This window comes from Nerophis ophidion, linkage group LG06 (genome assembly GCF_033978795.1).
Source record: "Nerophis ophidion isolate RoL-2023_Sa linkage group LG06, RoL_Noph_v1.0, whole genome shotgun sequence".
NCBI lineage: Eukaryota > Metazoa > Chordata > Actinopteri > Syngnathiformes > Syngnathidae > Nerophis > Nerophis ophidion.
In genome coordinates this window covers 45,780,976-45,853,064 of record NC_084616.1, presented here as the reverse complement: position 1 = coordinate 45,853,064, position 72,089 = coordinate 45,780,976, and the positions used below count along the sequence as shown (strand labels likewise).

The following is a 72,089-nucleotide window of genomic DNA, read 5'->3' as shown; positions in this document are numbered from 1 at the left end:
AAAGCTAAACAAAAGCTGTCGTTAACAACTTTTTTTATTCCCGTAACCGAAACAACGTTTGGGGATGCTGGCATAATTTTTCAAGATTATAATGCATCTTGGTTTGGAGCAAAAACTGTAAAAACTTTCTTTAGATAAAGATACATAACATCAGGTGGCGACTTGTCCAGGGTGTACGCCGCCTTCCGCCCGATTGTAGCTGAAATAGGTTCCAGCGCCCCCCGCAGCCTCGAAGGGAATAAGCGGTAGAAAATGAATGGATGGAAGATCAATGTCATGGCCTGCAAATAATCTGGATTTCAAGCCTATCTCAGCTGCACTCATCGCAGGGCCAACACAGATAGACAGACAACATTCACACTCACATTCACACACTAGGGCCAATTTAGTGTTGCCAATCAACCTATCCCCAGGTCCACATCTTTGGAGCTAGGAGGAAGCCGGAGGACCCGGAGAAAACCCAGGCAGTCACAGGGAGAACAAGCAAATTCCACACCGAACGCAGGAATCGAACCCAGGACCTTCTCGCTGTGAGGCACGAGCGCTAACCTCCAATACATGTATAACAGTTAAATGAATTAATAATAATTACTAATAATTATTATAGCATTGTTACTTTAATATTTATTAAAGTATTGTTCAATTTTTTTTTAAATTGAAACAATGCCCTGACCGCACGTACCTACTGCAAACTGTAAAAATAATCAAACATATGCATTCTGCAGTAAGGCGTATGGCGACGAGAGTGTCCGTACTCAGATCGGTAGGTCGTGAGTTCAAAAGGTCATTGATTGATTAATTTGATTGATACTTTTATTAGTAGATTGCACAGTACAGTACATATTCCGTACAATTGACCAGTAAATGGTAACACCCCAATAAATAATTCAACTTGTTTAAGTCAGGGTCCACGTTAATCAATTCATGGCAAAAGACTATAAAATTGGAACCCATTACCTCCCTGCTTGGCAATCAACGTCTAAGGATGGAATTAGGCGTTAAATCACCAAAATGATTCCCGGCCGCGGCCACCGCTGCTGCTCACTGCTCCCCTCACCTCCCAGGGGGTGAACAAGGAAATGGGTCAAATGCAGAGGTTAATTTCACCACACCTAGTGTGTGTGTGACTATCATTGGTACTTGAACTTTAATTTTGAATGTGAATCCTCTTAACATGCGTGGATGAGAATGGTAGTGGGATAAAATGTTAGAAAAACATTTAAAAAAAAAAAGCAAAACGCACAGTTTATCCTTGAAGCATGAGGTCTGAATAAAACTCTATATTTCTTACAAATATTTTAGTTGAATTCGAAATTGTAAGACTTTCTTGGACTACAAGCTGGAAAAGTCACATGCCAAAGGTACAACTAACATCTCAGTTACAATGACAAGCCACTGTAACTGAAGGTGCAAATATTTGTCAGAGTACATCATGTTCCATACTGTAAAGGAAAACAACGTCACGCAGGCTTTCAACATGAATAATGGCAGTTTTTGCAAAAACTGGTTAACCAACATTTTCACATGCAGAAGAACATTCTGTACCTGGAGGAATTTTTGTCATGAACTTACTGTTAACGTCAAATAATTTTTTTTATATATATTTTTTTTTTGTCTTGTGCAGACGGACAAATACTGAGCGAAATGTAGTCGCATGTTTCCAAAACTGGACACGATGGGTAAAATGCATGTCACTGCATTGTCCTCAAATGTCCCTCCTCGTCTCCTGTCAGCTGAGACCGACTTGGAGTTGGCTGCAGGTAAGACAAGAATGAAAGCTGGTTGGATTACTTTACATTACTCCAATTAATTATTCAAATGTCCTTTCTGCCGTCGTGGCGTCTTGACGGGATGTGTACTGTAGCATCACACACAAGTATTTGGTTGAGGATCAACATTTTGCATGCGTGTTCGCACAATAACATTCGTTTCCTGTCACCGTATGGGTGGAACAATTTCAGTGCAGGTCGCAGCAGGGCACACATAAGAAAGAGAGGAGGGGAAAAAAAATGAGGATAAGATTTTATAGGCAGGGCCTCTGTCTCCGACTGTGACTTTTCAGTTTTGAGGGTGTGAAAAGTTAATAAATATTTAAGAATAAGGTGTGTGACAGGGGCAGGCCCACTGCATTGGGCGTCTGCTCTGCTTGCTCTCCTAGGGAAACAGGTGAAGACGCATGGAAGATAATTTCCTTTCCAAAATAGCATTTAGCGTTTTGCTGCTGCTGGGGCATTTCTCTGAGAGAAATTCTCATGTAATCATACACCATGGCTACGGAATATGTCTGAAGTTGATCCACCGAGACATATGGCGTCCTAGTGGAGGGGAGGAGCCACGGGGGCTTGAGGGTCCCAAATAGGATAGAAATGTTTGTTTAGTGATTATTTGTAAAGGGCATATTTCTGTGACAACTGTGTAAAATGGCTCGGCCCGCTGGTTATTAATCTGTCAGGATGGGGGGGGGGTCGCAGCTTGCTGCGGGGTCGTTCTCCCAGGAAGGTAGACAGACTACTCAAAACATGGCGTTCAGGTAAAAACATGATTTAATTTAACTAAAAAAAGGTACAAACAAAAAGCACTCGCTGCGGAGGCACAACTTGGGTAAACAGACAAAACTAACACTTTAACAAACTATGAACATAATGCAAATAACACTTACTATGGCTGGACAAGCGTAGCAAGGACTTTAGCATGAAAAAACTGGCGTGGACAAAGCATGAAAAGAAACACATACGACGCCAGGACGACCAACATAAAATGAGAGGCTTAAATAGAGATGTGGTGATTGAAAGCAGGTGTGAGACATGACAGGTAAACTGATTGGTCGTCATGGTGACAAAACAGGGAGTGAAAAAAAAAAAGGAACCTAAAGAGTCCAAAGGTCAAACAGCACCTGGTATTCCTAGGCAGTCTCCCATCCAAGTACTAACCAGGCCAGATACTGCTTAGTTTCGTGAACAAACAAGATTGGGGATGCTCAGGGTAGTAGGGCCGTACACCATCGTGATTAGACATGACAGAAAACAAAACATAATCTACAGGCGTGACATAATCCAAGGGAAGTTAGAAATAGAAATACCTCAATGAAAATGGAATCCTATATGTACAAAGAACTGGGCTTCAAATATTTTGAAAATATTGTTTTGTCCCTTTTTAGAGGTTGAGGAATGATATGTGATTAATTTGAAATGGACACAGATGTGATGTCCCACAGGCGATCAACTCAAAAAGTTATAGTGAAACCATTTTCTGTGGTTAAAATGTTGATTGTATTTCAAAATTAAAGCTTAGAGAGGAGCTGCACTTTTTTTTTCTTTTATAGACTTTTACCCCCATCCACATGTGAGATAAGAACACATGCATCTTTTTCTTTTCTGTACGTTCTAATTAGTAAAATCAAGGACAGTCTAGCCAAAAAGGTTGCTTGTCACACACGGCGAAATTATTCTCTGCGTTTGACCCATCACCCTTTATCACCCCCTGGGAGGTGGGGGGAGTAGTGAGCAGCAGCGGTGGCCGTGCCCGGGAATCATTTTCGGTGATTTAACCCCCAATTCTAACCCTTGATGCTGAGTGCCAAGCAGGGAGGTAATGGGTCCCATTTTTATAGTCTTTCGTATGACTCAGCCCGGGGGTGAACCCACAGGGCGGACACTCTAACCCAGGGGTGCCCATTACGTCGATCACAAGCTACCGGTCGATCGCGGAGGGTGTGTCAGTTGATCACAAGCCAGGCATTAAAAAAAATAGACATAAAAATGAGCAATCATCAATCTTCACCAAGACTTCACTTTCGTCAGTTGTTTGACATTCTCGGCACCCGAGGATCTTGTGAGATGACGCTGGCTCCTGCGAGCTCATTATTAAGAAAAAAAATCACTGCCCGGACGGACCGAAAGAAACACTTTTTATTTCAACTGACTCTTGGGCCGTACCTGCTGTCAAAACTCTAAAGACCGACTGCACAGTTCCTGTCTTCACCATAAAAGACCTGTTTCATCCTGCCTGTGCTAACAAAATAAGAGTCTCAGAAAGCTAACGTGCAAAAGCTAGCAAGCTATGGAGTTTGATGCCAATGTATTTCTCCCCCGCCCTCAGCGACCGCACCCTCTCCTCGCTCGCCCACACACTCACTGACGTCACTCACCTGCTGTAAACATACTAAGGTCCACACACACATATGCTACACTCAACAAAGTGTTTAAAAACGATTATGCAAGTTGGACAAATGACATGCCAAATCCAACCACTTTCATGTGGTATTGGACAGAAACGAGGACTTTTTTTCTCCTCCATTTGAAAATGCGGACGTAATCAGCACTACTGTCTGATTCCAAACAATGCAAGTCATCAGAATAAAATTCTTGTCTTCATGAAAGAAAGGAATCTATGTTTTAAACATGCTTGTATTATCATTAAACACCATTAACTTGTTAAAAAAAATGTCTCTTTCATAAATAAATAAATATAAATTAAAAATATGAATGAGGTAGATCTCCTCGACTTTGTCAATTGGAAAGTAGCTCGCCTGCAGAAAAAGTGTGAGCACCCCTGCTCTAACCACTAGGCCACTGAGGAGTATAAAGTAAGAAGGGAGGGCGCAAAAGAGGACCTCCCATGGTCTCCGTTTTAAGCACATTTTTATTCACAAGTTAGAATGCATTAAAATTGGGCTGCATGGCGTAGTGGGTAGAGCGGCCGTGCCAGAAACCTGAGGGTTGCAGGTTCGCTTCCCACCTATTGACATCAAAGTTGCTGCCGTTGTGTCCTTGAGCAGGACACTTCACCCTTTGCCCCCGGTGCCGCTCACACTTGTGAATAAATGATGAATGAATGATTGGTGGTGGTCGGAGGGGCCGTAGGCGCAAACTGGCAGCCACACTTCTGTCAGTCTACCCCAGGACAGCTGTGGCTACTGATGTAGCTTACCACCACCAGGTGTGAATGAATGATGGGTTCCCACTTCTCTGTGAGCGCTTTGAGTATCTAACAATAGAAAAGCGCAATATAAATCTAATCCATTATTATTATTATTATGAAAAAAAAAATTCGCCCTCATGTCTTTCATAATGATTCTAAATGATAGGTAAAAGGGCAGTTCCAATTAAATAAATCGCAATAATTTGAAGTCCCTACTTTACATTTTTATTCAAATGTATCAATGACTACCAAAAACACAACATCTTTCATTTGGAGTCAAACCAACAATAAAAATATGTGTTTTAAGTATTTTTTTTGGACAGTACTCATTACAAAAGTGGACTTCATTATTTAAGACACAACGAACCAAAAATACTCTTGATTCAAACAATTCAAAGAAGAAAAATAGCTTTGCTAATAAATGTGAATACATATCACGATTCCAAAAATAAGTGATAACCAATATTTATTGACAACAGGACAACTTCTAGCACCGCTTTAGTACTTTGCGCTTCATGCACTTTTAAAATGTAACATTATCGACTGAAATGAAGGGCAGTCTAACCAGAAAGATTACACTAGTATACTGGAGGAAGGCGATTCACATGGTCCTGTTACTCACGGTTTACCTGACACATGAAATGTGACAAATTTGGGAGGGGGGACTATCCACTTTTGACGCCAGATGCCAGTAGAGTGAATATTTGAAAAATGTGTTTTCTGACAAGTTTGACCACATTGTCAGTTGCTATATAAGGTGGCGCTTTCCATCATTTTCAGCCAACTGCAATGCAAAATGATTAACCCGCCATCTTCCTCTCATGTGAGATCCACCCTGGAATGGGGTCATATGAATCATGTCCCCTGAGATGTATACTTCAACTGCACTTACGTTTTTTAAGTGAGCTTTTAGTGCATTTTCTGTTTTTTGAGCCAGATTTACATAGATCTTGTATTCCTAACTTCCAGGTTGATCTCCCACTCCCACCTATACAGTTTTTTTTTCTTCCACACACTGTAACATAATGAGAGATGGAGCAATTAATTTTCTTTTAATCAAGGTTGAAATGAAGTAAATTGCTGCAGCTGGGCGAGTCCTCATTTTCTATTTTTGCAGTGATGCAAAACAAATACGATAAAATGATGGCCCTCCTCACCTCCTGTAATTAGAAAGCATGAATGATCAGAGGGAGATGATACGTATAGTACCTCCGACTGCGCCTCTCCCCCTCGAGATCAGATTTCAGCTCTTTTGAAACAGATGACCATGTTTTCCTCCCCACACCTCCTTTATTTGCCTCTTCTTGTTTCCCTCTGCTGCAGTTGTAGACAGGCGGAGCAGCCTGACGTGACATTGACTGCACTGTTGTTGCAATGCCTCTTGAATCTTATTAAATACCACAGCTGTGAAAGACCTTGCTGACTCTTCACATTCCCATTAACTGTGTTATTTCAGAACCCTTCCCAGCTGATTAGGAATGTATTAAAATTACCTGAGCATTGTATTGGCGACATATGGCGACCGGCGCCATTCGGAAAACAGGGATTTGTTTTTTTCATTTTGACATCTGAAGAGCACGCTCGCGTTATGGGTAGTTATCACGTCATTAGGAGTATTGAGCACAGACTTAAATGGGGTTTCAAAAAAAAAAAAGGCATTCTCGAGGAATACACCATTTTTCTTGAGAGAAAAGTTTTGATTGTGGCCATATTGCGGTCTTCTCAAAGAACCTTAATTTCCTGTTGGAGGTGATTGAGGAAGGAGTCACCTGCCTCTTATTGTCTGCTGCTTCAAATATGTAAACATGGAGGCAGAACACATATTGACCAAGGATGTAATGAACACATTTGATGAGTTTTAAACAGCAAAAATGGTCTTTTGTGTTTTCTGCTGTTTCCAGAGACACGAAATGTAATTTGTGATTGATTCCAAACTTTTTTTTTTTAACATTATTTTCAGTAAAATTAGCAAAATTTGTGCATTGACCGATGAACTACGGGGCAGAAACCCCTCACAAAAAGTGGCAGGTGGTACGTGTCTGTTGCTATTTCTCATCCAGTCCCCAATATAATGTTTGGAACCTTAATTCTAAATAGGGATGTCCAATAATGGCTTTTTTGCTGATATCCGATATTCCGATATTGTCCAACTCTTAACTACCGATACCGATATCAACCGATACCGATATATACAGTCGTGGAATTAATACATTAATATGCCTAATTTTGTTGTGATGCCCCACTGGATGCATTAATCAATGTAACAAGGTTTTCCAAAATAAATCAACTCAAGTTATCCCAACAAAAAAATGCCAACATGGCACTGCCATATTTATTATTGAAGTCACAAAGTGCATTATTTTTTTTTCATCCATCCATCCATTTCCTACCGCTTATTCCCTTTGGAGTCGCGGGGGGCGTTGGTGCCTATCTCAGCTACAATCGGGCGGAAGGCGGGGTACACCCTGGACAAGTCGCCACCTCATCGCAGGGCTTTTTTATTAACATGCCTTAAAACATCCATCCATCCATCCATTTTCTACCGCTTATTCCCTTTTGGGGTCGCGAGGGGCGCTGGTGCCTATCTCAGCTACAATCGGGTGGAAGGTGGTGTACACCCTAGACAAGTTGCCAACTCATCTCAGGGCTTTTTTTTTTTAACATGTCTTAAAACAGCAGCTTGGAATTTAGGACATGCTCTCTTTGAGAGAGCATGAGAAGGTTGAGGTGGGCGGGGTTGAGTTGGGGGGAAAGGGGCTAGCAGGTGGTGTATATTGTAGCATCCCGGAAAAGTTAGTGCTGCAAGGGGTTCTGGGTATTTGTTCTGTTGTGTTTATGTTGTGTTACGGTGCGGAATGTGTTTGTGAAATGAATTATATTTATATAGCATATTTCTCTAATGACTCAAAGCTCTTTACATAGTGAAACCCAATATTTAAGTTACATTTAAACCAGTGTGGGTGGCACTGGGAGCAGGTGGGTAAAGTGTCTTGCCCAAGGACACAACGGCAGTAACTAGGTTGGCAGAAGCGGGGATCGAACCTGGAACCCTCAAGTTGCTGGCACGGCCACTCTACCAACTGAGCTATACCGCCCCACCATTTGTCATTGTTGTTTGGTGTGGGTTAACAGTGTGGCGCATATTTGTAACAGTGTTAAAGTTGTTTATACGGCCACTCTGTGTGACCTGTATAGCTGTTGACCAAGTATGCCTTGCTTTCACTTGTATGTGTGAACAGCCGTAAATATTATGTGACTGGGCCGGCACGCAAAGGCAGTGCCTTTGAGATTTATTGGCGCTCTGTACTCCACCTTACGTCCGTGTACACAGCGGCGTTTTAAAAAGTCATAAATTTTACTTTTTGAAACCGATACCGATAATTTCCAATATTACATTTTAAAGCATTTATCGGCCGATAATATCGGCAGTCCGACATTATCGGACATCTCTAGTTATAAACCACGGCTTTCTACAGCCTGTGTAATGTCTTTAATGTAAACGTAAATATTCCTGCTGATCGGGCAATAAACTGCAAAGAAAGGTCCTGACGTCACGCAGACAATGCTCGGTCACACCTGAAGGGGACGCATGTGTAAATCCAACTCCTGAGCACTTCACAAGTCGTGAACCTCCTGCACGTCACTGCTGTTTACCACACAAAGACAGCTCACCACAGTAAACTTCCTTAAGACAACCACCTGCTAAAGGACATTTGTACATGTCAGTATTTAATCAAGGTGAATGGCACTTTGTCGGCGCCCCCTCATGCAATGTGACTAAGAGTATATTGACCTTGATCATGGAAGCATTTGGAAGCAAGGTGTCTTCTCCATTTAGCAACATGTCAGCTTTGCGAAAAGGGGCACATGCTAGTGTTGCAACACTGAGAATGTACAGTGCATCCAATAAAGCTGTTTTGCACGTTGATGGGGAACTCGCCCAAACTTGTACGCCATCAAGGATTCTGAACGTATAAAACCACCCACACAGCACTATTCCTTGAAATTGTTGTTTTAGTGTTAGTAAAATTGTATTGGCCTGTGAAAATCTCACTTATTGGGGTGAAATATGATGTTTTTGTTGGGTGAATCTAAAAACATAGGAAGCTCTGAGCCTTGGCAGATGACCTGTGTCTTTTGTGTTTTCTGCTGAAACTGAATTTTCATCAACAAAAATGTCATATTAGGGCCCATTGTGTCTACCTGGCACATGTGCGCGTGCCACACAAGCACTGAACACATAAAGAGGACATGATTGGATGTGTTTGTCACACGACAAGAGTGATAATGAGGTCAACGCCCAGTACAGTTGAGTTTATTAGTCATATGTAGGTTAACACAGGGTCAACAGTACAACGGAATGTGTTTAACTAGAAAAACAGGTCTGCTCAATAATAATAACTGTATTTATGCAACATACATATTTTATACAATTGTAGAGATCAGATGTGGATACATAATGAAGAATGAACAAAAAACAATAAGTATTGAAAGTAGAGGGTATGGGGATCAACTTTGACCGTAAGCCCTATAAGGGAATAAGGCCAATTTGGTAACACAAACGTACTGTAAGTAAAAATGTATAAACATGCCGTATAAAGGGTTAATAAAGTAATGTCACTCTGAATATCCATTATCTTATTTACGCCTGTATGAACTTGTTATCGTATGACTGGCACTCATCTTTTCCAAAGAAATGTTGACATTCTGGTAAATGTGTAATCTGCAGTCACTTGATGTAGTAGGTACTGTTTTTAGCAGCTAACCTGGCATTCACGATGTGAAGTCATTTTAAAAATTAAGCACTTTTTGATATAAAATAAGTGTATATTTCTGCAGTACTACAGCAGATTTTGTTACACTTGGTGGTTCTCTATGAGGAGTCATTGAAATTGAAGTCATCCGCTTTATGGCCAAATTGCAATGAAGACAAACCAATTGTCCATTATACCTTTTGATAACTACTAATAAACATGGAGGTAAATTATAATAGACACCTTTTAACATTCTAAAAGAGTTTCTTCGATGCTGACAACATTGGCACCAATTTCATAGTTTTGGACCTAAAATGATGTCTACAGGTAAAATTACCCTCCATTTTTTTTTTGTTCTCTCCAGCTTCTCCGGCAAATCATATAGTTGATGTAGATGCCCATATCGGCGGTACAAATTTACTTTACAAAGGAGAAGTGTGGGATACTTCTCTTGTTGCCTTATTTGTATTTGACTTTATAAAATGTATTTATATTATCATTTGGTGCAGGAGCAGGAGGGGATAGAAGGAGAAAAGAAGGAAGACAGAGGGGGAAATTGTGGGGACAAGAGGGGGATAAGACATAGAGAGAAAAACAACAACAGCAAACACAACAATAAAAAATACTACGACAATAGAACAACATCAGCAAATATGATGTAAAAGGGATTGCAAAGAAGTATTTAGTGAAATAAATAATACAGGAATGAGAATGAACATTATTACACTACAACTGGAGGAATACATTTACCAATAGGAATAGCACTATTGATCATGAATAACAACAATAATTTACCTCTATTATCAACAATACAATTGTTCAAATGCAACAATACATATATGTAATGATAATATACACAGTTGCAATTTCAGGCTCGTTTTCAAATGAGTTTTTGCACACTTAGGAACGCCCACTTTTAGCTCTAAAACGTGGGCAGGCCTGCATCAGCCTGCTGACGTCATTAACAGAAGACTGGAAGTCATTTCTTATTGTGTAGGATCCTATTTTTGGGAATAGTTTAAATATATTAGCAAAATCCCTTTTCAGTGTGGAAAGACAGTCAGAACCTGCGGGAAAATATTCTGCACATTACGTGTCGTACAAGTTTTTGCAACTTTTTGCTGGGGCGGTGCAGTTCCTTTTTGGAGCAGACACTCCAGTGGCGTGCGTAGCGGAGATTTTTCTCTTCCATGGATGCGGTGGTATCACCAAGACTTTCAGCTCCTCTTTGGCTAGGATCAGACACACAAATGGCTACATTATGGATCTTGATAATATTCATATCATAAACACAAAAGTGTCGGTCCGCTTCAGGGGACACGAGCTCCCACGCGCTCAAAAAGCAGAAGATAACCCGCTAGTATTCTATTTTGCATCCTCTTCTACTGATGTTTTATTTCTTCAATTGTACTTTGAGTTGAGTTGAATTGTGCTTGAGGAAATGCTGAGAGATTATACATATTTTATATTAGGAGAAATTCACATTCTGAGCAGTGTGGGATCACACTTGGCAGGCAAAGTCTCAAAACAAATAAGAAAAAGTACAAAACCCAAAACCGGTGAAGTAGGCACATTGTGTAATTCGTAAATAAAAACATAATACAATGATTTGCAAATCCTTTTCAGCGTATATTCAATTGATTAGACTGCAAAGACAAGATATTTAATGTTTAAACCGAGGAACTTTTTATTTTTTCAAATAATCATTAACTTGGAATTTAAGGGCAACAACACATTGCAAAAAGTTGGCACAACGTTACGTATCTCGTCTTTGCAGTCTATTCAATTGAACATAGGTTGAAAAGGATTTGCAAATAATTGTATTCTGTTTTTCTTTCCGATTTATACAACGTGCCAACTTCACTGGTTTTGGTCTTTGTATTAAAAATGTCATAATAAGCCAAAGAAATACCAATGGTTGGCACACATTGAAGCTAAAAAAAAAACATAGGCTATGGTGTTTTTATACATTATATTTATATTTAGTTATTGCTAATAATGTTATCCATATCAGTTTTGAAGTAATCATGGACAAGGGCAACAAAAACATGCAATTAAGTGTTTAAAATAACCGTGTTACAAAAAAGATCAATTAGACTGATACATAATGTTGGATACAGAGAACATACAAACCCTTTATTTATTGAGTCAGAAATGTTAAAGTTCGATGATTTGGTAAAATTGCAAACAGCTAAAATTATGTACAAAGCAAACCGTAACTTGCTACCAAAGAATGTACAACAATTCTTCTCAACTAAAGATGTGAAATATAACCTTTGAGGAAAATTTAATTTACAACATTTGTATGCACCTACAACACTTAGAAGTTTTAGCATATCAGTATGCGGAATTAAATTATGGAATGGATTAAGTAAAGAAGTTAAACATTGTACTGATACTATCCAGTTTAAGAGGTTGTTCAAATTAATTGTGGTTACAAGTAGAAGAATTATGAGAAATACTTTCAACCTTATTGAAAATAAGATAATCTTCATCTCAGTATGTTAATAATGACTGACTTGATTAATTATATATTAGAAAACTTTGTATTACTCATCCCCGGATGTCATTTTACTAAAAAAATGTCAGTTAATGAATGTATATATTTGTAAACGCTCTGAAGTGGGGAAAGGGGTAGGATTAAATAAGCTTAGCTTCTTCATACCCTTTTCGGACATTACGTAAAGAGAAATTATATGAAATTTTGTGATGTATTATGCTGTAAGTGTGTTCATATTCAAAATAAACTAAAAGAAAGAAAGAAAGAAAGAAAGAGAGAACAAAAGAAAGAAAGAAAGAAAGAAAGAAAGAAAGAAAGAAAGAAAGAAAGAAAATAATAGTTTTCATGATCTTATCCAAACTGTCTCTACATAGAAATAGGCCCGAGTTCTGTAGATGACGTCACACAAGCAGGGTACACTTAGTTATCTATCGATTACTCAAAAACTAATGAATGTTATGTAAAGTGACTGCCAGATTCCTTTTCGGGAGGGAAAAATAGATAATGAAAATATGTCGGTCATCTGGATGCTATGAGTCATTCAACCGGCATACAAGTGTAAAAATAATTTAAGCCCTATTAGTATATATACAGTACATATATATATGTTATAGCATATTCAGCTTTAAAGGTGCCATATGTAATAATTTAATGTCAAGTCATCTTTAAATGGCCCTGATATGTTAAAGGCGTTAATAAATTATGTTCTATTCGAATACATTTATAACTGATAACAGTAGTTAAGCCGGGATATGCTCATTTCAAAATTAGATTTACAGCCCCAAAAGGTAGTTATTGTTTTCCTTTTGATGGCCCGCCTTCCACTGTTTAACCAATTAAAAAGTCTGTGAGTTTGTTACATCCAGGTTGCCAGTTACGCACCCCACTCTTTGTCGACTTACTGCCACTGGTAAAGTTACTAAACATGTCAGACAATAGGCATTGTTATGATTATCAACTTATTCGTGGCAAAGCCAGGAACAAAACAAGGATTTGTATCGGGGACGCCTTTGAAAGATGGAAACGATTGAAGGCAGAGAAGATTTTTTTTTATCTGACGCCAAACTTGCAAATTTTCTCTTTGATCAGTAAGTCAGGCATTTACGTTTTCTTAGTACTTTTAATAAATGGAAATGGACATTTCGTATGTAAACTATATTGTCCAATACAGTCCATGATCTTGTCTAATAAAGTTTGTATGTTTGTGCAACAAATGCTTAGGAGCGATGCATCATCACACGAGTGTAGCTTAGCATGCTAGCCCGATCAATGACACATCGACATATATGGGAAAAAATATACTCGTTAGCCTGTATGTCGATGTGTCATCCAACTGACAGGTTAGCATACTGTATATTTTTGACAAATAAAACCTACGTGGATATGGGTAGTGTCAGTGCCTATTTTGTTCTCAATATGCTGATACACTGAGGAAATGTGTTCCAACATTAGCACGGCTAATTGCAGTTTCTGGTACTGTATGTGTATCAGGCACATATGAGGTGGTATTTGCTTGGCACAATATAATGCACTACATGTAGTGATTTTCTACTTTGTGTATTGACATGGTCGTAGGCTATATGATTTATGGGTAACGTGGTTTTTGCGTAACATGGGTTGGCTCACAGAGTTGTGCTTTGTACTGAAATATGGTGATGTGCGTACATGGAAGAGGATGTAGTGCGTCAGGTTGGTTGCAACATGGAGTTACGCTGAATGAAATGTGGCAGTAATTTGACTGTTGGCCTTGGCTTGCAATCAAAGTCGGCCTATGCGATATATAGTATATATTATTATATACAATTATTTCGATGGTGGTCCGTGCGGTCAATCTAGACATTTTAGCAAGGTAATGCCAACAATCTGTCCCGACTCGGGACGAAAATATTGCTGCGTAGCTTTACAAATATATTTGGCTAATCAACATTAGTAAAGTGTGGCATAATTACTTTGTAAACCATCTTGCAAAAAACATAAACAAGAGAAACCTACAGCGTAGGACTTGTCGATTGCCATTGTAATTCGGATTCGGCTACATATCTGGCAACCTCAGTCATGGAGATTGGGAGGGGACTACATAATTTTAACCGTGATTGCAGTACCATTTCTGGCCACATTACTACATCTGGCACCTTTAACACGTACAGCAGGGGTCCCCAACGCGGTGCCGGCGTGCACCAGGTAGCCCGTAAGGACCGGAAGAGTAGCCCGCTGGCCTGTTCTAAAAATGGCTCAAAAAGCAGCACTTGCTAGTGAGCTGCCTTTATTTTTTAAATAGTATTTATTTACTAGCAAGCTGGTTTTGCTTTGCTCGACATTTTTAATTCGAAGAGAGACAAAACTCAAATAGAATTTGAAAATCTAAGAAAATATTTTAAAGACTTGGTCTTCACTTGTTTAAATAAATTCATTTATTTTTTTACTTTGCTTCTTATAACTTTCAGAAAGACAATTTTAAAGAAAAAATACAAACTTAAAAATTATTTTAGGATTTTTAAACACATATAGCCTTTTACCTTTTAAATTCCTTCCTTTTCTTTCCTGACAATTTAAAATTTAAAGCCCACCAGGCTGCATCAAACCTTTGGTGCCTTGTTGACACAGAAAAGTACAGTGGTGTATGCGGAGCAGCTATGAATGTTGCAAACCTGTTTGGTTCAACTTATCTTTGTGAATCAGCCTTTTCTGACATGAACTTCATCAAGAACAAACACAGAACACGCCTTACTGATGCACATCTGCAAGACTCACTCAGAGTTGCAGTGTCAAGTTACACACCAGAGTACAACACACTAGTTAACAGCATGCAATGCCAGACTTCCCACTAACTGACAAAGAAACAGATAACAGATTTGGTGTCCAGTTCAAAGTGTGACATGATTTATTTCAAAATTTGAGAGTTGACTTTTGTATTTTATATGAGTTATTATTTGTACAAACATGGTGCAAAGTAATTCATGATTTGTTAAAAAATGTTAGTGGCTAGCTAGTTAAAATGGGATCTTGTGATTCCACAAGACTGTCTTGGAAGTGATCATTTGAAAATGTTCAATTTGAAAAATGTGCACTTACAGAAAATATATAAATAAAGTGTTGAGTATTGATATTTATCTGTTCTATATATATTTATTGTGAGAAATCATTAAGATGATCGGTGTTTTCACAAAGGTAAATATAATTAATTATTAATAATAAAATATAGTTAAAGGTAAATTGAGCAAATTGGCTATTTTTGGCAATTTATTAAGTGTGTATCAAACTGGTAGCCCTTCGCATTAATCAATACCCAAGAAGTAGCCCTTGGTTTCAAAAAGGTTGGTGACTCCTGACGTACAGCAAGGATTACTGCTTGTTCTTGGGATGTGAATCTCTTCACTTAAAGGTAAATGTACTTTTTTCATTTCTGTCAATTTAGGAGTTCTTGAGAAACACGCTGATGTCTTGTGTGATGGAATTACCTATAAAAAGCAGATTATTCCGGAAAATGTGGACTTTACAGTAGATCCGCCTTGTCTGTTTTACATTTAATAAACAGGATCCATTTCAGGTTGATGGCATGAAGCTAATCCAGCACATGGAGAAGATGTATGACAAAGCCATAAAAAGGTTACAACACTGTAAGCATATTACTGCGGATTATGATGGTTATTAAGTCATACTTAAACAAATGTTTCCTTATCGTATGTTAAAAACAATCAGATCTCTAAAAACAATGTGTCTTTTCTAACCTTGTATTGGCCCGTAATTAGCTTTTAATGTTTTATAATTAGTGCGACTGGTGAAGGCGTCAGCAGGGCAGAGGTGTGCTGGCTTCGCCCTTGAGAGTAGGACTTATGAATCAGCGTGCTGGCAATAAATGGAGCAGATCATTACTGAATCAAGTGATCTGCAGAATAATCTATTGATTTTCTGGTCTTTCGTACTTCTTTATTATTCTGTATAGCAGTATTGCAACATCAGGAGGAACCCACTGATGGATGGGATGTCTCTGCTGGGACCATGGGGGCGGGCTGGTGAGCGGCTCCTGTTAACACATTCAAGGGTACCGGACATGAAATAAACTATTATTAAGAGCTTTTCACCTTTAATAGTCCTAACTATATGAAGATCTATCACATTTTGATTCACTACACCATGTTGATATTTTGTTTATAGTTGGTGGTTGGCTTCAGTAAACACCGAGAAACAATTACTAGGTCAAAGTATTTTGTAAGAACTTTTTAAAAAAATATATATTCAAGTCGAACATAGAAATGTAAATTTTTCAATATCAATTCCCCTTCGAATGGCTAGATGTTTCAGAATCCTGTACTTCAGCAACCTTGAATTACCTTTTTTTGTCCATTCACCCAGTGCAAAGGTTTAAAAATAATTTGTACTACTGTTTATTGGATTTTTCTACGACAAACGCTTTAAAATGTATTTGTGCTTTCCCCAACATTAGTCATTTTGAACCCTATCACAAATGTTCAGCAGCTCCTTTGTGCTATCGATCCTTTTGATTCTTCATTATGTACAACAGGACATGTCACAAAACTGCTAATTGGCAATAATCGGTGTGTCAATAGATAGCGGGACTGCAGAATTTAGATAAGGAAAGTTTAAGATACAACAGACTTTGCTTCAAGGAGCTTCCTGCTCAGAATACGTTGCAGGCAAATTATTGACGTATAGCAGGAAAGGTGAGCGAAAACCAAAAGAGGAAGTGACATTTGTGTTTTGTAGATTGAAGGTAAACATGCTGATGGAGGCAGTGATTGAAAAGGATGTGAGACATGTGTTTGAAATAACAAAGGACGAATAAGTCATTTCCCTTTTTAATTTAAAACTTAAAGCAAAACATTTAGCTAGGACAGACCTTAGCAGTCAATCACAGGAAAGCTAAACACAAACAACCTTGTACACTCGCATTCAAACATACAGACAATCTTTAGGGTTTCAGTTGACCTTACTTACGTGTTTTGGGCTGTAGAAGAAAAGCGGAGTAAACATAAGGGCATACAAGGTTCATCATCACTTATTCAAATGTTGCCATTATGGTAAATAAATCAGTACAAACCTGTCTTGTTATGTGGTTTCTATTGGGAAGTCATTGCCATTAATCAAATTAGTAAATTATGCGGTCGGATTGCCGAAACCTAACTACTGGCAAATCTACTTTTGCATCATTGTGTTTGCTTATCTGCTCGGTCCGACAAACACTAATAACTTGTGTTACATAATTCTAGCCAATAATTGTTGCCAGAAAACTAGCCATGTGCTGTGTAAAGTATTACTGCCAGAAACCAACCATGTATTGCGTCAAGATACTCTAGTATTGTTGCCTAGAATTAACCATGTATGTCATAAAGCCACCTAAGCATGCTTGCCAAAAACTTGCCACATTGCGGTTAGTGCATCAGCCTAGACACTTAAAGGCTTGTACAAAACGGTTACTTACACCTTTCATTCAGTGACAAAATGTTTGTTGCACTTGCAAGATCCAAGATTGTAATAAGACATTTAGTCACTTTAACTTTAGGAATGGTTCTAGTTTTAATTTTAAGAACATGCATATAGTTACAAAATGGTACTGTACGTCACATATTTCTAGTTTCTCATTACAACATGTCTGAATAAGAGTAGGAAGAGGCCGATCTTATTTAATCCAACCCCATTTCCATTTCATAGCAATTTCTAACACATTTAATTTTTCACTTCCTTTGCTAAATTTGTTTCACAAAGTAGATAAATAACCAATAATGTACTCATGTATAAATAGTTGTTAATAAATTGTATTATCTAATTATCCATCCATTTACTACCGCTTATTCCCTTTCGGGGTCGCGGGGGGCGCTGGCGCCTATCTCAGCTACAATCGGGCGGAAGGCGGCGTACACCCTGGACAAGTTGCTACCTCATCGCAGGGCTTATTTCAGGTTAAAGATTCTCATTCATTGTACTTTGTAAACACTCTTGAGTTCTAACAGTTTCTTGAACTGGATCAAATTGGGACATTGTTTGAATTATTTGCTTAATCCATTCCATAATTTAATTCCACATACTGTTGTGCTAAATGTTTTAAGTGCAAACAAATGTTTTGTGTTAAATTTTCCCTAAGGCTATATTCCTGTTTTGTTGTGAAGAGTTGTTATACATTTTGGTAGCAGGTTATTGTTTGCTTTGTGCCTAATTTTAGCTGTTTGCAAATACACCAAATCCATCCATCCATCTATTTTCTACCGCTTGTACCTTACGAAGGCGCAGGGGTGCTGGAGCCAATCCCAGCTGCACACGGGCGAAAAGTGGGGTACACCCTGGACAAGTCATCACCTTATTGCAGGGCCATCACATATAGTTTACCAAATCGTTTAATTTTAATATTTTTGATTCAACAAATAAAGATTTTCAATTTTCAGATCTTTTTTGTAACATGGTTAGTGAATTAGGCGTACTTTTGTAATTATTTCCCCATATTTCTGAACAGTGAGTCAGATATTGCAACACTAGCAAGCAGTAGTGAATATGGAGTGATTTTTGGTCCAGTACATATTTGGCTTTATTCATTATTGACATAGTTCTTGCCATCTTCAATCAATCAATAAATGTTTATTTATATAGCCCTAAATCACAAGTGTCTCAAAGGGCTGCACAATCCACAATGACATCCTCGGTACAGAGCCCACATAAGGGCAATGAAAAACTCACACCCAGTGGGACGTTGGTGACAGTAACAATGATGACAAGGGTCCGGAAGCAATGGATGTTGAGCGGGTCTAACATGATATTGTGAAAGTCCAATCCATAGTGGATCCAACTTAACGATGAGAGTCCAGTCCGAGGTGGATCCAATATAGTAGTGAGAGTCCCGTCCGTAGTGGAGCCAGCAGGAAACCATCCCAAGCGGAGGCGGATCAGCAGCGCAGAGATGTCCCCAACCTGGGTCCTGACTCTGGACTGCCAGTACTTCATCCATGGCCACCGGACCTGAGTCCCCTCCGCTCCCCCTCCACAAGGGAGAGGAGGGCAGAGGAGAAAAAGAAAAAGAAAGGGCAGATCAACTGGTTTAAAAAGGGGGTCTATTTAAAGGCTAGAGTATACAAATGAGTTTTAAGATAAGACTTAAATGCTTCTACTGAGGTAGCATCTCGAACTGTTACCGGGAGGGCATTCCAGAGTACTGGAGCCCGAACGGAAAACGCTCTATAGCCCACAGACTTTTTTTGGGCTCTGGGAATCACTAATAAGCCGGAGTCCTTTGAACGCAGATTTCTTGCCGGGACATATGGTACAATACAATCGGCAAGATAGACTGGAGCTAGACCGTTTAGTATTTTATACGTAAGTAATAAAACCTTAAAGTCACATCTTAAGTGCACAGGAAGCCAGTGCAGGTGAGCCAGTATAGGCGTAATATGATCAAATTTTCTTGTTCTTGTCAAAAGTCTAGCAGCCGCATTTTGTACCAACTGTACTCTTTTAATGCTAGATATGGGGAGACCCAAAAATAATACGAGACGAAAAGTAACAAACGCATGGATAATGATCTCAGCGTCGCTAGTGGACAAAATGGAGCGAATTTTAGCGATATTACGGAGATGAAAGAAGGCCGTTTTAGTAACACTCTTAATGTCTGACTTAATCTTGTGTTATATATCTTTATATGAGATTTCCAGTTCATGTTATTACACCCCAAAATGTGATTTATTTTACCCTGTCAATGTCTACTTCCGTTTATTTATATTAGTGTTTACTGAATACCATTATTTTAGTATTAAATAAATGATAATAAATAAATGGGTTGTACTTGTATAGCGCTTTTCTACCTTCAAGGTACTCAAAGCACTTTGACACTACTTCCACATTTACCCATTCACACACACATTCACACACTGATGGAGGGAGCTGCCATGCAAGGCGCTAACCAGCACCCATCAGGAGCAAGGATGAAGTGTCTTGCTCAGGACACAACGGACGTGACGAGGTTGGTACTAGGTGGGGATTGAACCAGGGACCCTCGGGTTGCGCACGGCCACTCTCCCACTGCGCCACGCCGTCCCTAATTACTTGGATTCAAGGATAGTCTGTTTTTGTCAAACCATCTCTTTAATGTATGCATTTATTCTGTTATTTGTATAGGTTCTTGTGTGTTCTTTCCGGTACAAAATGCGGTCGTATTATCTGCAAATAGATCTAACTTTAAGTTTTTTGTAATTTTACAAATGTCGTTCATGTAAAGATTGAACCATTTTGGTCCCACAATTGATCCCTGGAGTACGCCGCAAGATATATTTAGAGTTGCAGACGTGTGTTTCATGCCTCATGTATTGCTTCCTGTTAGTTAAGTAGCTTCTTACCCAGTTCAAGACCAACCTTCTGATGTCACTACGTCATACTTGCAAACCTTGAGACCTCTGATTTCGGGAGGTGGAGGGTGGAGGGGCGTTGTTGGGGGCGGGGCGTTGTTGGGGGCATGATAAAGAGTCAAATATTTAATATATATATATGAAATATATATGTATATTATATATATATATATACATATATATATATATAATTGACTTTCAGTGAATTGTAGCTATATATATATTTATTATATATACATATATATATATATATATATATATATATATATATATTTATTTATATATATAAAAGAAATACTTGAATTTTATTGTTCATTTATTTACACATACACACACACATAACACTCATCTACTCATTGATGAGTTAAGGGTTGAAATGTCCATATTTGTCACTATTTTTCTAACCACAGCTAGACTCTCTGGCAGAGAAGAAGTCTAGCAAAACTCTTAGGCATTATGGACAATACCTCCCACCCACTACAATCGGACCTTGCGGAGAGAAGGAGCACGTTCAGTGGAAGGCTCAGACTCCCAAAATGTAACACGGAACGACACAGGAAGTCCTTCATACTGACAGTCATCAGACTATATAGTGCATATGTTCCTTGACTGCACTTAAATGTAGAATCTATGTAGAATATCTTTATATTATTCATACATTATATATTATATACATAATATATTATATATATTATATCATTTATTATTATCATTGTTTATTGTAAGCGAATTGTGGTGCTGAATTAAATTAAAGTACATTCTATTCTACAAGCTATTCTATTGTATGTGCAGTATATGGCAGCATTGTCCTGTTTAAGAGTGTCACAAGTTCACAACATTGGCGCTTACGGCAGACCAACTGCTTTACGGTAGACGAAAATGTGACTGCTGTTGTTGTGTGTTATTACCGGGCAGGGAAGACTTTAATGAAACTGCCTAACAATAAACCCCAATAAGAAACCAAGAACTCGCCCTCGATCATTCTACAGTTATAACGTCATTGAGCAAACGCGCTCTTTATACTGTGGGAAAGCGGACATGAAAACAGACTGGCGACACGTCACTCAGGTCCGCTTGGAGCTGGAGGGCGCGTGGCCTCCAGCTCCGCCTGAATTTCGGGAGATTTTCGGGAGAAGATTTGTCCCGGGAGGTTTTCGGGCGAGGGGCTGAATTTCGGGAGTCTCCTGGAAAATCCGGGAGGGTTGTCAAGTATGCACTATGTTCTAATTTCTTAAGATATGATGATTAATTGTGTCAATTGCTTTTGTTAAGTCCATAAACACTGCAGCTACACACTGTTTCCATCTATTGTATTGGTAATTTTCTTAGGAAATTAGCTGACTGTTGACTCTGGGCAAAAAGTGATGTACACTCTGCACAGGTTGCCATACAATCACAGGGTAGATTTCGACAAGCACCATTCACACTCATCAACGGAACATGTGAGTAAACCGAAGTACACTGGGAAAACTGCTAACCACTGGCCACTGTTCCGCTGCATTACATACTTATACATGTCAAATTTTATATGTATAAGGCAATGATTAGTTTTGAATTTTTTTTTTAGGTATGAACTGGTATGACCACAATTGGTGTGCATGGCCACGGCCGTTGCTAGGAACTCTGGGCCCTCTGCAAGAGTATCGTTGTGGGGTCCTCTAGCCCATTCATTGCCACCTACAAAATATATTTTTTCAGTGTTCTTGACGGTGCCTTGGGTAATACACCCATGTTGTTTCTTTTTTTTAAATAAACGGTTAAACAAGTCGGAGTATTTTAATGCAAAATGTATTTTTAGGTGTCTTCTTTTCATTTCATTGATTTAAAACATGTTAATACACCTCTGAATGCAAATACATAGGTAGTGGGTATTTATTGCATTTAAAAATCAAGCACTAATATGCAAAAAAAACAAAACAATGTCCTGGCTCAAGATACCCCACAGGTAAATATGTAGCATTTAACTTAAATGTGCAAGGAAAACAGAGAGCAGATGGAATACGTTGTTATGAAACAAATATAACAAATATTAAAAACAACAACAAGCTTTATCTAATTTCAACTAAAGTTTAAACTGGCTTGTTTGTTCACTGTAAGTTTCAGAAAGCCCAATGCCCGCCATTTTGTTAGATCATTGGCAGGCTTTGCTGACTTTCAATTTTATCCGGCATGGCTGATTAAAACATGTTTTCCTATGTGCACATAGCTACTGATTACTGCTCACTGCAAACTTCATGAGCGCCAACAAACATAATAAAACAGCTCTCACTGTACAAAGTCTGCTGATATATTCACGTTTAGATGAAGAATTACTCATAATCCTTGTGCAGTTTAAAAAAAAAGAAGGGTGGGTGCAGACCAGTGTCTTTTACTTGTCTTTCTTACCATCTTGGGGTCTAAATTAGCTGTCAAAGTGTACCGACTTCTCAGTTTATGTCGACATAATTTTACAATCAAGGTGAGAGGCATGATTTATAATCAAGAATGAACTTTCACAAGCTTCGAGGCGATAACGCAACAGTAAATTGCTTGTATTCTGTCATGTTACTTCTTCCTGAAAAGTGAAAACCAGTGGTGGTCAAACAAGCCAGGATTGCTGTTGTGCAGCCAGCAGTGTGCAAACTATCCGAGTACGCCAGGGGCCAAGAGCTTCCTGCAAAAAGCAGGTACAAGCAAAAAAAAAAATCACACTTCAATAGATTCTATCCAAGTACATTATCAAAAGAAGATTTGTCGAGTGATACCAAGGATTATCCGTCGGTCGCGTTCCCAGACATATCAAACTTTTTGTGCTGTAGACGCCATATTCTACACAACAAAACGATTGAAAACTTGGAAAAGTATGGAGCCCTACAACATCTTTGTGTGTGACTGGGTCAGGGAAATTGGTATCAAGACTCTCCTGGATTAACCATGCATGGTTTATGCTCGGGTAAGGTTCTAAATCATGATTTAACTTTGCGTCTACAGCCGTGTTTGTTGCGAGTCTGCGTGTTTTTCTTATCATAAAACAAAAACACAATCCAGGCCACTTTTTCCAAGCCACACCTGTGAAGCCACAAATTCAATTAAGAACTCCTCTTCCCGCTTGAGCAGGTCTCCAGGGCACATCTTCCGAGCGACTCTCCGTGTAAGAAATGAGAAAATGCTTCAATAAAACGTGAAAACCACCCCCCTCCCCCCAAATTAAAATCATAATAATATCAACAAGAGTAGCGCGACCCCTGTTATGACGCCACTTCACCGTCAAGGCAGGAGGTCGCGGTGTAGTTGGAAGTGGCGACAGGACGACAAAGTCCACACAGGTAAGAGTTTGGCTTTTCCTCCAACTCTGCATGTTTCACGTATCCCCCTCCCTCCGCCTGGAAGTCCTCGCTGGAGGCGACACGGGAGTGAGTCGAGCGGCAGCCACGGAGGACTCCAAGTGGGCGGACATCCAGACACATTCACCGCGGTCGCCGCTCACTCTCCGCCGGCGGGACTTCCTTCGGCGCTGGCGTCAGCGGAGATGACAGCGGCCGCATGTGCTGTCTCTCTTTTAACTGTGCAGCGACCACAAAGTACACGTTTTCATACCCATTTCATATCTGCCAAATGCGCTTAAAGCTTCAAAAGTGTAAATTGACAAAGTTCAGACGCTCATCGCAACTTTTACCACCGCGCTAAAAACACCAGAACTCGTGCTCCTGAAACTAAGCTATTATTATTGTCTTGTGTTTATTGTCTAGCATAACGCTCTTAAACGGCCATCTTTTATTGACAAGGCAGCGACATTCATGGGGAAAACTTAGTGAAACTGTCCATAAACAGGTAGTATACAGCAGTGTCATATACTGTAAACTAAGTCATATACTCTTGTTCCCAAACCTAAAATATTAGTAGTGTATTGTATTTATTATCTAGCATTAAGCTTTTAAACAGTCAGCTTCTATATGGTAGTGACATTTATGGGGAAAACTTAGTGAAACTGTCCATAAACAGGTAGTATAGACCTCATACAGTGTCATATACTGTAAATTAAGTCATATACTCGTGCTCCTAAATCTAAAATATTAGTATTGTCTTGCGTTTATTATCTAGCATAACGCTTTTAAATGGTCATGTCTTGTTGACATGGCAGCGACATTTATGGGGAAAACTTAGTGAAACTGTCCATAAACAAGTAGTATTGCCCTCATACAGTGTCATATACTGTAAATTAAGTCATATACTCGTGCTACCAAATCTAAAATATTAGTATTGTATTGTTTATTATCTAGCATAAAGATTTCAAACAAACATCTTTTCTTGACATTAAGTCATATACTCATGTTCCCAAACCTAAAATATTAGTAGTGTATTGTATTTATTATCTAGCTTTAAGCTTTCACACAGTCAGCTTCTATATGGTAGTGACATTTATGGGGAAAACTTAGTGAAACTGTCCATAAACAGGTAGTATAGCCCTCATACAGTGTCATATACTGTAAATTAAGTCATATACTCGTGTTCCTAAATCTAAAATATTAGTATTGTCTTGCGTTTATTATCTAGCATAACACTTTTAAATGGTCATCTTTTCTTGACATGGCAGCGACATTTATGGGGAAAACTTAATGAAACTGTCCATAAACAAGTAGTATTGCCCTTATACAGTGTCATATACTGTAAATTAAGTCATACTCGTGCTCCCAAATCTTAAAATATTAGCATTGTGTTTGTTATCTAGCATAACGCTCTGAAACAGTCATCTTTTCTTGACATGGCAGCAACATTCTTGGGGAAAACTTAGTGAAACTGTCCATAAACAGGTAATATAGCCCTCATACAGTGTCATATACTGTAAATTAAGTCATATACTCATGCTCCCAAACCTAAAATATTAGTATTGTATTGTGTTACTATCTAGCATAAAGCTTTCAAACGAAAATCTTTTCTTGACATGGTAGCAACATTTACGAGGAAAACTTAGTGAAACTGTCCATGAACAGGTAGTATTCCCCTATACTGTGTCATATACTGTAAATTAAGTTAGGTACTCGTCCTCTGAAATTTAAAATATTAGTCTTGTATTTATTATCCAGCTTAAAGCTTTCAAACGAACATCTTTTCTTGACAGGGTAGCAACATTTTTGGGGAAAACTTAGTGAAACTCTCCAAAAACAAGTGTATTGCCCTCATACAGTGTCATATACTGTAAATTAAGTCATATACTCGTGCTACCAAATCTAAAATATTAGTATTGTATTGTTTATTATCTAGCATAAAGATTTCAAACCAACATCTTTTCTTGACATTAAGTCATATACTCATGTTCCCAAACTTAAAATATTAGTAGTGTATTGTATTTATTATCTAGCATTAAGCTTTCACACAGTCAGCTTCTATATGGTAGTGACATTTATGGGGAAAACTTAGTGAAACTGTCCATAAACAGGTAGTATAGCCCTCATACAGTGTCATATACTGTAAATTAAGTCATATACTTGTGCTCCTAAATCTAAAATATTAGTATTGTCTTGCATTTATTATCTAGCATAACACTTTTAAATGGTCATCTTTTGTTGACATGGCAGCGACATTTATGGGGGAAACTTAGTGAAACTGTCCATTAACAAGTAGTATTGCCCTCATACAGTGTCATATACTGTAAATTAAGTCATATACACATGCTCCCAAATCTAAAATATTAGTATTGTATTGTGTTACTATCTAGCATAAAGCTTTCAAACGAACATCTTTTCTAGACATGGTAGCAACATTTACGGGGAAAACTTAGTGAAACTGTCCATAAACAGGAAGTATTCCCCTATACAGTGTCATATACTGTAATTTAAGTCAGGTATTCGTTCTCCCAAATTTAAAATATTAGTCTTGTATTTATTATCCAGCATAAAGCTTTCAAACGAACATATTTTCTTGACATGGTAGCGCCATATATGGGGAAAACTTAGTGAAACTGTCCATAAACAGGTAGTATAGCCCTCATACAGTGTCATATACTGTAAATTAAGTCATATACTAGTGCTCCCAAATCTAAAATATTAGTAATGTATTGTTTATTATCTAACATGAAGCTTTCAAACGGACATCTTTTCTTGACATGTTGGCAACATTTATGGGGAAAACTTAGTGAAACTGTCCATAAACAGGTAGTATTGCCCTCATAAAGTGTCATATACTGTAAATTAAGTCATATACTCATGCTCCCGAATCTTAAAATATTAGTATTGTGTTTATTATCTAGCATAACGCTCTCCATCCATCCATCCATTTTATACCGCTTATTCCCTTTTTGGGTCACGGGGGTCGCTGGTGCCTATCTCACCTACAATCGGGCGGAAGGGGTGTACACCCTGGACAAGTTGCCACCTCATTGCAGGGCCCATGACGCTGTCAAAAACAGTCATCTTGACATGGTAGTGACATTTATGGGGAAAACTTAGTGAAACTGTCCATAAAAAGGTAGTATAGCCCTCATTCAGTGTCATATACTGTAAATTAAGTCATGTACTCTTGCTCTTAAATCTAAAATATTAGTATTGTATTGTGTTTATTATCTAGATTAAAGCTTTTAAACGGTCATCTTTTGTTGACATGGCAGCGACATTCCTGGGGAAAAGTTAGTGAAACCGTCTATTAACAGGTACTCTAGCCCTCACACAGTGTCATATACTGTAAATTACAGTGTGCCATGAAATACAGTCTGGTGTGCCGTGGGAAATTATGTAATTTCACCTAATTGGGTTAAAAATATTTAATGCAAACCAGTAGTTATAATCCGCAAATAGTGTGCCGTTGTTGAGTGCCTGTGCTCTCTAGAGCCCACCGTGTAGAGTAACGGTGTAATACTCTTCCATTTCAGTAGGTGGCAGAAGGTAGCTAATTGCTTTGTAGATGTCGGGAACATCCATCCATCCATCCATCATCTTCCGCTTATCCGAGGTCGGGTCGCGGGGGCAGCAGCCTAAGCAGGGAAGCCCAGACTTCCCTCTCTCCAGCCACTTCGTCTAGCTCTTCCCGGGGGATCCCGAGGCGTTCCCAGGCCAGCCGGGAGACATAGTCTTCCCAACGTGTCCTGGGTCTTCCCCGTGGCCTCCTACAAGCTGGACGTGCCCTAAACACCTCCCTAGGGAGGAGTTCGGGTGGCATCCTGACCAGATGCCCGAACCACCTCATCTGGCTCCTCTCGATGTGGAGGAGCAGCGGCTTTACGTTGAGCTCCTCCCGGATGGCAGAGCTTCTCACCCTATCTCTAAGGGAGAGCCCCGCCACCCGGCGGAGGAAACTCATTTCGGCCGCTTGTACCCGTGATCTTATCCTTTCGGTCATGACCCAAAGCTCATGACCATAGGTGAGGATGGGAACGTAGATCGACCGGTAAATTGAGAGCTTTGCCTTCCGGCTCAGGTCCTTCTTCACCACAACGGATCGATACAACGTCCGCATTACTGAAGACGCCGCACCGATCCGCCTGTCGATCTCACGATCCACTCTTCCCCCACTCGTGAACAAGACTCCTAGGTACTTGAACTACTCCACTTGGGGCAGGGTCTCCTCCCCAACCCGGAGATGGCACTCCACCCTTTTCCGGGCGAGAACCATGGACTCGGACTTGGAGGTGCTGATTCTCATTCCGGTCGCTTCACATGGTTTGTTGTAATCAAAATATTTGCAAGGCAGCGTGTAGGTAAAAAGGTATCTAATGCTTAAACCAAAAATAAACAAAAGGCTAGTGCTGCTGAGAAAAGGCATTGAAGCTTAGGGATGGCTATGCAAAACTAAACTAAAACAGAACTTGCGGCAAAGTAATCAAAAACAGAATGCTGGACGACAGCAAAGACTTACAGCGCATGGAGCAGACGGAGTCCACAAAGTTCAACCGTACATGACATGACAATCAACAATTTACCCACAAAGAAGGATAGTGTCCGCACAACTTAAATAGTCCTGATTGCCAAAACAAAGCAGGTGCAGGGAATATCGTTCAAGGTAGACATAAAACTGCTACAGGGAAATATTAACTAAACAGGAAAAGCCACCGAAATAAGAGCGTAAGACAAGAACTAAAACACGACACACAGGAAAACGTCAAAAACCTCAAAATAAGTCACAACGTGATGTGACTGGTCGTGACAGTACACCTACTTGGGGACGGCGTGGCGCGGTTGGGAGAGTGGCCGTGCCAGCAACCTGGTTCAATCGCTACCTTCTACCCACCTCGTCATGTCTGTTGTGTCCTGCAAGACACTTCACCCTTGCTCCTGATGTGTCGTGGTTAGGGCCTTGCATTCCAACTCCTGCCATCAGTGTGTGAATGTTTGTGTGAATGGGTGAATGTGGAAATAGTGTCAAAGCGCTTTGAGTACCTTGAAGGTAGAAAAGTGCTATACATGTATAACCAATTTACCATTTACTTTGAGACAAGAGCTATAGTGAAACATGGTTGGTTGTGGTTTGAATTCATATCCAACAATTGCGAAAAATACTTTTTGTTGTCGATATCGACTGCTGAGTTTCAGTTTTCAATGATTTCTGTTGGTTGTGTGCCTGGGGATTTTTTTAAATGAATGCAATGTGCCTTGGCTCAGAAAAGTTTGAAAAACACTGCTTTAAATAGAGGAACGTCATTATAGCGCTTTCAACATTGCGAGCTTAAAAGGGGGAAGTTGTGTTTCGTATAATTTTTTATCATTAATATTAGATTTTTTAATATTTTATTTGCAGCTTTAACTTGATTTGTTCTGCCTAAATAAGTCCATCTTCACTCATTTGTGCATAAACAAGACAACTCATTCTGAGTAAACAGTTCCAAGAAATGGCTGTTTATGCACCAAAGGACACAGACTATTAGAAATGGTTAATATGATTTTTGTGCAAGTTCCTGCTTAGAGTGGCTGACAGGCAGGTTTTATGACTTCCACCTCCTGTAGAACAAACAATCTGTTTAAAAACTGTGTTCATAACTCTGCCTGTCTGCCTAGTAGGGAGATGTGAGATTTCATTTTACAGACTTTTCTGTAAAAAAATGGTCAGTGTTTGTTCTCAGTATGTTTGCATATTTTTTAAAGGATGAAGATCAAGACAAGAATAGATGACTGGCGCTTTAAACCCTGGGCTCTCATATTCTCGCCGGATCTTCCTCCTTCGCTAATTATTGTGTTGTTTTCAGAACAAATATGTCATATCCATGGCGACCAGGCAGGTTTATTGTCTCTCTCATGCAATAGCTCACAAAAGTAATTAATTATCCTTTTTTTCTCCCAACCTCTCTCTCTTTTTCTCTCACCCCTCCTGTCTTTGCTTAAACAGATCATTCATTGAAAGTCATCATCTTTATTAAAATGCCACTGCTAGTACAAGAAAAGGTAAACAATGAACGTTTTTCAATTTTTCCCTTTTTGTGCTTTTATTGTTGTACCTGATGTTTGTACTTTTCTATGTATTGTGCCACCCTGCAGCTGCAGCACACCTATTCATACATGCCAAACAAGCGCACACGCACTTTAAGGTGCTGTTTGCCACTTCCTCACAGTAACATTTTTTAAACCAAAAAATATAACAAGAACACCACCAGCTAGCCAATGTTACAATTAGTGGCTTGACAATAATCTATATTTTTCACAATTGCAAAGTTTATGTAGTTAAATGTTGTACCGGCTCGATGATTGCTGTTTAAGGCGGTCACTTACCCGGTCTCGTCAACACACGTGCACATGTAAAAAAGCAGTCCAAGAAAAGCAATGAAAAATTTGCAGTCATGTTGTTGTTATGATAGAATAAACACTCAATGACAGCTAACCCTAACTATTCAAATTGCTAATATTAGCTAACAACATCTAAAGCTAACGTGTGTGCATGTGTTACATAGTTACGTAATTACGTCATTACATACAAGATGCCATGAGAGGGCGGGATATTCTGTGTAAAATAAATTGGAAAGTGGGCGCCCTCCAGGCATCTGTGTAAATGTTGCAAACAGTCCCTTTAAATAAAGCAGTTTAAAAACATACTGTACGTTAAGACAGGAAATGAATTTGCATTTTGGCCTCGTTCACGCTGCAGATCAATTCCGTTTGTAAATTTTTTCATGTCAGTTTGAACAGTGCAATTCCAGTTTTTTCACATTCAACCAGCCTCTATGATATGTGGACATAAATCGGATATTAATGCGACACGTTCTCAATGTGAACGCGCTTGCGCTCCAGTCACATTCATCCGACCAGAACGTCATGAAAAAGCGATGTGTCATAATAATTAATAAAAAATAGACAGTTGCAAAATAAATAGTTGCTGATGGAGCAGAAAACAGGTGAAAATAATGTATTAGGAACTCATGTGAAAGTTCCAACACACCTTTCTCCGACTGCTCACCCACATACGCGTTTTTCAAGCAGACATTGAAGCAAAATATCCCGTAAAACTGCCAGAGGCTAAATATTTGTCCTCTTCCTTCTCAATATTCTACACGCATTAATTCGGTTCAGAAAATGTTGACGTTGATTGCACAAAAACTTTGAACTTTCCACAAATGTGCCAGTACTGAGACCCATGTTTACTTCCATAAACACTGCAGTGCAGACGTCATGTCTGTCCGTCACATTAGTCAATACATTTTTGTGCAACGTGAACAGCCACATTAAATGATTGGATTTGACAAAATAATCCGAACTGGACATCAGACCCTGCAGTGTGAACATAGGCTTTGTGTGCATTAAATTGTAAGCATGTGCCAGATAATTACATACGTTTACATTGGTGATGACTTCTAGCCCATAAGGTCGCCCTGCCATAATACCAAGCACCAGGTAAGGTTAAGTACAATAGTTCACCTGGATGCATGTAGAATTTGTGCCAAAAAACTTGAGCTACAATGATGAGTTGTTTTTCGAGTGCTATTGAAATGTTGAAATTGACAGCACGTGTCTTCTGTTGTGTGGAGGTCTGCCCTGAGCTGGACGCCATCCAGCCTTCACTGTCTGACTAGTGGCACAGGTTTCTATTTCTCTTTAGCATTTCTGTGACACAGCAATATCCATCTGTCAAACATACTGCCCCTTATTTCTCGACGCTGTCTTTTGACCGCTCTATGCCTCCTTTCCCTCATCCTGTAATGCCGCTACGGTTGACTTGAATGGGCCACACATCCACGCCTGAGAGAGAAGAGAGATAATGTGTACTGTTTTAAAGGTCTGTGTTTGTAGAGTTGGTTTTATTGGCTTTTTACAGAAATATCAAATTACGATATACACTGTAGTACAGGACTATTCAGCTGGTGGCCCTTGGGCCAAATTTGACCCGGGAATTACACCATTTCTGCCCCCAAGTTCAGTTCAAAACAAACATTTTTCCAGCAAATTCCTAAAAATATTATAGTGCTCCTGTCTTATAAAAAAGGAACTTTGACCCCTGTAAACACATTGGCAGATCCTTGCATTGACATTTTAACTTTGTGAGCAAACATATAACACTGGGGTCCAAACCTGTAATTTACATAACCACATCCTTAAGTCCTCTCCTTTTTGGCAGTTAAAATTTTTACCCCGTAATGTGATTTATGTAACTAAAGTGTTGTAGCTTGTTTACTTCAGATGCAGTCAACTTCTTTAGTTATTATGTTCCTCAAGGTACTATTTAGGTTCTCACTTTTTTATCATTTGGGCTATTCAACTGGTGGTCCGAGCGGTCAGTAAAACAAACTTGTGAGAGACTAACCACCGAGGGGAAAACAAAAGACTCGGGCTTTTGCTGCATAACCAGCAAGCGGGCGGCAACCTCAACATTTTCAACAGTAGAGTCATGTGAGACATGATGTTGGGACAAGAGCGTGACAGTACAGCAGCATTTTAATTGCGTTTGAGTTGATCTTTGGGATTTTACTGGTAGATTCATCTGTGGAGGTTTCCTGCGTCTCGCCCGGCTTCTTCTGGTCACAGTATCACACAGCTCAGGATACAGGTTTGACACAGTATTTAATACATCTTTTACTTTACACAATTGTCCGTCTGTTCAGCTTCTCAGGTTTGACACAGTCTTTAGTACATCTTTTACTGTACACAATTGTCCGTCTGTCCAGCTTTTCAGCTGTCTCTTGTTCGTCTCTGTGCCTCTGTCCTGCGTCCTCCTGCGTCCTCATGTCTCCCTGCTTTCATGGTCTCCAGCGCTGCTAATAAAGGGAACAGGTGATTAGATCACTCGTTCCAGCTGAGGTATCCACTCACCTGTTGGCTGCTTCATGGCAGGCCCCTGCACACACCCCTCCCGCAGGGGACGCGCGGAACACCCCTCTCCACATGCCTCCACCGCCAGACACAGGCCGGGCACCCGTCCGGCCGCGCCCACTCCCCCCCAATAGCGGAGCGAGAGAGGAAGTCGGCCACGGCCATCTGAGCCCCCGGCCTGTGGACCACCCGGAAGTTGTAGGGCTGCAATGCGAGATACCACCGGGTGATCCGCGCATTGGCGTCTTTCATACGGCGGAGCCACTGGAGAGGTTTGTGATCCGAGCAGAGACTGAAGGTCCGCCCCAGCAGGTAGTAGCTGAGGGCCCCGACCGCCCACCGGATGGCGAGGCACTCCCTCTCCACCGTACTGTACCTCGCCTCCCGGTCCGACAACTTCCGGCTGATGTACAGTATGGGGCGATCGACGCCCTCCACCCGCTGAGTCAAAACGGCCCCCAGTCCCCGGCCCGACGCGTCCGCCTGCAGACAGAAAGGAATGTTAAAATTTGGCATGCGCAGTACTGTCTCCTCACAGAGTGCTTTCTTTACCTCCTCAAACACCTGCTGGCACCGCTCCGTCCACTGGACCAGGTCTGGAGCACCCTTTCGGGTGAGGTCCGTCAGTGGGCTGGTCAGGTCTGCAAACCGGGGAATAAATCTACGGTAGTAGCCCGCCAGTCCCAAAAACTGCCTCACCTCTTTTTTAGTCTTGGGGGGTGGACAGGCCGCAATTGCCGCCGTCTTGTCAACCGGTGGCTGCAGCCTTCCCCCCCCAAGTGGTACCCCAGATACTGTACCTCCCTCCGGCCAACCGCGCACTTCGTAGGGTTGGCGGTGAGCCCCGCCCGCCTCAAGGACTCGAGCACCGCCCCCACCCGCCGCAGGTGATCTTCCCAGCTGCTACTCTGGATGATAACATCATCCAGGTAGGCAGCCGTGTATGCAGCGTGGGGTCGCAGCACCCGGTCCATGAGGCGCTGGAACGTGGCAGGCGCACCGAACAACCTGAACGGGAGCGTCACGAACTGGTATAAACCTTCCGGAGTGGAGAAGGCCGATTTTTCCCGGGACTCTGGTGATAAGGGAATCTGCCAGTAGCCCTTGGTTAAATCCAGTGTCGCTAAAAAACGAGCAGTGCCCAGCCGATCCAGAAGCTCGTCGACCCGAGGCATTGGGTACGCGTCAAAACGTGACACCTCATTCACCTTGTGGTAATCCACACAGAACCGCACAGACCCATCCTTCTTCCCTACAAGAACGATAGGGCTGCACCATGCGCTGTGGGATTCTTCTATTACTCCTAACTCCAGCATGGTTTTTAATTCGTCCCGCACTATTTTGCGTTTGTGCTCGGGAAGCCTGTATGGCCGAGACCGCACCGTAATCCCCGGGCTGGTCTCAATATGATGTTGGATGAGATACGTGCGCCCGGGCCGCGAGGAGAACACATCTGCATAGCGCCACTGTAACTCAGCAACCTCCGCTCTTTGAGCCAATGTGAGCTGGTCATCACAGGGAAGAGGAGAAGAAGAAGCAGAGTGCGGGATCTCTGGCCCCAACTCCTCCTCCTCTCTCACTACCGTCACCATGGAGAGCGGCTCGGCCTCCCTCCATGCTTTCAGTAGGTTTACATGATAAATTTGTAAGCCTCCACCTCGGTCCGAGCGCCGAACCTCGTAGTCCACATCATTTACCTGCCGTGTGACCTCAAAGGGTCCTTGCCACTCTGCTAGTAATTTTGAGCTGGAAGTTGGGAGTGGTACAAGTATTTTTTCTCCCGGTGAAAATTTTCTCAGCTGGGTTCCCTTGTTGTACGTACGCTGTTGCCGTTGCTGGGCGCGGAGCAAATTTTCGCGTGACAAGTGCCCCACCTGGTGGAGTTTTGCTCGCAGGTCCATAACGTATTGTATTTCGTTTTTACTGCGGCTTGAACCTTCCTCCCAGCTTTCTTTAATTAGGTCCAATACGCCGCGCGGCTTCCTGCCGTATAATAACTCGAACGGTGCAAAACCGGTAGAGGTCTGGGGTGCCTCCCGCATCGCAAACATTAGGGGATCCAGCCATTTATCCCAATTAGGTTTGTCCTCGTGCGTGAACTTACGGATCATGGTTTTCAGCGTTTTATTAAACCGTTCCACCAGCCCGTCAGTTTGTGGGTGGTATACACTGGTGCGGATCGCTTTAATCCCCAATAACCCGTACAGTTCCTTTATCGTGCGTGACATAAAGGACGTGCCTTGGTCCGTCAAAATCTCTTTCGGGATTCCAACGCGGGAAATGACCGTGAAGAGTGCTTGCGCCACACTCTTTGCAGAGATGGAGCGCAGCGGCACTGCTTTGGGATACCGCGTTGCGTAATCCACCAGAACTAACACAAAGCGATATCCCCGTGTGCTTGGGTTAAATGGTCCGATGAGGTCCATCCCAATTCTTTCGAACGGGACCTCCATGAGTGGTAATGGGCGCAAAGGGGGCTTCGGGACGGCCGCCGGGTTTACCAGCTGGCAATCCGGACAGGCAGCACACCAGCGGCGTATGTCTGCCCGGATGCCTGGCCAATAGAAACGGACCATGACCCGATTGAGTGTTTTCTCGTACCCCAAGTGGCCAGCGAGGGGATTGCAGTGCCCCGCCTGGAAAACCATTTCCCGGCGGGGTTTTGGCACCAACAACTGGGTGGACTCCTCACCTGTTTGAGTGTCACGGCTCACTCTATATGACCTATCCCTAATAATCACAAAGTGGGGGAATACCTGCATTTTCCCCGGGCGCACCAGCTGACCGTCTATGCAAACCACCTGGTCCCAGGCCGCGCGCAAAGTTTCATCGCGGGACTGCTCAAGGGGAAAATCCTCCGTGGACTGCCAGCGGAGGGCCGGTGGGGCCTCCCGTGAAGCCCCTGCCGGTTCCCGCCTGTCAGTGCCGGATGAATCCGCGTCGCCAGCGAGAACTGCGCGGATATTCCCCTGTCCTACAGTCCGTGAACGCATCCCCACACATTGTGTCACTAACTGGTTAAACCCCGGCCAATTTGTTCCTAAAATTATGGGATGCGTAAGGTGCGCGCTTGCGGCAACCTTAACATTATGCTTTTGACCTTCATACCAAATTTCCACTGGCACAATCGGGTACTCGTGCACATCCCCATGAATACACCTAATTCTTCCCAGTGTCGCCTGCCTCAACACACCGGGTCGAACCAGGTTTTGGTGCATCATGGACTGTTTACAGCCCGAATCCACCATTGCCCGGTATGTACTCCCTTGTATTCTTACTGGGACACAGTACGTCTCCCCCGGATCGGGGGCGGGTGCTGGGATCCCGACAACCCGCATCACATGCTCCACCTCCATTACGGAGCACTTCCGGCGAACGTGACCGGGTTGACCGCAACCCCAGCACACCGGCCCGGGCGTCTGAGGCGCCCTCTGTGAGGGAAGCCCTCTCTGGACAGCGCTGGTACCCTGAAACAGACAAGGAGACAGTGTATTAGCTCCCCGGTTTCCCCCCCTTGTTGGATGTGCATGTGTGTGTGAGACTGGGTGCGTGTGTGTGTGTGCTTGTGTTGATTGTTCAAGGTGGGGACCTGATCCTTGCTTCCCGGTCCTCCGGCCAGGTGAGGGCGCCACTCCAGTGCCCGTCGGTCTGGTGGTGGGAGTCGTCGGCGTGGAGCTGGGATGGGCCTTTCCGCTGCCTTCGGTGTGTTGTCCCTCTGGACCGCTAGGTGGTCCTCAGCCAGTGCCACTGCTGTTTTTACCTCCGTTGGACGGTGGTATCTCACCCATGCTGCGGTCCTGGGCGGGAGGGCGTCGACAAAGAGCTCCAGGAGGATTCTTTCAACCACTCGAGGATCTTGACCATTTGGTTGAAGCCATCTGTTCGCCGCGTCCCTCATTTGCTGCGCCAGGACGAATGGTCGGTCTTCTTGGCCCAATTTCATCGCTCGGAACCTCCTCCGGTGATCCTCCGAGCTGCTGCCGACCCGATCTAGCATGGCGTGGCGTAAGTTGTCGTACTGCATCCTGGCGGCTGCCGGGAGGGCCAACGCCGCTCGCTGTGCCTCCCCCACCAGAAGCGGCAGCACCTTCACTCCCCACTCTGCCTCTGGCCATCCGCATGAGGTCGCCGTGGCCTCGAAGACATCCAGTAAGGTGTGGGGATCTTCTGCCTCCCCCATTCGCTGCATGGATGTCGCTGCTCCCCCTCCTACCGTGGATCTGTCCATCAGCTGCTGGATTAGCTGCGTCTGTTGCCGGCTTGCTGCCGATACCTCGGCAAGTAGTTGCCCGAGCGCCTCCAGGAGTGATGTGGTGGACATCGTCGTGGTTCGCTTAAGTTGGGTGCCAGTTGTGGAGGTTTCCTGCGTCTCGCCCGGCTTCTTCTGGTCACAGTATCACACAGCTCAGGATACAGGTTTGACACAGTATTTAATACATTTTTTACTTTACACAATTGTCCGTCTGTTCAGCTTCTCAGGTTTGACACAGTCTTTAGTACATCTTTTACTGTACACAGTTGTTCGTCTGTCCAGCTTTTCAGCTGTCTCTTGTTCGTCTCTGTGCCTCTGTCCTGCGTCCTCCTGCGTCCTCATTTCTCCCTGCTTACATGGTCTCCAGCGCTGCTAATAAAGGGAACAGGTGATTAGATCACTCGTTCCAGCTGAGGTATCCACTCACCTGTTGGCTGCTTCATGGCAGGCCCCTGCACACACCCCGCCCGCAGGGGACGCGCGGAACACGCCCCTCTCCACATCATCATTCCGAAAATATTAGGAAATTAAATGTATTATCAGATCACTGCCATTCCCTCCCAGAGAGTGACCAACATACCTGCCAACGGGCATGCAAAGCACCAATCCTATCCCCAGACCCGAGCTCAGTTTTCGAAACCCAGACAATGCTCAGCGCAAACCTGTTTTGGATTGTGTGCCCACATCAAAAAAAACATTGAGCTGCCGCAACTTTTAACTGTAGCAACACATTTACCAGCTACAGATATACAAACCCCGTTTCCATATGAGTTGGGAAATTGTGTTAGATGTAAATAAAAACAGAATCCAATGATTTGCAAATCCTTTTCAACCCATATTCAGTTGAATGCACTACAAAGACAAGATATTTGATGTCCAAACTCATGAACTTAATTTTTTTTTTTTGCAAATAATAATTAACTTAGAAATTCATGGCTGCAACACGTGCCAAAGTAGTTGGGAAAGGGCATGTTCACCGCTGTGTTACATCACCTTTTCTTTTAACAACACTCAATAAACGTTTGGGAACTAAGAAATCTAATTGTTGAAGCTTTGAAAGTGGAATTCTTTCTCATTCTTGTTTTATGTAAAGCTTCAGTCGTTCAACAGGCCGGGGTCTCTGCTGTCCTATTTTACGCTTCATAATGCGCCACACATTTTCGATGGGAGACAGGTCTGGACTGCAGGCGGGCCAGGAAAGTACCCGCACTCTTTTACTACGAAACCAAGCTGTTGTAACAGGTGGCTTGGCATTGTCTTGCTGAAATAAGCAGGGGCGTCCATGATAACGTTGCTTGGATGACAACATATGTTGCTCCAAAACCTGTATTGACCATTCAGCATTAATGGTGCCTTCACAGATGTGTAAGTTACCCATGTTTTGGGCACTAATACACCCCCACACAATCACAGATGCTGGCTTTTGAACATTGCGCCGATAACATTCCGGATGGTTATTTTCCTCTTTGTTACGGAGGACACCACGTCCACAGTTTCCAAATATAATTGGAAATGTGGACTCGTCAGACCACAGAACACTTTTCCACTTTGCACGAGTCCATCTTAGATGAGCTCGGGCCCAGCAAAGCCAGTGGCGGTCCTTGGTGTTGTTGATAAATGGGTTTTGCTGTGCATAGTAGTGTTTTAACTTGCACTTACAGATGTAGCAACCAACTGTAGCTACTGACAGTGGTTTTATGAAGTGTTCCTGAGCCCATGTGGTGATATCCTTTACACACTGATGTCGGTTTTTGATGCAGTACCGCCTGAGGAATCAAAAGTCCGTAATATCATTGCTTACGTGCAGTGATTTCTCCAGATTCGCTGAACCTTTTGATGATTTTACGGACCGTAGATGGTAAAATCCCTAAATTCCTTGCAATAGCTCATTTAGAAATGTTGTTCTAAAACTGTTCGACAATTTGCTTAAAAGTGGTGACCCTCGCCCCATCCTTGTTTGTGAATTACTTAGCATTTTATGGAAGCTGCTTTTATACCCAATTATGGCACCCACCTGTTCCCAATTAGCCTGCACACCTGTGGGATGTTCCAAATAAGTGTTTGATGAGCATTCCTCAACTTTGTCAGTATTTATTGCCACCTTTCCCAACTTCTTTGTCACGTGTTGCTGGCATCAAATGTTAAAGTTAATGATTATTTGCAACAAAAAAAAATGTCTTATCAGGTTGAACATCAAATATGTTGTCTTTGTAGCATATTCAACTGAATATGGGTTGAAAATGATTTGCAAATCATTGTATTCCCTTTATATTTACATCTAACACAATTTCCCAACTCATATGGAAACAGGGAATGTATAACCGCCATGTAACAACCACTATTGCTAGGGAAAACTTGCCAGAAGCTAACAAGCCTATTTGTTATGGTCACTCACAGACTCGTTGCCATGCACCGCAAACCCTGACAAAAAAAACAAAAAATCAGGGGCAGTGCTGTACGGTCCAACAAATCTACTCGCAAATGTGCCTCAAAATAGACTATGTGACTAAAACCCCCCCCCAAAAAAACTTGTCGCTCGTGTGCCAAAAAGGATTTCAACCCTTTTATCACATTTTGCTCCTAAATTAAATCCATACAAAATTGATAAAACGAGAGTAACATTTTCACCCATCTTTATAGCATGTTTGAAATAAATTTAAACCAGCACACACTGCTGTCATCTATGTATTAGTAAATTTCTTTGTAATTACATTTATTAAACAGCCATTCTGTTAGTAATTCCATTACATTTTTGGTAAAATAACGAGTAACTCTACTTTTGAAAAAGTCATGGACTGAAAGCTACCTTAAATGCCAACATGAAAACAAGAGATATTAATCTTTTCCCCCAATTTAGAAACAACATACCTCAATATACATTTATATAAACACCATGCTGTCTCAGCATCAAAGATATTCAATTATGCACAATAAATGTACAAGCTGAGTTCTCTTATTGTCTCTCAGAGTGATCGTTCTTTACTCAGAGGAAAAAAGACAGAGGTGTGTTCAACTAAAACATTAGCAGTGAAGCAAAAATAAACAGGACGTGCAAAATAGTGGGTTTTCTGCTAGGTTGTCTATTTATTTTGTTTATTTATTTTTGAGCACATTCAACTATACAGCTATAAGAATGATAACTGTGATACGTTTGGTCAGAATAAGTATGATCTGAAATGAAATGACGAACAATCAAATTATTTTTAACTGGTTTGAAGTCACTGTAGCACGGTGGTAGAGGGGTTAGTGCGTCTGCCTCACAATACGAAGGTCCTGCAGTCCTGGGTTCAAATCCAGGCTCGGGATCTTTCTGTGTGGAGTTTGCATGTTCTCCCCGTGGATGCGTGGGTTCCCTCCGGGTACTCCGGCTTCCTCCCACTTCCAAAGACATGCACCTGGGGATAGGTTGATTGGCAACACTAAATTGGCCCTAGTGTGTGAATGTGAGTGTGAATGTTGTCTGTCTATCTGTGTTGGCCCTGCGATGAGGTGGCGACTTGTCCAGGGTGTACCCCGCCTTCCGCCCGATTGTAGCTGAGATAGGCGCCAGCGCCCCCCGCGACCCCGAAAGGGAATAAGCGGCAGAAAATGGATGGATGGATGGATGGTTTGAAGTCCAATTCCTTGTTTGTTGCACACAAGTCATAAGTAAGTGAATATCACTAAATAAGCAAAAAATATGCCGATTACAATGTGATATACAGAGTTTTGTGCAAATGTTATTACACTACTTTATTATAGTGCAACATTGTTCCGGATATAAGATAATCCTGAATATAAGAAAAAACCAAATTTTCAAGATGCATTTAAATATCAGTGAAACTACATGTAGGTTCTAATAAAAAGGATATTATACTTCATACTGCTTAATCACCGCTATCTTAAAATTTGCATTGTAACTCCTCCTCTGTTTGCTGTTTTTCCCAATCATGAAAACATTTTTGTCGAGCAACTGATGTTATGGCTGCATCTCTGGTGCGTTTGAGTGACAAGAAGAGAAGCTCTGATTCATACAGGGAGAATCCTCTGGGTGCCAACTGCTTTTTTTTGTCCTAATTTAACCTCTTAAGGCCCAAGCTATTTGTTTACATGCTTTTTTATTATAGTTATTAAGGTTCAACTTTAGCATTGGCAGAAATTGTGAAGTGGACATTTCACATTTTTATCAAGTCTACAATAAAAAAGTTGTCTGTCGTTGTTTCATCTACTACTTGAAAATCCTACTGGTTAATCTTTGTATGATGCCACTGACGTTGATACTTCTGGCAACCCTATCAGTCAGTGAAATGCTCCATGCCTCATAGGTACCCATCTGCTTCTGTCAAGGGGTCTGTAGAATTAAACCCTTGCATATTCCGTCTCAGTATGACCTTGGCGGTGCACTCCTGGTCTTTTAATGTCAAATAAGCATCAGTAATCCTAGGTGTCGCTTGACAGGCTTCAGGAGCCATTAGTTTTCTTTCTCAGCTCATGAGCTTTATCAATTTCCCCTCAGCATAATGATTTTGTATACAAATTCACACAAGCGTTTGGCCTTGTAAAAATATACTGCTTTCAACACGTGCTGGTGTACCAGCATGGATACACACAGTTTTTTTAATCACCGCTATTGTTTTTATTTTAGTACTGAGGAAATGTCCTTTTTGCATGCTTGATCAGCCAGTAGAGAAATCCAATATAATAGAGGTTCAAAGTAAATTGCATCCCATGTGTTACCCCCGCCTCGCACAGAAAGTATATTCCACAGCTAAGTAAACAAATCAGACAGACTAACAGTAATATAGGCATGAAATAAATATCTATCAAACCCTGCAGTTCATAGATAAAAGGGCCCTTTTTGGTGATTTGACCTGAGCCCTTTTAATACAACTGGAAATGGGACAGGCATGAGGTTGCAGGGGGAGGCTGTGGAAAAATTGGGGGCAGGCGGAATGAAAGAAGTGAGGGAAAAAGACAAGAAAGATTTCACAGAGTTGAAAAAGGGACATGCTGCCCTGTTCTTAGCTCATTATCATTCCTAATAAGTCTTAAGGAATGAAGGAGCATTCAGTGTAAATGCAAAGTAATCCCTCCACTGTCCAAGGTTAGTCGGGACGTCAGCACAGACGCACTGTTCCCAGCTGGCTACTTTGGGACCAGGAGGGGACCAGAGGAGCGGCGTTAAGGATAGATGTTCAAGGAGAAAGTAAGGGACATTTAGACACTGGGTAGAGGTTGTGGCCTAGCATAATGCAACCTGGAGCTTCTCATTGGCAATGCACCATTTGGCATGTTGGATGTTATTTGAAATTAACCATGTTTGTTAAGAGTGTAACTCTACATGTATTTGTAATACATTTTTTCTGGATGGAACATTCGATTCGGGACAGATTTTTCACTCACTACCCAGTAAAAGTAAGGGGAAAGAAGAGTCGCGCTTCTACTCTCTAAAACAAACTGTGCAGCATAGCCTTTGGCAGGCTGGAGTCATGGCTACTGATAGTATAAAAGGGGAGCTGCATATAGTTCACAATCATTATGAAAGACATGACGACGGGTGCATTTTTTTAATGCATTTTTACTCGTAGATAAACGTAAATAAAAGCTTGCTTACAATGGAGCCAATGGGAGGTCCTCTATTCCGGCCATAAAACCCAATAAATAACCATCCAGACACCGCCAACAGGGGCAGGCATACAGAAGAGATGTTCTGTAAATGATCAGCACCGCTTTAGAAGGAGGGAAAGAGGGCCGTGGTCGTGTGACGGCCCTGATAAACACAGCTGACACGTCCATGGTAGACTGGGGAAAAATTCTGACAAGAATTCAAATAAAATACCGTGTCACATATCAATACATATTGGGTTTTTATTCCTTAAATTATTGAAAATGAAAATTGTGTTTCAGAAAAAAGGACACTTTTCTCATGTAGGGCAAAAGGGCTGCTTTCAATTGTAGTATACAAATGTCCATTGTAAATACTGGGTTATTACTGTCTACTTCACAATTTTTAAGTACTGCTGTCATATGTATCTGCTGATGTATTTATGTTGTAGTTGCTTTAAAACAGGGAAATACTGATAAAAACAAGCTGAGACTGACATATGTCAAGATACCAAATATCGACACCGATAATCAGTCGACTTTTAATGCAAAACCAACTTTTTTTTTTTTTTACCTCTTCCTGTTTTTGTGTATTTGGGAATTGCGAAAGTCTCGAACATTTTAAATCAAACCAATAAAGGCATTGCAGATATTTATAAAACAATCTTGCTTCCCTCTATACTTCTTCCAAACGAGCCATTTAGAATTGGCCCCATTTGTGACGTTTTAGAATTGGTGACGCCAGCGGGTATCTTCATATATGGTAATGGTTTACCTGATGACCTTTGCATAAGTTTACTATTGTAGTCTTTACGTTGTATTCAATAAGTTCCTTATATTTCTCTAGCCTCTTGTTGTGGGGCAGACTGGCTCGTACATGCACATGCAACCTTCGCTATTGCCATTTCCAAAACAAAGTAGCGCATAGTTCTAACTTCTATCCGTCAGTAGAGTCCACATGAAATTGCTAAAAACTACAACATAGCTGACGTGGTGAAGATGCAGTCAAAGGAGGCACGGCCTGGTCTTATGCTCGTAAATAATACAGCACAACAAATCGTGAATCCTGAAGAGATTGTGAGAAAGTGGCTTGAAGTAGGTCTGTAAATCAAAATCCATGCAACATTTTGACCAAACAAACACCATTACATGTTATGTAGACCACAAGGAGGTGTTTTAAATGTAGAAAAAAAAATCATAATATTACCCCTGTAAGCGAAAAGACAAGGAACAACTTGAACATAAATGAACTTCCTGCTCTTTGGGTGTGGTCCAGCAACAAGCATTACATTGAATTGGATGAACTAGTGACCAATTAGCTCACTTAACAAATTGCCACCCACGTGCAGCACTTGTTCAACCTTGTTGCTTTAATGGAAATCCAATGCGATGCTTATTTATTCACTGTTCTAAGCTCAGAGTCCAATCTTCTGTCAACATGTCCATTCGACAGTGTTGTAATATTAAAGTGTTCATGCACATTAATCAGCTGAGATGTGGCACATTAATCTTAGTCCTCAGCGAAAAGTAGGGTTTTTATGATCTCTGTAATCAGAACATTGAGTGCTATTGCTGTTGCATGTCTAGATATTTTTCTGGAATTGCATGTAAAGTATATGAGCCTTACGAGTTGGTCGTGAGTACACAACTCCTCCTCTTATCAAAACTCAAGATATGAGAATATTTGAAAAATATATAATGTTTTAAAAACAGTCATTTAAGAAAGATGTATTGTATAGATTTATTTATTTAGCAGAGTGAAATATTTTAAGCCTTATTTCCTGCAATATTGATGATCGTCAGCATAGGGGATTCATTAGGTCACAAAATGTGTTTAGAACCTTCCCCTAGTACAAGTTAGAACACTTTCTTTCTTTATATAGAGGCCAGGTGTGTTTATATATCAACAGCAGATGATAGCTTAATACTGGTAAGGCAATTTGAGGGTGTTGGAAGCATTTATTATTGTTTTAATACAAACCCTGTTTCCATATGAGTTGGGAAATTGTGTTAGATGTAAATATAAACGGAATACAATGATTTGCAAATCCTTTTCAACCCATATTCAATTGAATGATCTACAAAGACAAGATATTTGATGTTCAAACTCATAAACTCTATTTTTTTTTGCAAATAATAATTATCGTAGAATTTCATGGCTGCAACACGTGCCAAAGTAGTTGGGAAAGGGAATGTTCACCACTGTGTTACATCACCTTTTCTTTTAACAACACTCAATAAATGTTTGGGAACTGAGGAAAGTAATTGTTGAAGCTTTGAAAGTGGAATTCTTTCCCATTCTTGTTTTATGTAGAGCTTCAGTCGTTCAACAGTCCGCGGTATCCGCTGTCGTATTTCACGCATCATAATGCGCCACACATTTTCTGTTGGAGACAGGTCTGGACAGCAGGTGGGCCAGGAAAGTACCCGCACTCTTTTTTTTACAAAACCACGCTGTTGTAACACGTGCTGAATGTGGCTTGGCATTGTCTTGCTGAAATAAGCAGGGGCGTCCATGAAAGAAACGGCGCTTAGATGGCAGCATATGTTGTTCCAAAACCTGTATGTACCTTTCAGCATTAATGGTGCCTTCACAGATGTGCAAGTTACCCATGCTTTGGGCACTAATGCACCCCCATACCATCACAGATGCTGGCTTTTGAACTTTGCGTCGATAACAGTCTGGATGGTTCGCTTCTCCTTTGGTCCGGATGACACGATGTCGAATATTTCCAAAAACAATTTGAAATGCTGACTCGTCAGACCACAGAACACTTTCCCACTTTGCATCAGTCCATCGTAGATGATCTCGGGCCCAGAAAAGCCGGCGGCGTTTCTGGATGTTGTTGATTAATGGCATTCGCTTTGCATAGTAGAGCTTTAACTTGCACTTACAGATGTAGCGACAAACTGTATTTAGTGACAGTGGTTTTCTGAAGTGTTCCTGAGCCCATGTGGTGATATCCTTTAGAGATTGATGTCGGTGTTTGATACAGTGCCGTCGAAGGATGGAAGGTCACTGTCATTCAAAGTGTGTTTTCGGCCATGCTGCCTACGTGGAGTGATTTCTCCAGATTCTCTGAAGCTTTTGATGATATTATGGACCGTGGATGTTGAAATCCCTAAATTTTTTACAATTGCGCTTTGAGAAACATTGTTCTTAAACTGTTTGACTATTTGCTCACGCAGTTGTGGACAAAGGGGTGTACTTCGCCCTCATCCCTTCTTGTGAAAGACTGAGCATTTTTTGGGAAGCTGTTTTTATACCCAATCATGGCGCCCACCTGTTCCCAATTAGCCTGCTCACTTGTGGGATGTTCCAAATAAGTGTTTGATGAGCATTCCTCAACTTTATCAGCATTTATTGCCACCTTTCCCAACTTCTTTGTCACGTGTTGCTGGCATCAAATTCTAAAGTTAATGATTATTTGCAAAAAAAAAAAAGTTTATCAGTTTGACCATCAAATGTTGTCTATGTAGCCTATTCAAATGAATATGGGTTGAAAATGATTGGCAAATCATTGTATTCCGTTTATATTTACATCTAACACAATATCCCAACTCATATGGAAACGGGGTTTATACAACCTCACCTTTAATTTAAACTCTACTGTAAACCTCAGCTTTACAGGGGCTTGGTGTTTGTGCACAGACAGTGTGTGTTGTATTTAGACATCTACCACAATATATGGTGGTTTCATTTATATTGGAGTAAGCGTAATTATACTTACTTATTGTGATTAATTGGTGGCCACTAAGGACATGCCTGATTTAATTTTTGGTTCAAATGTATTCTTATTACTTAGTGTAAAACTCTTTAAACATGTTGTTTAAATGTGCCAGATGTTTCTGAATTATTTGATTCACAAATATTGCTACACATTAAAGGCCTACTGAAATGAGCTTTTCATATTCAAACGGGGATAGCAGGTCCATTCTATGTGTCATACTTGATCATTTAGCAATATTGCCATATTTTTGCCGAAAAAATTTAGTCGAGAACATCGACGATAAAGTTCGCAACTTTTGGTCGCTAATAAAAAAGCCTTGCCTGTACCGGAAGTAGTAGATGATATGCGCGTGACGTCACGGGTTGTGGAGCTCCTCACATCTGAACATGGTTTACAATCATGGCCACCAGCTGTGAGAGCGATTCGGACCGAGAAAGCGACAATTTCCCCATTGATTTGAGCGAGGATGAAAGATGTGTAGATGAAGAAAGTGAGAGTGAAGGACTACAAAAAAAAAGACTACAGTGGGAGCGATTCAGATGTTATTAGACAAATTTACTAGGAGAATTCTGGAAAATCTCTTATTTGCTTATTGTGTTACTTTTGTTTTAGTGAGATTATATGGTCTTACTTGTACAACCTGAAGTTCGGCCCCGCACCTTCCTTCAGCACCAGTCGACGGGTGGTGGCGATGCCCATCTCTGCCCTTCACAAGGGACCCTCTTTGAAACACCATCTTTCGAAATGATCGCTGCATAATACACTGTACTTTGTGTGTGGTCCAATCCAACCGTGTTCGCTTGACCGCTCTGTTCCATAGTAAAGCTTCACCGTCATCTTTCGGGAATGTAAACATTGAAACACCGACTGTGTTTGTGTTGCTAAAGGCAGTCGCAATACACCGCTTCCCACCTACAGCCTTCTTCTTTAACGTCTCCATTATTCATTGAACAAATTACAAAAGATTCAGCAATAATGTGGAATTATGCGATGAAAAGAGACGATTTATAGCTGTGAACGGTGCTGGAACAAAATGTTCTCTCCAATGTGTGACGTCATTTTGACGGTTTTAGCATGATATATCCGCGCAAAATTTTAAATTTCAATTTAGTAAACTAAACCGGCCATATATTGGCATGTGTTGCAATGTTAAGATTTCATCATTGATATATAATATCCGACTGCGTTGTCGGTAGTAGTGGGTTTCAGTAGGCCTTTAATTTACCCTCTTTTAGATTTAGATCTAGATTTAGATTTACTTACTTTTGAGCCAATACGTATTAATGAACATTTGACATGTAAATTTGTGAATTTATAGCCAATGGCTAATTAATTTCCTTGGAACCTTTATGTTAAAACTAAGACCAAATCATTCAAAACATGGCACACAAGATTAATAATATCAAAATGTACAGTCAAATTCCACAGTTTTAAGTGACAAAGGTGCTGTTGTAAACTACTCACTGCCACGCAATTACCTTGTACATCACACAAATACATAAAACAATTGATAAATTACATATTTTGTAATATACACTTTAACACTTACCGTATTTTCCAGGCTATGAAAAATATAACTATGCAATGAAACCCATCGCTATATGTAATCAAAAAAATGATTTGTCAAGTGAGCTCAATGATTATTTGTTGGTCGCATTTTCAGACATGACAAAAGATGAAAACTTAGAAAAGCCTGGAATTCTCCAACTTCTTTGTGTGTGGCTGGGTCAAGGAAATTGGTATCAAGACACCTTAGATCATGTATCATTTTTGCTTGGGTAAGGTTGCATTTCATGATTTAACTTTGCGTCTACAGCCATGTTTTATTGTCTTGTTGTTGCACATGCCAATTACAAGTACACATGGTTTTCCTTGTCTTTATCAAAATATAACAATATATCTTACCATTGTGTTTGTGCTGAAAGCTTCATTTATTACTGCTGCCTTTGGTAAAAGCTTAACTCTTTTAGGTTTTGCTCACATTTGCTTTCTTTTGTTCAGACTAGCTAAGTTGGGGGCTTACGAGACACTTAGAGCAAACATCCGTTTTAAGAAGTCCGAAACAAAATACAATAAATATGATATCAAAATAATACCACTATAATACGTAAATGGGTAATACTAAACATTAAAATGATATCAAACAAACTTTTAACCAAGTGATCACTGCAAACTTGTACCTTCTTTGGCTCTGTTCTATTGGACTGGAGTGCTATAACTTGAGAGCCACTTTTTCTCGTCGTCTTTTCGGAAAATCTTGACATCTTTCGCCCTTGATAATTGCCTCTCAAGGAACTTTTTACTTTTTTGCGATTTGAACGGTTCCAATTGCCTAAAACAACGCAAAAGTAGGGCAAATTTCAAAATGCCACCCAGAATGCTTTGACAACCGATGCTCACTGGCCCACCACTTCAAGTCTCACATATTAAATGAGGTGACGTGACGTCAGGTGAATACAACCGAGCATTTAAGCCGCACTCACCAAATTTTAGAATAAATAAATATATTTACATATTTTAGCTGGACTGAACTATCGGCCACGATATCTGCCACGTCAATGCGAATCATCCGCATGGACCCACTAGAGGCGGAGGCTAGCTCTCCAATTAGCTAAACAGGCTCAGTAACACCACAGTGACATTTTGGTGAATTTATGAAACCCAAACAATACAAAATGAATGCCATTATAAGTTCATAATACTAACACAGATACTTGTAAACGTGTCAGATTATTTGCTAATGCTGATAAAGCTAGTATGATTACATTAAGATTGCACCTACAAATATGCATGAAAACTCTACAAACATCACACATGGAGCGGTTTAGTGAATATTAATTGTTTTAGTTGTATCGTAAAACTTACAAACAATGCTTGGTATGACGAACGAAGAATCCTTTAGAGAAGAAACGCTATTGACGAATACAGGAATGAAACAGAAAGTACATTTTCAACCCGCAACACCTGCAGTGAGTGAACTTGTACCAAAGATGGCGCCATAGTACAAACAATACCACACGTTTTCAGTGTCTCTTTTAGTGTTTGATTAAAACTCTTTGTTTAATATAAAACATTTTGTCAGCGAAGAAAAATCCATAAAAATGCCAACCCCTTTTATAAGCCGCAGGGTTCAACGCGTGGGAAAAAAGAAGTGCCTTATAGTCTGGAAAATACGCTACATTTTATACCAGTAGCCATTAACTCTGACTACAGTTTTGACTCTCAAGCAGCCGATTTTGAAGGCCTTTTTAAATGATGCCTGTGTTGATAGTTCCCTTATTTTTACAGGTATTAACAGGTATTGTGTTCCATTTTTGACACGCTCCATAGGAAAATGATAGTTGCCCAAACACACTCCCCCCTCACCCCAAACACACTTATTATAAACAGCCCCAAACATTCCCCTCTGGAGCCGGACCTAGTTGTCCTGTTGGCATTTCTATTAACAAAGTTTTTGAGGGGCAATGGTGCTAGGTCCTTAAATAATTGAATTGTAAAACTGAATCAGCATACCTTATAATTATTTTACAAGTAAGTAGGTAATATTTCTCTAGTATTCTGCAATGGAGATACACGGCAGGACTTTTTTCTCTAATACTTGTAATGTTTATTTTTTTTATTTTTTAAGATAAAAAAACTTTCACCAATTTAAGTGTGGATTTTTTTTGTCAGCGTACAGCTTTTGATACACTGAATCACTGAATTAAAGTGCAATTTAGCGGAGTTTGTTGTTAAATAATTTATTTTATATTTCAAATTTCATGTGTTTAGTATGTTATATTCATATTTTTTACCTGCTGCTTAATGAAAAACAGTGAATCAAGCACAAGTCCTAAATATTTAAGATATTCAATCCAATCCAATCGGGCTATCTATTACTTTGTTCCAAACATAGATACATCTGTATCAGTATCAATACTTGTTTTTTTGGAGAACATGCTCCCTGACTTGGCAACATTAGTTTGTAAATGTGAGGGTTGCAGCTAGCTTGATACCTCTGCCATAGCAGCTGATAGATGGAGTGTGGTTTGCTGCACTTTTTTTTTTTACCATGAACATACAGAACAACCTTGTCTGCGTACATCTGGCAAAGTATATTAGATGTACACATTTTTGGTAGGTCAATGATGTACATACTACATACCAATGGGCCCAAGATTGAACCTTGTGGCACACCACGGTTATTGTCAGATGTAGGAAATGTTACATTGCTTTGTTAACACAAAACATGATTCCAGCTCGTTTAACAAATTCAGTGAAATATTAGAATTGGACGGTCTTGTGATTTATGGTGTCGCATATCTTTGTTAAAACAATAACTATTGCCCCAACAACTTCAATCTTACCCTACAGTATCAAATGTGTTTTTGTCTTGATGATGGCTTTATAAAGATATTTGCATTATTTTCCTTGAAGGGACAGACATCCTAAGACATATCAATCAATCAATGTTTATTTATATAGCCCTAAATAGGGCTGGTCGATATATCGATATATGAAAGAAATCGCGGGTTTGTCTCTGTGCGATATAGAGAATGATTATATCGTAATATTCGAGTAGACGTTCTCATGCAGTTGTTTTTAGCTGCGAGCATTACGCTACAGGCTCTTCTCGCTCTTTCCTGTGTCTCTTTCTCACAGACAAGCAGGCGCACATTCTTACATACGTCACATACTGTCACGTTATACGTCACATACGTACACGCCCTCGCCCAGCAGAGAGGTAACGGCGTGGCTAACGTTAGCTGTGATTTTAGCGGGTTGTTGCGAGAGAAAGAAGGTGCGAATCTCGTAACAAATGAATGAAAAATTAATTCCCAAGAAAAACAGCACGGGGCTCATCGTCTGGTGGTGGTTCGGCTTCAAGTGGGAATATGTAGACTAGACAACTTTAATTTGTCATGTGTGGGGCACAAGCGTTGCTACCAAAAGTAGCATTACTGCTAATATATAGCATCATTTGAAAAGTCACCTGCTAATAACTTTAATGAATACAGTTTTGGTAAATTGACTTAGTTGTGATTTCCTTCTCTGCATGAAAGTTTAAAAGTAGCATATATTAATGCAGTATGAACAAGAATGTTTTAATGTAGACACATAGAATCACCATACTGCTGTGATTATATGTATCCAGTGTTCATTCAAGGCTAAGGCAAAATACCGAGAAATATATCGTATATCGCGATATGGCCTAAAAATATCGCGGTATTAAAAAAATTCAATATCGCCCAGCCCTAGCCCTAAATCACAGGTGTCTCAAAGGGCTGCACAAACCATAACAACATCCTCGGTAGAGCCCACATAAGGGCAAGGAAAAACTCACCCCAGTGGGACGTCGGTGACAGTGACAATGATGACTACGAGAAACCTTGGAGAAGACCGCATATTGTGGGCACCCACATATTCTTCTAATGTTATTTAATGAAAAAGAGAGAAACTATTTTGAAAGGCAGTATCCGCCGTATATACAGTCGTATCTGTGTTAATAGAACCCAGTTGTAGTTGGGATGCATTGTCTTTAATCTCCTTTCTAATGAGTTACATTTTCTTATTAAAGAAATTCATAAAGTCATCTGCCGAGTGGGTGGAGCTACTGGAAGGAGTCCCTTGTTGGGTTAGCGTTGCTACTGTACTAAACAAAAATTTAGGATCGTTTTATTTAAGGCGGATGAGATTTGAGTAATATTTAGCTTTAGCTAAGGTAAGCATGTGTTTATAAGTTATTAAACTATCACTCCATGCTTGATGGAAAACTTCAAGTTTAATCGCGCGCCATTTGCGTTCCAGCTTTCTACATGATAATTTATGAGCTACTTTCTTCTGTAAACCATGGGGTATGCCTTTTTGGAGCCTTTTTTAACTTCAGCGGCGCTATACTGTCAATGATTTCGCGCAGGGCATCGTTACAGTTGTTAGTGAGGTTATCAATAGAGCCCACATACTTTAGGAATGGTGCCATTACCGAGGGCAGTAGGCCAGCAAGAGTCGTCGTTGTGGCAGCATTAGTGTTGCGACTGCTATAGGTGTTAGTGGTCTTGCACAATATAATGCAATACAAAGGTTTTTAACCCTGAGACTGACATCAACAGACCTTTGCTGCACCAGTTTTTGCCTTTTAAAGGTTACTCCCAGCAACATCTCGATTTTTGATCACACACAGTTGTCAACATGTCCAAGCTACTGTGCATGAGTTTAACCCTGCCTGACTAAACATAACACAGATGGCCATGTTTTTAAGACTATGTCTTCATCACCATTTTCCTTATCAGTCTTCAATTCGGTTGCTGCTTACTTTATTATTGCTGCCCTCTTCCCCCTACTACCAACTCTCCAACCCCCTCCTGGGAGCCTTCGGAGGCAGAGAGCCATCACCATGGTGATCTGAACACAGATCCCCTACACACCGGTCCATTGTGACTGGTGTGTGTCGAGGTGAGAGAGAACAAAATGTCACAGCAACAGGCTTTTTCGTATGTTTTTGTTTTTGCCTTAATACTCAGTAGGATTGTGCTGGGATACAAAGGCTGATTTACACTGGAGGGAGTTCCTAAAAGACTGGGCATTAGACAAACAACTTTTATTTCATGTTATTTTGTCCGAAATACGAGTTAGGAATCATTACATACAGTACAATATATGTAAAAAAATTGTGCTGCTTTTACTATGGCAGAAAAGATTGAATGAGAATATGTATTTTGGATAAGAATATGTAAAGAGTATCACATATGTTTACAAATAACACAATTAGCACAGGCCTCTAATTATCCTGCTACCCGTGCTTCAATATTCCAGCTTTACTCAATCACATGGAACCAAACAAAGTCATGATAATGTGCCTCCCCCTATCCACTGCGTGAATTTAGATAACGGGCCAGTGTATGATGTGTAAAAAAGCATAAAGTGTGACGACGTTCTGCAACGCTGACTTTCTCCTTCACTTAAATGTTGATTCACCTTTGTGACTTTCCCTGCTTTTGTTTTTAAGGGAGCGGAACAATATCTGCTAAGAACATCCATATATTTAAATTCAGACTGGATTGGGAGAAAAACAACCCCTGACTGTTTTGTCTTCAACAGGCTCATCTCACTCAATCTCCTGTCTCTGCAGTCTGCATATGTATGTAATTTCCATTTTTTCCTCCACATTTTTCTCTATATAGGGGTAGGGGGAGGTAAATCTACCTTGGACCTCCGTCTTGTTTAAGTTCAGCATGGCCACTGATATAGTATTAAAAAAAAGATCAATCAAAGTTGATTTTTGCAGTTCCTCGGTTAGTTTTTGCAACGTTTTGCACAAAATCTTCACAGTTAAGTACAAAATGATTTCTTAAAAAAAGTAACTGTCATGTGAGTTGGGTCTGGAATTGTAAGAAATAACCTACTACTACTATATTTAAAAATGTTCTTTCACAGAGAGTTCGTCGCTAAGCTGAAAAGTCTCTCTTTGTTTGCCTCAAAAATGCGTTATTAGTGTTCAGGCGAAAAAAAAAACTCAACTTAAGTAAAATATCTTACTTTTATACAAAAACATTTTTTGTACAAAAAAAAAAAAGAACACATACTAGGTAACTGTTTTGTGGAAACAGACTTTAGTGTTCTGGAGGTAGCTAGTCAAAGGTCGGGGCGCGGGGTTCGATGCTAGCGGGGGTGTATAATATAGTCTGGAATAGTCATGGATGCACAGGATTCTGGGTAATTGTTATGTTGCATTTATAATGTGTTACTGTGAGGATGTTCTCCCAAAATGGGTTTGTCATTCTTGTTTGGTCTGGGTTCACAGTGTGGCGCATATTAGTAAGAGTGTTAAAGTTGTTTATATAACAATCGTCAGTGTAACCTGTATCACCCAGTATGCCTTGCAATCTCGTACGTGTATATGCGGAAGCCACATACAACATGATACTGGACTGGTCTGTTGTAGAAGGCGTTAAAGGCAATGGCTTCATAGCACGCCCTTATTATTGTTATTTGGGTGACCACCAGCAGTTATTCGCGAGAATGGTTGTGGCTCCCATTGTCTTCTTTATTTTGTGAAATGGGTCAAAATGGCTCTTTGAGTGGTAAAGGTTGCCGACCCTTGCTCTAGTATGAGAGGATTCAGTACGTATCTAGATACATGGAGAACAATACAATTCAGAAACGATATATTTTAGAATTAATGATACAATTAGATTTGGTCAGATATGATCATTTTGGATATTATGTAATATAATGCAGATTTGTACAGTTCCTTGTTTAAAGTACCCTTTCATTTTATATTATAAATTATCCTTGATCAGTTCAATACATTTTGGCATCTGGTCAGGATGCCACCCGTACTCCTCCCTCGGGAGGTGTTTAGGGCACGTCCGACCGGTAGGAGGCCACAGGGAAGACCCAGGACACGTTGGGAAGCCTGTCTCCCGGCTCGCCTGGGAACGCCTCGAGATCCACCGGGAAGCTCTGGACGAAGTGGCTAGGGAGAGGGAAGTCTGGGCTTCCCTGCTTAGGCTGCTGCCCCCGCGACCCGATCTCAGATAAGCGGAAGAAGATGGATGGATGGATGGATGGATTGTTTAATACATGTGGCACTGTTTATCTTACAAAAGACCCGTGACTATATGTGTAGCTTTTGACATGGCATACAGAAACATTTTCTTGTGTTTATTGCTGTAACACATTACACTTAAGGAACTTTGGAAAGCCAATCCCACAATAAAAACAGTCATCCATCCATTTTCTACCGCTTGTTCCTTTTTGGGTTTGCGGGGGGTGCTGGAGCCTATCTCAGCTGCATTCGGGCAGAAGGCAGCTGCCCACCTCATCGCAGGGCCAACACAGATAGACAGACAACATTTACACTCACATTCACACTCTAGGGCCAATTTTAGTGTAGCCAATCAACCCATCTCCAGGGGCATGTCTTTGGTGGTGGGAGGAAGCCGGAGTACACGGAGGGAACCCACGCAGTCACGGGGAGAACATGCAAACTCCACACAGAAAGATCCTGAGCCCGGGATTGAACTCAGGACTACTCAGGACCTTTGTATTGTCATACTAATCAAAATTAACTATTGGCACAAATTGACTTTAGTTTATCATACAACTCTGGCTTGTATTTTTGGGTAAAATGCGGATGACTTGTATCTTGTTCTGAGGTTCCAATGTTAAATCTGGGCCGATAACAAATTTTGTTGGAAGATATATTGTCCCCTCAAATATTGCCAATAAACAGTAAAATTGATGGCATTATTTTGAAATGATTATAAATAATAAATATAATAATTATAATGCAACCTTTCAAACGCATTTCACTTGTATTTCTAATCAGTAATTTTTACCATTATATTTCAATCAATCAATCAATCAATGTTTACTTATATAGCCCTAAATCACTAGTGTCTCAAAGGGCTGCACAAACCACTACGACATCCTCGGTAGGCCCACATAGGGGCAAGGAAAACTCACACCCAGTGGGACATCGGTGACAATAATGACCCAGTGGGACGTCGGTGACAATGATGACTATGAGAACCTTAGAGAGGAGGAAAGCAATGGATGTCGAGCGGGTCTAACATGATACTGTGAAAGTTCAATCCATAATGGATCCAACACAGCAGCGTGAGTCCCGTTCACAGCGGAGCCAGCAGGAAAACATCCCAAGCGGAGGCGGATCAGCAGCGCAGAGATGTCCCCAGCCGATACACAGGCGAGCAGTACATGGCCACCGGATCGGACCGGACCCCCTCCACAAGGGAGAGTGGGACATAGGAGAAAAAGAAAAGAAACGCCAGATCAACTGGTCTAAAAAGTGAGTCTATTTAAAGGCTAGAGTATACAAATGAGTTTTAAGGTGAGACTTAAATGCTTCTACTGAGGTGGCATCTCGAACTGTTACCGGGAGGGCATTCCAGAGTACTGGAGCCCGAACGGAAAACGCTCTATAGCCCGCAGACTTTTTTTGGGCTTTGGGAATCACTAATAAGCCGGAGTCCTTTGAACGCAGATTTCTTGCCGGGACATATGGTACAATACAATCGGCAAAATAGGATGGAGCTAGACCGTGTAGTATTGTATACGTAAGTAGTAAAACCTTAAAGTCACATCTTAAATGCACAGGAAGCCAGTGCAGGTGAGCCAGTACAGGCGTAATGTGATCAAACTTTCTTGTTCTTGTCAAAAGTCTAGCAGCCGCATTTTGTACCAACTGTAATCTTTTAATGCTAGATATGGGGAGACCCAAAAATAATACGTTACAGTAGTCGAGGCGAGACGTAACAAACGCATGGATAATGATCTCAGCGTCTTTAGTGGACAGAATGGAGCGAATTTTAGCGATATTACGGAGATGAAAGAAGGCCGTTTTAGTAACGCTTTTAATGTGTGCCTCAAAGGAGAGAGTTTGCTCGAAGATAATACCCAGATTCTTTACCGTGTCGCCTTGTTTAATTGTTTGGTTGTCAAATGTTAGAGTTGTATTATTAAATAGAGTTCGGTGTCTAGCAGGACCGATAATCAGCATTTCCGTTTTTTTGGCGTTGAGTTGCAAAAAGTTAGCGGACATCCATTGTTTAATTTCATTAAGACACGCCTCCAGCTGACTACAATCCGGCGTGTTGGTCAGCTTTAGGGGCATGTAGAGTTGGGTGTCATCAGCATAACAGTGAAAGCTAACACCGTATTTGCGTATGATGTCACCTAGCGGCAGCATGTAGATGCTGAAGAGTGCAGGGCCAAGGACCAAACCCTGGGGAACTCCACACGTTACCTTAACGTAGTCCGAGGTCACATTGTTATGGGAGACACACTGCATCCTATCAGTAAGATAAGAGTTAAACCAAGACAGGGCTAAGTCTGACATACCAATTCGTGTTTTGATACGTTCAAATAAAATATTATGATCGACAGTATCGAAAGCAGCGCTAAGATCGAGGAGCAGCAACATAGATGACGCATCAGAATCCATTGTTAGCAATAGATCATTAGTCATTTTTGCGAGGGCTGTCTCCGTGGAGTGATTTGCCCTGAAACCGGATTGAAAGGTTTCACATAGATTGTTAGACGCTAAGTGTTCATTTAACTGCTCCGCAACAATTTTTTCGAGGATTTTTGAAATAAAGGGAAGGTGAGACACCGGTCGGTAGTTTACCATGAGGTCAGGATCGAGGTTAGGTCTTTTAAGAAGAGGATGAATAACCGCTTTTTTGAATGCTAGGGGAACAGTGCCCGAGGAAAGTGATAAGTTTATAATATTTAGCACTGATGGACCTAATAATACAAGGAGCTCCTTGATCAGTTTCCCAGGAAGAGGGTCAAGTAAGCATGTTGTCTGTTTTATTCCATTTACACGTTGTAACAATTCCTCTAATGTTATTTCCTCAAAACGAGAGAAACTATTTTGGAGGGCAGTATCCGCCGTATATACCATCGTATCAGTGTTAATAGAACCCCGTTGTAGCTGGGACGCATTGTCTTTAATCTCCTTTCTAATGACTTCAATTTTCTTACTAAAGAATTGCATAAAGTCATCAGCTGAGTGGGTGGAGCTACTGGAAGGGGTCCCTTGTTGGGTTAGTGATGCTACCGTACTAAACAAAAATTTAGGATCGTTTTTATTACGGTGGATGAGATTTGAGTAATATTTAGCTTTAGCTAAGGTAAGCATGCGTTTATAAGTTATTAAACTATCACTCCATGCTTGATGGTGCACCTCAAGTTTAGTCGTGCGCCATTTGCGTTCCAGCTTTCTACATAATAATTTCTGAGCTCTAGTTTCTTCTGTAAACCACGGGGTGCGCTTTTTTGGAGCCTTTTTTAACTTTAGCGGTGCTATGTTATCAATGGTTTCGCGGAGGGCGTCGTTAAAGTTGTTAGTGAGGTTATCAATAGAGCCCACATATTTTGGGAATGGTGCCATTACCGAGGGCAGTAGGTCAGCAAGAGTTGTCGTTGTGGCCGTATTAATGTTGCGGCTGCTATAGCAGTTATTATTATTATTAGTTTGACGAACATGCGTCTGAACCTCGAATTTTATAAGGTAATGATCGGACAATACTTTAGTATACGGGAGTATCGTAACTTTGGAAACGGTGATACCCCTGACAAGCACTAGGTCTATCGTATTACCGTTGCGATGCGTGGGTTCATTTATTATTTGTGTGAGACCACAGTTATCAATTATAGTCTGGAGCGCTACGCACGGTGGGTCCGATGGGGTATTCATATGGATATTAAAGTCCCCCATTATGATTATATTATCGGCGTGTGTCACTAGATCAGCAACGAACTCTGAGAATTCATTGATAAAGTCCGAATAGGGCTCTGGGGGGCGGTAGATAACAGCCAGGTGTAGAGGCAGCGGTGTGACAGACCTCATAGTAAGCACCTCAAACGATTTATATTTATTATTTATGTTAGGACTAAGGTTAAAGTTTTCGTTGTATATTAGTGCGACCCCCACACCCCTTTTAAGCGGACGGGCAATATGCGCATGTGTAAAGTTAGGAGGACATGCCTCATTTAGCGCAAACAAGTCGTTTGGTTTAAGCCAGGTTTCGCTGAGACCGATGACGTTAAGATTGTTGTCTCTGATAATATCATTAACTAACAACGTTTTGGGAGACAATGATCCTACGTTTAAAAAAACCTATATTATAGGTAGTGGGCTGTTTTAGGGAATTTTTGATCAAATTATCCGTAGTAGCAATATTAATAATGTTGTGTTTATTATGCCCAGTGCATTTAGTATAATTACGACCATATCTAGGAATTGATACGACGGGAATTTTCCGATTGTTTGATTGTTGCTTTGATAAACTGCACGCATCATGGTTAGCCACCTCAGTAACGGGGATTTTCCGATTGTTTGTTTGTTGCTTTGATAAACTGCACGCATCATAGTTAGCCACCTCAGTAAAACACATGTCCAACTCTGAAACACTCAAAGCAGAAAAAACTTGTTCTAATTTAACTGACTCCTTACCCAGACCAGTAGTCTCGCATCTTCCATTTAAATCCGGCTTCAGGATGGAGGGAAGTGGTGTTCTGTGGGGATTAGCCTTCTGCTTTGTTTTTAGCCCCGCTCGGCATCCGCGTTTCCGATCACACCGCTGGCGTCTGCTCCGTAGACGGCCCCCGCTGCTACTATACTCCCCTGCTTCACAGGCCGCTGGATGTAGCCGCCGACGTATTCCCATGCTAGTTAGCACGTCTAGCAAGCACGCGTCTATCATTCCAAAACGGCCCGATATGTCCACATCCAGAAGTGTCTGGCGGTCGTACGTGATCACGGAGTGACCACGATGTGAGCCAGCCATAAAGTTTGTAGAATTGTCCAGTATTTCTGCCAAATGTTCCATCTTTAGCAGGACCTCCGCGATGTCGCAGCCCGTCCGGGCGCCGCCATCTTTGTAGGGTCATTAACTTTTAGTTACCCTTAATAAGGAAACAGACATAAAAACATTTTGTCTTTCCCTCTTTTTATACTTGTTTACTTGAACTACCGTAATTGGAATCCAACCAATATTGTAAGGAAAAATATGCCTTAAAATTGGGCATAGTTTGAACCATCATCATGTGTGAAATTTTTCAGAAACTTCCGCTCTGTCAGAATCTATAGGATTAACAGTTCGGGTTGTTACCACAAAAGCTCACCAAAGACTGAAAAGTGTAATGATCTCACTTAGCCTAATTGTAATGGTGACCACGTTTCTGTCCTGGCTGCTTAGTACAATACAATATGGCTAAGGTGACTATAGGTGGAAATCAGGAAAAATATTGCCTGTAAGCCTAATTGGCTCATAATGGTCAGACTGTATTGTCCTTTGAGTCCTCAGTTTAAATAGACCTTTGCCCTGTGTTGATCCAGTTAGTTTGCTGTCGGCTACAGTTCTTGGAGAAGGAATAGGGTTATAGAGATATTGTGGCGTTGAAGGGGAGTAGCAAACGTTGCCCTCTACCTAAGAGGATGTTAACTGCTATTATGACAGGTCCAACCATCCTCAGTCCCTGAGGTTAGGAAGGAAGGTTGACCTGTACCAAAGGGCAACAGAGGATCTTCAAACAAACAAGCCAGACGTCTGGTGCAATGTCTGGGCCTCTTGGTCTCCTGGGACAGGAGATGCCCCATAACTTGACGTCAAGTATAAAAGTAATCTTGGTATCTCTATACTTCCTTAATAACTTCTTTATTGCATCAAGCTTCTTTAATGTTTGTTACTATAGCTGCCAGGTCTTTTCATGCCAAGACTTCCCCAAGCAGATGCAAAGGTGTTGTCCTGAGAGAAGGTTTTATGTTTGGAGACCCCACTTGCTGCTTTGTTGACTGTGACCTCCACAGCAACAAGGCACCATTTCAGTCCGATCTCTGCTGTTAATCCCGCTTCAGGAATACTCCTGGCAAAAAAATAAAATAAATTTTTCAGCGTTTATTAGAATACAACTTGCCAGAGGGGACTCCTTTCTTGATCTGTTATAGCAGCTCTGCCAATTAGCAAATTGATTAGGAGAACTTGAACACACCTCCTTGGCTCTTATCTCCTCATTGTTGGACAATATTGCTGAGCCATGGGACGTTGTTAATATTTAAAGGGAGACCCTTAGTGAAACTCAATAAAATGGCTATGGGGCAGAGCAGCTGTCTCCTGCTGAATGTCCAAGCCAATTTTGTAAACTATGATTAAAGAAAAGTTTTAGATTATCTGAACATGCAATGTCCTGTGGGTCTTTTTCTACTCCCAAGACCACAGTGATTATTGCACCCCTCTATGCCAAGACTTCTTCCCTCCCTTTGGATCTGTTAATTCAAAATCATTTGGGTGATGACTCTTTGAAAGTGTTGGTCATTCAAGGATGCCATGTTCAAAATGCCACAAAGACTTCTCTTTTATGTACACATGCTAATTAAAAAGTGTTACCCCCACCAATCCCCCATCTCCAAACTGCACAGGGAAAGACTTGGTAGCATTTTGGGAGATAATCAAAATGCATTTTAAATAGAGTTTAAAGATGACTGGCGTCTGCCCACAGGAAGACGAATTGTCACAAATTAGGCTTGAATAAGATGTGGTGAGCAAAGGAACAAGACAACTAAATTCACATAACAATGCACATACATGGGAACATGCAGTATTTGATACATTTGTAATGATTTGAAATTATTTCATTTAAAAAGAAGACCATCAGATTTGTTTTCATGCATGCAGGGATGCTGTTTTTCTTTTAATTATAACCTCCCCCTTGCAAAGTGGCATTTTTTTTACTGTGTGTCCTTATAATCTCAGTAGTTGAGGCTAAAACACTAATGAGACATGATTTATTAACGGTTGTGCTACCTTGGAAACATTTTAGTCCTAATTTCATATTTTCAGCATGACAGAAATGGCAAACTGGGTGGAAAATGTTGTCAACAGTTATTTTGTCTGGAAAAATCTCTGCTTAGAAGCTGTCCCCCCACATTTGATATACATCATTAAGTTCTTTCTAGCCAGTCAAATTATCTTTTCACCCAGCATTCCAGTACATATTTGTGACATCTTGTTAGCAGAAATGAAATTAGAAAGTTGGATTAAGGCTGAATTTCCCATAACCTCTTTTAGCCTCACGTTTTATGTTCCTTCTAAATTGTTGTTTTCAGCTCAGTTCGACTCATTTGAATAATTCAGATCAATGTAGCCTACAAGTGATGTTATCCTGAATTTGTGGCAGAAAGTTGTTGCAAAGGTTGCATTCTTTTGATGCGAATTGTTTGAAGAAACTTGTGATTTTCTGAATTTGTTATTAATGTTTTCTGTGTGGTTTGTAAAATTAATCTTAAAAAGCACAGGGCTAAAACAAACAAAAACAAATACTGTATTGATGTTGTACTCTTTCTATACCACACATAGTTAAAAGTAGACACTAGAGTGCAGTAAAAGCACATAATCAGAGCTCTATGTCAAATGATTGTACTGTTTTATTAACTCATAACAGTAATAATTAACTGTACTGTAGAAAGACTTCCTTATTGTCTGCTGTCTGCTCTTCTGTTCAGTCGCAGACCTTTTCTGTGTATGTTTTACTCTTGAAAAAAGTTTGTCCAGCTCAAAAATGTATTTATGTTCGGACACATTTATCCTCGCACGTTAAGAGCATTTGTGAACTGTTGAGAGCGATCTATAGCAGTGACTTTTTTGGGTAAATGAGAGACGATGAGAGATGGTCATCACATTTTAACATCCCTCATGTAAAAGCTGCGGCCTCTTTGCTGGGTCGGCATTGCAAATAAAACTCTTCTTAATTACCTCACCTGGATAAAGGAAAAGTTCAGAGACTGCGCATCATTTTTGGCGATTGGTTGGATTTGTTGGAATTTGTGCCATCGCATTGTTGTTGAAGGACTGAGTAATACACACTGCTCACGAGGTGTCAGTAAAGTCGCATAGATGTTTATATAGCTGCCACACGATGGAGGAAAAAGGTGGAATTCGATGGTACTGTCACCTTCCCAAAGTTAATAAAAAAAAAAATGTAAAAGGAAGCACACTTAAAATCGCGTTGTAAGACCCGCACGAGTGATTAAAACCAAATGTGCATGGTATTTCCTGAACTACGTGTACTTCATTTAATGATATAAGACACGTCACTGCACTCCAGGGCTTTTCAACTCCATAATCAAGAGCAACTTCAAGAGTCCAGGTAATCGGGGGCCGGACATCAAAATGTGGATGTCTTTTCAGAAAGTGCCTCTGCAGGTTATATTTCTTTGAGACTTAGTTACTGTCACTAAATTCATTATTCTGCTCTTGCTATGCGATTCCAGCGTGCTTTTGTTAACTTCTCCTGTCAGTCTGTCTCGGTTCCTTGTTTGTGGTAAGTTACAGTCACGTTTATGTTTCTGATTCCAGTCTCTGTGTTAAGTAATAGCCTTAGCTTCCCGTGCATTCGGCACGCTGTCTTTTTGTTTCTAGACTCCTTGCTAAGTGTTAGCCTTAGCTTCCCGTGCATTCGGCACGTTGTTTTTTTGTTTGTTTCCGTCTGCTTCTACTGCGTATTATTTATTAAATCATCCTACCTTTTACGCTTTCGTCCTGAGTGTCATTTGCATCCTAGGGGAGAACAAAAACGCGCATCACCATGCGTGACATTGATGAAAATATTCAAACTAAGGTTGCTAATGTATGCAGTACTTCCGCCACCACGCAGTGGGGTGAGTAGAAGAAAACTACTCATTAAGTTAACAAAAGCTCCAGTAGTTTTGTTGTGGATTGATATTTCTTATTTTGAATTATTTTCCTTCCTCAGAGTATATTACATAAAAAATGTCCATTTTGTGTTTCATATGAATAAAATAGAAGGTTTAGTGTATTGTGTGTAATACATTCACGCAACTATATATGTTTACACATAAAGAAATTAAACAACATCCACATTGCGCTCAATGTAACGATATTTGACTCATCACAATTAAACCTAAGGTGTAGTGTTATTGCTCTCTACTTATCGAATTTAGCACTATATGTATTAAATGAGCTCTGATCACCCAAAGCCACTTTCAGAAAAAAACAACACAACCCCGAATAGACAAGGCATCACAAAGTCAGCAATTTCAATACAAAACAAATTAAATACATCAATGCAAAATATCTATTTACAAATATTTGACCAAGGTTTTTGATGACGTTTACGAGCTAGGATTTCTTTGAATTGGCATTTGTCCAGGTGTGGTTAAGGTGTCATTAAATAAAGAGAAAGAAAAATGAACAATTTCAAGCTAGTTAAAAATGAAAGAAAATAAAAACAAAAGCTAATGTTTTAGCAGTGATTCCTTATTTACACTTGTCCGTACAAGTGTATGTTGTTTTGTCTTCAATTGAGTCTAAAATAGTTTTACATTTTTTTTGCAAGCACCACTTGTTTTTAGTCTTTGACCCACTCACATGCATACGCCAATTCTTGTCATGCTTGGGAACTTAGACATGTGAAGTTTGACTAATGATAGCACTGTGCCGTGCTAGCGGGACTGGAAAAGGTGAGCTTGAGCACTGGCGGGTTGCTCAAGCACAAGTTGTAAATGACAGCCACTACATTGCATAGTAGAAATAAACAGAATAAGACGCGAGAGTAACCATGCTGAAGCATGGTACTACAGAACTGTCCCAGTGGGAGTGTGCGCTAACACAGGCATCTCTCAAGTTATTTTGGGACACTCGCTCCTCTTTTCAAACAGTTGCTTTTGATTTGTCAATCAAACAAAGACATCTGTAAGGTTAGGTTAGATGTTGGAGACAAGCATGTCCATTGCAATGAGTTCTAACAGTATTCTAAGCTCATTCATGTTTGTCTATTCATGTAAATGCGCTCAATTTAATATACTCTTTCACAGCAATTCTTTAACCCGTATTACGAAGTTTTACCTTATCAGACTACGGTATACAGTACTCCAATATATCAGCTCCCAGTGCTTCTCAGCCTGAAATGACAATTTCTAATATGGCATTTTTACAATCACTAATCTTTATTAAACTGTTGTTTTAATTTCTTTTGAGTTCATGATGTTTGTTGCAAAGTTAATGTCACTTGTGAAATTTCATTGATCAAGTGGATGACTGCTCGTAAAAGTGCAGTTAATATTTGGCCATGGCAGGATGTCGGGACGTACGGGTAGGTACACAGTGATTGGAAATACACATATTTACATATCAGGCTCTCCTGAGCAAGATGATGCTCACTCTGTTTGCTGTACAATAAATACTATCTCACGGTACTGAAATGAATAGTCTTGAAGTATTTATTCAGCCCAAGCAAAGAGTTATTAGTTAAATACGTCCAATTTTAGAGGTGATGGGATGGTCCCCCCCCCTACCCTCCTGTAATTATTATTCTTTATCCCCAGTTCCCACTACTGTTACTGCAAATGATGGTATTAAAATGTCTTTTTTATTTATAGAAATTTCAGCTTACGAGACAATAGGGTACTTCTGTTTTTTATGCCACAGCAGCCTTTATCTTTTTAATAAAAAAACCCTGACTTGGTGAAAGTTTAATTAATAAGGGACTTCAAGTAAATGGAATGAGCAAGGGAGTTTTGTCTTTAAGGGAGTACTTATTTTTCCGTCTGGGCTATCCTCTTAGAAAATGGTCAATTAGAATGTTAAGCTGCAGGGACAAATGCGTCATTAGTTTTAGCAAAATGATTAATAGGTTATGAAGTTTTTCTTTAAATGCAGGTCAAAAACACACAAGAAACATTATGTATTTTGTCCTACATCTTGCAATTACAATATTTAGGACACTGTTACTGTGAGGTTAATGATTGAGGAAGTAGATGTATAGTATTTCAATTTCTGTGGTTTCCCTGTTTCTAAACAGTGTTAACTCTGATTTTTATCACCAGTTCCTCACGTGACATGTTGTGTACATTTGTTGTTGGAAGTAGCATAAAATAGAGAATACATATACCAATAGTATTGATACCAAGATGGATATTGGTATGAGATAGATAATAGCGTGTTTGAATTGATACCTTTTCCTGCAGTTTCTTATCGATACGTCCAACAAATGACTTGCGTTTCTTTAGAGTTCATGCGAGTACAGAATCCTTTCTAGTCTGCAAATAGCGCATCCATCCCTCTGCTCACTCAGGCACACTTTGCCCTTCCAATTCCTTGCTCCACTGACAACAGATTTTATTTTCCTGCCTGCTGTTATTTATGTTGTTTTGTTGACATTTGTATGCACATTTTTGCTAGATTCTCACTTTTTTTTTTTTTTTTATTTGCTCTAGTGTCTTTTTTCTTAAATTAATTGTGTAAATTGAAGTAATAAAGGAGTTATTTTAATCAATTTCATAGTAATACATTGTTTGGTGTCCCACGTATTTCGAACTACGTGGCTCACTTAAAATCCTTTCATTTTCTTAAAAATGTACAGTGTGCCTTATACCCGGTGTGCCAAATGTTCAGATTGATTCTGGTGTTACTTAGAGATCTCGAAGCATTTTTATTTGGTACATGGTGTAATGATATAGTGTGACCAGTAGATGGCAGTCACACATAACCGACACGTGTGGACCGCAGACTGACGCGTGTTCAATAAATGACTCAAGCAAGTACAGGTTAGCAAGCAACACCAAAACTTTTATGTTTCTTTGGGAATACAGAACATTATACACGGCGCCCAAAATGCTGTGAAAATATTTTAGTACGACTTTGGTAAACTACGAAGTGGCACCGCTTGATTGTCTACACATTACAGCTACTGTTGTCAGATGTACTATGCATCAACATATTATTATGGTGTGTGTATAAGGACCCCAAAATGGTACCTATTAGGGGGCATATAATCTGGCGTTTTCACCTATTATGCAAATCCAACTTTTCTTAACTAACGGTTCCTGCTGTTGTGTATTTGGGATTTGCATAAGTCCCCAAAATGTGCGCGTGTTCGCCATTGTAGTCTGTACCGTAGTCAATAAGCTTCTTCATTTTTGATTATCCTCTTGTTGTGGGGCATTCATCCTCCACTGTTGCCATTTCAAATACAAACCAGGGTACAGTTCGAACATATCTGTCAGTAGACTCAATATAGAAGCACTAAAAACTACCGGTGCAACAAAATGACTGGGAGAATACGCTGTCGAAGTGGAGGCATGTAACTAAGACCACCCACAAAATAGCGCATCTTGAAGAGATGGTCAGAAAGCGACTTGAAGATGGTCTCCAAAAAATAATCACTGCAAAATTTTGAACAAAGAACCACCATTACGTGTTATGTAGACCACAAGTAAGTGTTTTAAATTTTGAAAGAAAAAAACATAATTAGGGCTGTCATACAATTAATATATTTAATTGTGATTAATCACATTTTGTTCATAGTTAACTCAGAATTAATTGTGATAATCGCAGAAATATATAATTTTTCGTCATTAATAAAGGTACCCTAGTCGGATCACTTTAAAGTTTTTAATACCATGACTAGACAATCAATTTGCTCTAATTAAATGTTTTTAAACATCATGCTTTTTGAAACAGCTGCGGATCGGTGCGGTGTCTTCAGTAATGCGGGCGCTGTATCGATCCGTTGTGGTGAAGAAGGAACTGAGCTGGAAGGCAAAGCTCTCAATTTACAGGTCGATCTACGTTCCCATCCTCACCTATGGTCATGAGCTTTGGGTCATGACCGAAAGGACAAGATCACGGGTACAAGCGGTTGAAATTAGTTTCCTCCGCCGGGTGGCGGGGCTCTCCCTTAGAGATAGGGTGAGAAGCTCTGTCATCCGGGAGGAGCTCAAAGTAAAGCCCCCGCGACCCGACCTCGGATAAGCGGAAGAAGATGGATGGATGGATTGTCATTATGGGGTATTGCCTGTACAATTTTCAGGACAAAAATGAATTTATTCCTTTTATAGAACAAGTCTGTAACATAACAAAATGTGGAAAAAGTCAAGCGAAGTGAATACTTTCTGAAATGCACGGTACACATGTTGTATAGAAATAGACAGTTGGCTGCGAGCCTCTTCTATGGCAGGAGATTCTTCTGGTTGGCAGACTGAGCATCGAAAAAGAGGAATCAATGTTTAGACATTTTGGCGATTCCCGGAGAATCAGAATGTAAGACCTGGTTCCATTGATGCCAGATGCCAAACCCTGGCCATACAGCAGAACAACAAATATCTCAGGGTGCTCTTTGGCAAGTTTTAGCAATCTGGCTCTCCTTAAAATGTACGTTTTCTTACAAAACCAACAGAAGCCAAAGCATTATCATTGTAAATTTTTATTATATAGTGGATTTTACGTAATTGGTCCATAGGTTTGAGGTACCGAACCCAAAGTTTTTCACATACAACACCAGAGGACTTTCAGAATAATGCTGTGAATGCTTGTAAATGATTGGTTACGGCAGATCCTCCAATACATTAATTGTTTCCACTTCATGGTTAAGTATGTGCTACTCCTCCAAATCGAGTGCTGGTACTTGGTTATTACACTTTAATAGCTCGGTTGCCAAAATAAACGATATATTACTCCATGTGCTGGCTCAGATCAGAGAAGATGAATTGGCTATTAATTAGACTTGCACTGAGAGGGCACCAGGGAGAGACTTCTCCTAGCCTCGCAATCAACACCAACGGAGGCTCCTGTGACTGGGACAGGCTCAGGACAGGCCTGGATCATCAGGTTGTGGCGTGAACACCTCTGAATATGGTGTATTGTACAGATTTCAACATCTCGCCATGGTATAAGCACCTAGTTAAACTTATAGGATTTGAAGGCCAGTTGACGCCTTAAGCGTTCTTAACATAGGCCTCACGTACCAAATACTTTGAATAAGAGGAAGACTTCTCTGGAAAGATTCAACAGGCAAAGATGATTTGTAGGGAATATTATTGTTTGGCTCCATTTTCTCGCGCAGCCTTTGAAATAGCCCTTTCATCACAATTAATTAAGCTTTCTTATACGAGATGTTCCATCTTGAGCTCATCCACACAGGATAAATAAGTCAAAGCTGCAGGATATATGTCTTTTTATTGGCTCACTTGATCTCGGACGCATCTGTAGTGGGGGCTGAAGCTGTCTCTGCGGTGCGACTTTGTGGAGGACTCTCGGTCATCACTCATTTTGAATGCCTCTTTTATGACTCGTTTTGTTAAAAAAACACTTTTTTTAATGCAAGGTATCAGGAGTTATGGGCTGTATATGCAAATGAGGGAGTTTTGACAGTTTGTTATTCATGTCATTACCTTTTTAAACACTCAAAAGCAATAAATCTACCCATGACACACCGCTCTGAAATTGCCACTGAATATTATTAGTTATTTTAACAAGTTCCTTGTAAATAAGCCTTAAATGTTTGAAAGATGGGCAGGAAGATAAATGGCTTTGCATCAACTTATTAGAGGCAATGAAAGTGGCAGTGATTTATTGTGGACGCTGTGTTAGCCATCTTTTTTTTGTTTTGCTTAGTTTGTAAGCTTGCTTTGTCTTGATGTGCACATTAAACTTGGAAACGCCGTTAAAAGCTTGTGGTTTCGCCAGTCATGAAAATGTTAGCCGCATACATTTTTTTCTAACTGCGGTCCATTAAAAAATGGAACAATATACGGCTACAGAATACATCATCACATTTTAAAGCTGTAGGAATTAATATATTGAAAGTTAACCGTCTAAAAGTTATATTACACTACAGTTTAATATGTGGCTGCCCGGGCAATCTTACCTGTCACTGTCTTTCCAAATTGCTGTATTGTAGTACCAAAATGGGCTCCATTAGATTTGTCTTAAAGATACTTAAAGAGTATATGATCGTCTGATGATTTCCGTGTTTTTACTCAAAATCCTACCACTGCTGCAGTAATGTAAGTATAAAATACAATTATTACACCATACATATTTCTTGGTTTGCCACCCAACAACTTAAAACTGCAGACGTCAACTTTTCTCTTCACCTCTCTTGGTGACTCAAAGTGGTTTCTTAATTTATAGCCCTTTAATTAAGATTAGGTTCAACCCTATGTTCTACCTTATTAACCCTAAAAGGTAAATAGTGTCAGGTAGAGAGAGACCCAGAGAAAGACAGACAAAAATGTAACCGATTTTATGCTTGGTTAAGTGTTTTTATTTGCTGTCTTGTAGCCTGTCTAATAAAAAGCTTACTGTGTGTACTTATTTGAACTACATCATGCATATTGCCACTGTACGTTTATGTGTGTTAATAAATATTAATTGTTTTAAATAAAAAAAAACTGAGTGAAATCTCAGTTTTTATTGTAAAATGACCTGATTATATCCAACAACCCCCTGCGTCCCTGAAAGGGACAAGTGGTAGAAAATTGATGGATGGATGAGCTGATTATGATATCTTCTGTCCAGTTGTTATATCTTGTTTTATTATTACATTTCCAAGTCGATTGCTTTGTTGGCAATTTAAATTGCAACATTACCTAAAGGCAGTTTGGTTGAGTTTGCGCTCGCTGCTGCTGTTGTAATGACCAAGTGTTAGTGTTTGGCATGCAACGATATGAACATTTTATATCATTTTTATTGCGACCAAAATTAGCATGGTTATTATAATCGCAATAATAATGTGATCAAAAAGTACTTTCATGCACAATGAAATATTACAATTTTATGAAATTACTAAAACAAATAGACACACTGTTAGAAAAGCGCTTATTTAGCATGTTTTGTGTTTCTTATGCTTCACTGATAGTTTTTTAGTCTTAGTATTTATTTTAATGGCTAAACATTAATTGTTTTAAGTATCGGTTTGTACTTTAGCCCTTTAAGAAATTAATTTAAAAGAAAAGTGCATTGCAAATAAAATCTGTTATGTATTATTAATGGTGGGCATTGTACTTTTTTAGTTGTCCTACTCTTTTCAGCTGTCTTTGAAAGCACCGTAAAACCACGTGAGTCTCGTATTTCTCGGATAGATCATACTGTGCCATGACAGCACGGCTCATTGGTTGAATGTGCACAATTGAATAGCTTGGTTGATCACACAGTAATATGTTCTTATAAGTTTAGATGATGGGGAATAAAATAAATATCTCTAGTTTTCATTGTTAGCATTCAAGCTAGCAAGGTATCGGCAGTCAGTCCGTGAATTTACCAATCTGCAGTTTTCAACCACAGTTTTTGGATAATTTTAATTTAAAACCGTACCGTGTGAATGGGTGAATGTGGAAATAGTGTCAGCGCTTTGAGTACTTTGAAGGTAGAAAAGCCCTTTACAAGTATAACCCATTTACCATTACCATTTACCGTGTTGTGACCCTCTCTTTGCAGACATTGTGGGGAGGCATGTCACCCGCTCATTGCATTAGGCTCAGCACATTCACAAGTGTTAGTAAAACTCCCATGTCCCATGATTTTCATACAACAAAAGAAAAGGTGTCACTGCAAAATCAGCCTCATTTGCGACTTAAGCACGTTTACCTAACTCACACGCGCGAAAATATGAATAATAGAAGTGTGCTTAACTACTCAGTGGCCTAGTGGTTAGAGCAGGCCTGGGCAATTATTTTGACTCGGGGGCCACATACTCCGGCTTCCCCCCACCTCCAAAGACATGCACCTGGGGATAGGTTGATTGGCAACACTAAATGGTCCCTAGTGTGTGAATGTGAGTGTGAATGTTGTCTGTCTATCTGTGTTGGCCCTGCGATGAGGTGGCGACTTGTCCAGGGTGTACCCTGCCTTCCGCCCGATTGTAGCTGAGATAGGCGCCAGCGCCCCCCGCGACCCCGAAAGGGAATAAGCGGTAGAAAATGGATGGATGGATGGGGCCACATTTAGAGAAAACAATGTGTCTGGGGGCCGGTATATCTATTTTTAGGAACAATGATACAAAAAATCACAATAATGTCTGATTAAATGGTAAATACTTTATGACAGACCACCTTAAAAACGTAATGGAATTTTACATTTTCCTATGAACGATAAAACACTGAATATTGACAAAATATGAATGTCACACCCCGTTTTGATAGACATATTTTACAATCAAGTGAAATGCAATAAAAATGAAATAAACAGTTAAATATGAATGTGAAGGGTACAAAACAAACCCACTTCCAATCTGATATATCTGATATATCACTAAGCTTTAGAACTTTGCTGTGAAAATATCCTTCCGCGTCTGTGGAAACGCTTCCCACCCACACTGCTTGGTGCCTCGTCTGAGCTGCTGTGACGTCGATTACCAAAGTAACTAATTCGATGACCATTAGATTTTTATAGTAACTAATTATATTACCATAATAACTGCTATACCATTCAAAAGCGCAGATTCCAAACATTGAAATACTTTGTATAGTTCAAGCCTTACAGTCATTAGAAAACATAAT

At 40.4% G+C, this 72,089-nt stretch overlaps 1 long non-coding RNA gene across 1 annotated transcript; it reads left to right on the top strand.

The window, feature by feature from the left end:
- Positions 1-23,642: 23,642 nt before the first annotated feature.
- On the top strand, positions 23,643-55,060 carry LOC133554767 (uncharacterized). The gene is made up of 4 exons (XR_009807201.1): positions 23,643-23,824; positions 29,811-29,866; positions 53,363-53,402; positions 54,591-55,060. It is a non-coding gene; the product is annotated as an uncharacterized LOC133554767 (long non-coding RNA).
- Positions 55,061-72,089: the final 17,029 nt, after the last annotated feature.